The sequence below is a fragment of the Nannobrachium achirus genome (genome assembly GCF_963921795.1).
Source record: "Nannobrachium achirus genome assembly, chromosome: 16".
Taxonomy (NCBI): Eukaryota; Metazoa; Chordata; class Actinopteri; order Myctophiformes; family Myctophidae; genus Nannobrachium; species Nannobrachium achirus.
The window spans coordinates 60,526,792-60,598,359 of NC_137823.1; the positions used below are offsets into that span (position 1 = coordinate 60,526,792).

Consider the following 71,568-nt stretch of genomic DNA (forward strand, 5'->3'; position numbering starts at 1 on the left):
GCTTGTAGATCTGCTATTTTTCAATAGCTAAAGTATTTTAAGGCCCCTCCACCTTGGGCCCTAGTAACTCCCCCCCCCCGTAACGCCCCTGTGTGTGCCAGAGGGCCAGTGTCCCAGGCCAGCACACAGGACTGCCCTGGGAATGCAGCTCTTATCCCCACGTACCCCCTGAGCACGGAGACAAAGCGCCTCTGTTCCCCTGCCATCCGATCCCTGCATTAGGCTGAGACGGAATGCCACCTACACCACCGTACCTCCATCCCCCTCCATCCCCTCGCCACCTACACCACCGTACCTCCATCCCCCTCGCCACTCTACCACAGGGCTTACTCAGCCAAGGTGTGCTCCCATAAGTCTCCTTTTTCTCGCTTGGTGAGTCTCCGGCTCTCCAAAGGCACGGGAAGTCGAGATTCGTAACATAGGGTTGTGACATCATGTTCCCTTAACTTTGGGAACTTAGATTGGGATGTTGGTGAGAGTTGGAAAGTTTCTGTCACAGACAAATCTAGGAAGGAACACTGACATAATACGTAATTCATGCTTAGTCATACAACAGTGTATAAATCAGACTTTTAAACCACTTGAATCCTAGTCTCGCGACTCTGCGATTTGGAAATGCTCCCGTCATGCAGTCTGGAATAACGTAAGAAGAACGATGAGTAACCGGTTAAAGCGGAAGTGAAGCCTCCTCCTCACTTCCGTTTCCTTCTCACATCGTGCACATTTATCATTAGGCCTACAGTATATTATAAATACAGTCAAAATCATCTAAACATATTTAGCTTGCTGCTTATCAGAAATGACATTTTAAAATATATCTTCTAGATAAGAAATGCCAGCTTCCATTAGTCGCCGTTCAGGAGCTGTAGTTCCAGACTCTATATAGCATTGGGAGATTGTGGAATAGTTGTCTGGCTACGTGAGACTACTTGAATCCTAACATAGTTCACTGAAAATAGCCGATCTACAAGCTCACAGCGCATGGCAACGCGTAAGCTTGTCAATCTGCTATTTTCGGAGGAGAAGAGGAGAATGTGTATCGTGTAAGTAGATCTTATCTTCCCTGTCTAAAAAGCCAGTGGTGTCTCCCTTCACTTTGTCCCCACAGACCCCTGTGCAGCGCCCCCTGTGTCGGGGCCTGTAAAGGGACGTTTCCGCGCTGGTACTACGATCAAGACGCCGGAGAATGCAAACACTTCCTGTTTGGGGGTTGCCAGGGTAACCACAACAACTTCCTGCAAGAAGCAGACTGTGTCAGTGAATGTGTTGAAAAGAGTAAGTAAATTCTTCTCCTCCTCCTCCTCCCAACGTAATGTTTTTCCATGGGAGAGTGTTTTCTGCTGGTGTTTCAGTCAGAGTGTATGGAGGGATTTTCAGGGCAGCATTGAAGGAACCCAGCGAGCTTCATGTCTTAAGGGAAATAGTCAAGGAATTCCTCACTTGAGTGGCAGTATTGTAGAAGGAGAATTTACCCATATTTGTGTATTAACAGGAGTGACTTTTCTGTTTAGGTCCTGCTTTAAACCCAGCAACCGTGGCCCCCAGCACCACCAAACAGACAGATACAGGTAAATAACAGACTGACACAAGCAATACAACTGCTGTTTAAGCATAAACAGAAGCTACATAGCTTCAATGAAATGCTAGACTATAGTCAAGGTTTTTGTTTGTCTTATCTTTACAGTGGCTGCCCCTAAAGGAGCCATCTCACGGAGCCAATCAGAGGGCGACCTCCCAATCTCCGAGCCATATCCAGTAAAGGGGGGGCACCCCGTGCCCGAGTCAGGTGAATGTCAATGTGACAAATGTGATGTGCTCATACTTCATAATAATTAATAATTTACTGTGGCTTATTTATATTACAGTACCATAGATTGTAAAACAAATGGACAGTGGAAAGCCATTGGTTTCTATGCTGCGCAAATGAAGCTTTTTTTGGCCGTTGTATGGGTGTATGGGTGTATGGGTGTATGGGTGCCGCCATCATTGTTTTAATGGTACCCAAGAAATTAGCTGCCAACGGTCACGTGCAACCGCAGGGATACATGGGACATTGTCTTGATATGAGCTTGCCGAGAATAAAGCACACGAAGAAGAATCATCACAAGCCTATGATCACAAGCCCCTCCTACAGCATACCCTGCTATAACATCAAATATAATATTTTCACAAAACGCAAATCATTGTGATTGAAACGAGGCTTTAAACTAGCGACAGGAACCATAAAGTATTTATGACAATGTAAGAAAATCAAATGTAAAAGTTTGGGGGGAAATTAATGGAATCCTATTGCTTGCTTCTGGTGCCAGAACTGCGCAACTAGCAGCCAATCATAGGAACTCTCAGTTCCGTGTTTGCTTCATTTTAAATCGGGACAACTACACCCCTGTACAGTACTCAACATGTTTGGCACCAAGAATTAGAATACGTCTCTTATGACTATTTCATTGGAAGTTACGTAATCATTGCTGCGTCACTTTTTTTCCATGCAGGCGCCATCCTCCCATTGGCCTTTGGCCTGATCATCACGTCTCTGCTGCTGCTCATGATTGGCTGCCGTATGAGGCTCGTTCGTCACAAGATTAAGAAGGCCCGCCCCCTCACCACGGAGGAATCCGATTACCTCATCAACGGGATGTACCTGTAGCCAATCAGGCTGCGGCGTTTCAAGACAACCAAGGAAGATAAGGAAGGAAGGGATATCACGTGACAACGGGGATGCGCCATGTCCGGCCATGAAGCTCACCATGGGTGCCAGAACTTGCACCGAAAGTGCGATGAAATATGTGACAAGTGAACGGAGCCGGCTAGATCAGCTGAGATCACCTCGTGAACAAACCTGGAAGAAACACTATTTATGAACGACAGAGACCTTTGTCATATAATCTGTTCAGGAATATAAAAGAAAATATATCAAAGGTATTTTTACAATCACTCGCTTTTCGATGTGCACAGTGCATAATGAAATAATAATAATAATAACAGTAAATAATAATCGTTTCTGTCTCCGAAGTATCGCGAGATTTGGTTCCCAGACAGGAAACGGTGGATAGTCTCGCGATACTACTGGCACCCATGGTGAGCTTCATGGCTGGACGAGGCGCATCCCCGTTGTCACGGTATGTCCCTACCTCCTATTTACCTTGAAGACACCCTGGGAAGTGGGATGTTTCTGAGCTTCAGACGGGGACAAGACGGAGGAGGGACGGTTCCATCACCAGAGGCTGAAGCAGGGCATTAACCCATTCAGAACGGGTACACATTATTGTGTATCATTATTTTATGCTTTAACTATTGAAAAATAGCAGATATACAAGCTCACAGCGCGGCACCGAGTGCTGCGCTGTGAGCTTGTAGGTCTGCTATTTTTGAAAAATCGTGAAAATTAGAATTTTTACCCCATTCTATAAGTGTCTTTTGAATCCTTCTAAGGTTTTTTGAAAAACCTATGTTTCTATGTCAGCAATCTGGCTTAGCCATCGTCAAAGAAAAGGTCCTTTTCACTCAACTGGAGCTCAGTTAGTCTGTTCTTGAGAGGCTACTATGTCAGTGGTTCTCAAACCTTTTCATGTGAAGGACCCCCCAAAATGATATTTATTTGGCCACGGACCCCCATCTCAAAATATCTAGTTCCAGGTACCACCCAGAAGCAAAATTTGAGTTACAAACGTTCGCTTTGAAATTACATATATTCAAAGATTTGCACACATTTTCACGACTTTTTCAAAAATAGCAGATCTACAAGCTCGCAGCGCGGCACTCGGAGCTTGTATATCTGCTATTTTTCACTGGTTAAAAAGCATTCAATAATTCTAGGCCTGAATGGGTTGAGAAGTTGAACCGTACATTCGTTGGAACCCCAGGTTCAGTCTCTCTGACAGCAGTGTCCTCTCCCCAGGTCACGAACACCACCAATTCTCTGTTGTCATGAACACACAGATAAAAGACCCTTACAGACTGTCAAAGAAGATGTTGGCAGAGGCTGCCTCCAAACTCACTGATACACATTCAGATATTTATAGAAATCCCCTTTTGTTACCGTTACAAAAAACATAACCGATAATGTATTTATGATGAAAAGGTATCCACAACTAGGGTCATGTCATAATCGCCATAATCGTTTACAGGTTGAAAAGTGTTCATATGTTCAAAAACTTTCAAAAATAGTGGAAATAGCAGATCTACAAGATCGTACAAGCTTGTAGATCGGCTATTTCCACTATCAGTGTTCTTTTTCCAAGTATAAAGTTATAGTCAAATATGTCAGTCATTTCTTTGTATATTTAGGTTATGTGTCATATCTGCCATGTGCAACTTCAAAGACTACAAGCCAAACAGGAATGTAATTGTCAACGACAGAAACACAATTAAATCGTTAATCGCAATTATTCGAGTGACAATGAATCGTCACGTAAAATGTCACAATCGTGACAGCCCCCCCCCCCCCCCCCCCAACTGAACCACTGCAGGTCTTTTTTCCATTTTCTTTTCCCCCGATTTAGTCGTTATTCCAATGACTGATTTCTCCATGTATTTTTAACCCCTTGTCACTGTTGACTGCTAACCTCGCCTACCAGGCTTTCTGAGAGAAAGCCTGGTGTTCGTTCACAACAGGCCGTTTGGTTTCCGCCTAGAGCGCGGAAACCACTAGAAGAAGCGGCGTCGCTTTGATTTGGTTCCCTCCGTTTGTTTCCCCAATCCCTATTAAAATGCTCGAGTGGCCTAGTGTAGTCTTTCCAGTCGCTACGAGTTGGACTAAAAGATGCATAATACCAAACAAATTTTTCAAAAGCAAAACTACTCCGCATCAAGGAGTTTATTAGGTAGGCCCTAAAAGTATGTCCTTGAGCGCAGGGGAATATTTTGGGTTAAAACTGAATCCGTTTTGATCTTTCCGGCAAATTGTAGTCCTTTGGGGACTACAACATGACGTGTTGTGGTTTCCACTCCAGACCGGTTACAACCCCGAAAAGTGAAGTGATCCCAGACTAGATGACTGCTAGTGCAGTGACAGATACGGACCTCCCTCCCCACCTTGCTTCTCAGTTCTCACCCATACGTTTGTAGGAGTGCCTGGCCAACCTGTGTGTACGATGGAGCTGTGGTTCTCAACCTTCTCAGGCTGCGACCTCGAAAATAATCGTATTTTAACTGGGGACCCCCCCCCCCCCCCCCCACCCCCCAACCTGACGAGCACTAAGAGCTGAGGAATTACATGTTGTAGGCCTATAACACGGTTCTATTGTGCGTTGTGAGCATGTAGATCGGCTATTTTCTCGATTTCTGCCTCTAATATTTGACAATTTGGCCAATGTTTAATTTGACAATTTGGCCAATGTTTGTCATTTTAGAGGTATTAAAAAGTCCTTAAATTGTCACTTTAGAAATGTGCATATACCCTCTATACCAGGGGTCAGCAACCTTTTTGAAGTGCCATGTTTTTTTTGTTTTTTTCTAGATAGTCAGTGTGCCATGTCAACATTCATTTTAATGACTCGCCATCAAACATAACATATTTGTATTGTCGGGACCTTGTTAAAACTAGATCCACCCATCTCCCCGACTCCCTCCCCAGTCAAAGTTCAGAGTTTTAATGAATGTAGAATTATGTGCAGGATGTAATTTGCTGCAAATTAGGTGACTTAATTTAATTGACCAGTAAAAAAAGATTTGATTTAAAAAAAAATATGCCACTTCTGCCAGTGTGCCATTGAACACCCTCCCATGTGCCAAGGTTGCCTACCCCTGCTCTATACACTTAAACTTTATGTTGGTTTGTTTACTGTTGAGAGAGAAGATATTAATGCACATTAAGTTAATCGTATGGGGACCCCCCAAAATAATTTGGGGGTCCCGACCCACAGGTTGAGAACCACTGGAATGGAGGATTTGAGCCGTCCTGACCGTGAGTGTAGTCAGCAGCAGGACTGATGGGGTGTAAAAGGTTTCTGAGAGTTTAGAGTTGAGGACTTGAGTTGCTGGTTTCCCCCTGGCTTAGGGTTCTAGAGGAGAGGGATACATTTTCCTGTCGTGGTGAGTAACCTGGTGAACTGGAACTTTATCCCATTTTATCTCAACTGCCGCAGTTTTAAACCATGATTGATTGGGTTACACAATCGTTAACTAGTTGCGGTCAACAAAGAATGCAGCCCTGCCTCTCATTGCCTCAAATACCAATGTGTTACCCGCATCCCTCGTATGTTGGTTATTTTGATATCAAGAATTAACCGTACAATCTTGTTTTCACTTGTGGATGTTTTAATTTAAATCTAGTGCTGCTGCAGTGTATCTGCCACTGGGTGGCACTGTTGTGCTATATTTTGCTGCAATGTACTGTAGGTCCACTTGTCTTGTCAACCAAATCAACTAACTGAAATCAAGACAGCTTGGTAATGTATCGGACTGCAGTCTCAGGATTGCTACACAAATGAACCAATGACGTAATGTATTCAATCCTTTTAAAGCAGTTGTTTGTCCCAGAATTGTAGCAAGCCATAACCAGATCAAATCTCTGGTGTACAATAAACAATTCCTTACTCCAGCCTAATTCTTCACTGCTTACAGTGCTACTTTATTAAGCAAGCCTTTGTGAAGTAATGAAATGCCTACATGTAGAAGTGTATTCCTCAACCGGCAATGTATTTTATGTGAAAGATATTAAAGTTTATTATTGGTCAATATCATGCAGTTGGTGATATGCTGCGTTAAATTATTGCCACTGGTTGGCAGAAACCTTAATTTCATAATTATACTTATAGATGCCAATCTACAAGCTCACACAGCATCATGATGAGCTTGTAGATCAGCAATTTTCTTTCTTTTGCTTATATGCCCAAATAGGGACACCAGGTTTGAAGTCTTTGTCTATGTGTTCTATAAATATTTAACCAATGAAAAGTATTAACAAGAGCTTGTCTTATCTACATTAGAATACCTTTTTTTGGCACTGGTACCAACATTTTTAAGGCACACCAGCATATCATTTAGCTGCACCCGTGCCACCCACACACAGACCTCCTAAATGTAATGTGCAACCGTGTGACCAATAAACATTTCCGGGTGCCCTCGGAGCCTTGTGCCTGAAATGCAACTATTCCTGTATGACAGCAATGTTGTGCACCTACATTTCATGTTAAACTTGCCTTTGAAATGTACAATTATATAATTTCTAATAACACAAAGGCAGGGTAAAACATAAGCATCTTTTATTTTATTCATATGCCATTCCAGAAAGTGTTAAAGCCAACAGATAATCCATGGACTTGCTGACCGTAAAATGTACTACTTTTAGATTCCATGTTAGGATTTATTTTTCAAGAAAACATCAGACATTCATTCGCTTTATATGGTTGATGTTTATTTTTTGGCAAAGCAGGGACTCATTTACGTCTGTCGCCAGATAAGCCAGCAGATGTTAAAGCGCAGTAAACATCCTCAGTGTTAATTGATCCATTTGTATACCAATGTAACCAAATGGACCCTTGCAGGTCTATTAGGTTATATCTGTATACTTGCGTAGTTAAATGTATTAATTGATGATTTTACCAGGGTTCCCACACATTTTTACCAATTAATTTCCAAAACTTTTCCAAAACTTTTCCAGAATATTTAACACAACGCCTCGCGTTGCGAGGCGTTGTGAGCATGTAGATCGGCTATCTTTTCAATTTCTGCCTCTAATATTTGACAATTTGGCCCATGTTTAATTTGTCATTTCAGAGGTGTTAACAAAATCAATAACCAAAGACAATGCATAGCTATTTTTTCCAGGACCTTCCAGGACCCTTGATACATTTCAAAACTTTTCCAGTACTGGAGGGGAACCCTGCTTTACTGTATGGGGATACGAGAGGGGCAGCAAAGCAATTCATTGCCAGGCAGAAACAACAGCCCTATGTACTGCATGTGAACTCAGTGCTCCACTCTGCTTGGGGAGTGTGCCGAGCTGCACGCTCAGAATGCATTGCTTAGTATAAGTGTGAAATGGCCTAGAACAGATGCTGTAGTATCCAACAAGAGCGTCACACCAAAATGAAAACCACAAAGGGGGCCTTTTCCACCGGCAAAGAACCGGTTCGGGTTCCTTCTTTCTCCCGCCTATGGGATGGCAACTTTCTTGAAACCTTGGTTCGTTCTTGTGAACCGGGCCACAAACCAACTTTTACGGTTCGGAAAACCAACTCCGTTCTCGGTGGAAAAGCTCACCAACTGGTTCATCCCATAGGCGGGAGAAGAAAGAACCAGAACCGATTCCTTTGCCGGTGGAAAAAAGACCCCCCCAAAAAAGAAAAGAAAATCCAGCAATCAAAAGGAATACACAGCCAAATATACAGGCCTGTAAAATCAAAACCCAACAGCGCCGAGCGGTGCTGTTGGGTCCACTTTTCCTTGCTCAAAACTCAAGCAGTCTCTTTTTAATCCCCGCCGCCCCGTGGGGCTGCGTCATCAGCGAGATGCTCTAATCCCAGGTTAGAGCTTTAAAGAAAGACAAGACAGGTGGTTTATGCTTTTGAGAGAATTCTGAAGGTATGCCGGAAGAACCCCCAGTCCGTTCTCCTCCGCGTGGAATAATGTCGTCCTCCTCAGAGTTCGTCCCTGCGAACAGACGGAAGTCGAGTGTCAGAATATGCAGAACAACAACAGCCTGTCGATCCTGTTAGACCTGTCATAAGCATGCAGACAATCAAGAGTTATGAAACACTCCCATGCTTCTCTTGTCTTATCACAGCAAAACTTAACAATACGAGTTAGTTCAAGAATCAATACAAATCATATTGTAAAATGTAAATCAACAGTATTAACCACTTATGCCCCCTTCGATAGCCTATTTTATAGAATTTTACAATGTTTTTGAATATTTTGAAATATAATCGACATGTCTAAAACAGGATGCCAGAGTTAAAATGGTTAATAACCATGGGCAAAACCTTCTGTCAGTGTCAACCTCCTAGGAGTGTCACAACAGAAAAGAACAGCATGCACTTGTTGTTCAGACCAAAACAGCCAAATGTAAACCACTACATAACTCAATGCCATCACACTGCAACTGAATTTAGTCCATACTTTTAACGTGTTACAAATCTGACAGTACACATATTCACTTCTAACTTGCTTTAGTCCAGTGGTTCTCAACCTGTGGGCTTGGGGGGTCCCCAGATGATTAACTTAATGTGCAACATTATTTTCTCACTCAACAGTGAACAAACCAACATAAGGTTTAAGTGTATAGAGGGTATCTGCACATTTCTAAAGTGACAATTTAATTACTTTTTTAATACCTCTAAAATGACAAATTAAACTTTGGTCAAAGTGTCAAATATTAGAGGGAGAAATTGTGAAAATAGCTGATCTACATGCTCACAACGCCTCGCAACGCGAGATGTAGATCTGCTATTTTCACAATAGAACCGTGTTATACAAAATGTAATGCCTCAACTCTTAGTAGGGTGGGGGGGGGGGGGGGGGGGGTCCCCAGTTAAAATATGATTATTTTGGGGGTTGCGGCCTGAAAAGGTTGAGAACCACTGCTTTAGTCAAGCAGTTAAAACTAGAGGGAATGGAAATAAAACGTGCAGCCAGTTGGCATGGTATGGGAGAAGCAAAAAAAATGTCAACAAGCAGGCAAAACGCAGGCCCTTGTGTGATCCATTCGTCTTGCTCCAGCGCCACACCATTTCACCTTTGACCCGCCGCGAGAAGGAAAGGGGAGAGGAGGGGGAGAAGGAAGTCACTTCCACCTGGACCACTGCTTGTCTTTGTCTGTTAAAGGCACATAAATCACCCCCATCAGGGGCTTCATCTTGGTGCTGCCGTCCTCCAGCTTGTCGTACTGCTCCAGCATCTGGTTGCCCCCCGCCGGGCCCACGGGCAGGATGAGCCGGCCGCCGGGCTTCAGCTGGTCCAGGAGCTGCCAGAAAGGATAATATTATTAATAATAAAATAATAATAATAAAACTTTGTTTGTATACCACCTTTCATGACATGAAATGCAGCTCAAAGAAGCGCTTTACAGAGCAGAAAATGAAGCACAGGTGCTTAACAGAAAAAAATACACATGATTACAATAAAGCAGAGAAAGATAACTTAAAAGCAAGAGTAAAGAAATAGGAAAGCTTTAAAGCTATCCACAGAGGCTGCCTGTCTTTGGTGTAGTGGAGAATTTACCAGAATTTTAACACCAAACAAGGGCACACCTATTCCCAGAACCACAACCTGATTAGAGCAATGTTCCAACTGGAGGGAAAGGAATGCAACAGTGTCTCTCAAACTGTTACATGTCAAGGTCTTCCCTTAACTCTGACAGTGTACAAACGGGTCCATTTGGTTCCATTTGTACACTGTTAGAGTTATAGACTTGTATGGGTCAATTTAGACCCCAATAAAGGAACCCACAAAGTCCACTTTGAGAAACACTGCCCTAGAAGTCATGACTGCATAATAATATCTCCTGTCTGTGATCGGGTTAGAATCTGTAGGATAACCATATCTCTAACAATACCGGCTGGATTGCCATGGAATTGGCTGTAAACCTTCATGCTCCTCAGAGGGTGCACCCTAGTTGATTTCGGTGACCTCATGGCCATTCGTTTAGCACCGTGCTAAGAACGAATTGTCATCTTGTTTTCGGTTTTAAAGCACGGACTTGATTTCACTTTAAAGATTTGTTGTTGTTCAAAATATGCAATTCTGCACTAATAATAATTTGACTAATTTAACCCCCCCCCCCACTACCTAGATCACAGAACTCCATGGCATTGTCTGTTGGATCAAACCACATTGGTCCAGTTGAGTGTAACGAGCAGTACGGCATCTAGGGGACCAACACGGTATATTAACTGCAGATTTACTGTAGTAGAGACTCACCGCTTGGGGCACAGTGGGTGCCGCCGCGCCGACGTGGATGGCATCAAAAGGTGCCTCTTCTGGGTGTCCCAATCGCCCGTCTCCAACTGGAACACAGAACACACGACAGCTGTCACGCACGCAGGCGCCGTTCTGTGTTTATGCCACGGAAACACCAACCCCTAAAGACGATGCTCAGCTTATATTAGCAAGGCCGGGCAAGGGCATTGCTACTGCAAATTTGTTGTGTGCCATCCCAGCTCCTCTGGCCTCCAAATTGATGCCACCCAGCAAAAGGGCAGACCAAAAACAAGGGCAGACCAAAAACAGACTCCTCAATTATTCAATGTCCACCCCTCTCGAGCTGAGTTCAGCTCCTACAGGGGGAAGAGCTTCAAGGTCTAGCAAACATTAAAGGTATATTCAGTGATTGTATTTCATTCAAATAAAAATATAATTGGTACATTTTCCATTCATTCTCCTCACAAGAATGTGTGCTGACCATATAAGGACTTCCACCATGGCCCGTGTTACGAGCATAGCTAGATTTGGTTTTCAGAGGTGGCCAGCCAGTCCTCGACCAATCAGGGTAGAGTATGGCCATAGTTATGTTATGATGTTTAGTTATGATGGTCAAAACAAAAGTTTTGAGAACCACAGTCGCTCTGAATTAAGAACGTCTGCTAAATGCCTAGATTGTAAACTACTGAACTCATAAAATGCCACAGTCTCGTAATAAATCAGTATCATACATATCCTGAAGCTGGAGACGTAGGCCTACCGATATTCAGTGATTGCGTCTAATTATCAAAACGAGAACATTATAATGGTGTAAAAAATCTATTAAAAAAAACATTTCCACGATGTAAGGCCAGTAAGGGACAAGATGACCCCCAGCCACTTTAATTATCACTGAATACACCTTTAAAGTGTACTTTGTTTGGCAGGTACGCTTGGTGTTGTTCTGCAGCTCTAATAGCCTGCATTCACGACACCAAGCACGTTGTGTTTCATGGCTTTGACCTTACCTATTAGCTTGATTCGTCCCGATGCTATCAAGTCTGGGTCGTCTTTCCTAACGTTTGTTTCAGAGTCGTCTACCAGCTCTTTGATGTGATCTATTCCTATCACCTTCCCTCTGGGACCTACCTGGAAAGTACAAGAGAAGAGATGGCACTCAGTACTTTTTGCTCAGTACAAACATCTTTTGATTTTAACCCATCTAGGCCTAGAATTATTGAATGCTTTAGCAATTGAAAAATAGCAGATCTACAAGCTTCGAGCTACGAGCTTGTAGATCTGCTATTTTTGAAAAAAGTCGTGAAAATGTGTGCAAATCTTTGAATATATGTATTTTTAAAGCGAACGTTTGAAACTCAAATGTTGCTTCTGGGTGGTCCCTGGAACTAAATATTTTGAGATGCAGGTCTGTGTGGCCAAATAAATATCATTTTGGGGGTCCTTCACACGAAATGGTTTGAGAACCACTGACATAGTAGTCTCTCAAGAACAGACTAACTGAGCTCCTGTTAAGTGAAAAGGACCTTTTCTTTGACGATGGCTGGCCAGATTGCTGAAATATAGAAACATAGGTTTTTCAAAAAACCTTAGAAGGATTCAAAAGACACTTATAGAATCGAGTCAAAATTCAGATTTTCATGATTTTTCAAAAATAGCAGATATACAAGCTCGCAGCGCGGCACTCGGTGCCGCGCTGAGAGCTTGTATATCTGCTATTTTTTAATAGTTAAAGCATAAAATAATGATGGGTAAATGGGTTAAGGTGATTGGTCGAGCAAAATTGCATCATCGTGTGAATCAATTTACTTGGAATTTATTGCCTCTGAAGGAAAGCTGTGTTTGTTTACCCGTCATGTGTGGCTCACCATTCGTGCAAAGCACACGGAGAGGATTCCACTGCCAGAGCCCACGTCCAGAGCCTTGGCTCCCTCGTACAGCTGGTCATGGAGAAGCTCCAGGGCGTAAGCATGCTAGTAGGGGGGCAGACCAACAAGACTACTGCATCACCACCAGGGGGCAGAGCAACAAGACTACTGCATGACCACCAGGGGGCAGACCAACAAGACTACTGCATCACCACCCCGTTGCTCACCTTTCAAACAGGGACTAGCAACCACTAATTTATCGTGATATCGTCTTCCGTCATGCACTGGGATCAGTTCACCTTTTATTTGCCGAGCTGCATATCTGGTACCATTTAAACCCTCTATTGGTAAAAGGTACAATATAATATACCTATTTGATAGTCTTTTTCTCACTCTCTATCAAATGTCTTAGTCAAAAAATATCCGATCTACAAGCTCACAACGCGTTGGGTTGCAACGCGTTGTGAGCTTGTAGATCTGCTATTTTTTGGCAAATAATGTTCCGCCCCAGGATAATGAATTTTGATTATCACGATAATATCGTAAATCGCGATTTCTTTTGTCACAATAATTGTGATATGACATTTTCATATCATCCCATCCCTAGCAACCACTACCATACATGCTTGTGACCCATCCGCAACACTTGTTTATCTCAGCAGTATGAAGCTAACAGTTCATTTACAAGCTGTTAACACTGTACAATCTTTGTAAGAACTAAATACAGTGTATGGTGGGTGACATAGCAAACATATGAAATAGATGTTGTTTAAAACACTGCACATGGTTTGATTTAGAATCTAGGAGCAGGAGAGATGTTTCCATCAGGCCTCTCCTCGTGGGTACAGTATATGGAAAATGATCTAATAGCTTGGATAACTTGGATTAATAAGGTGTAGGAATCCATGTTGCTCTGGAGTCATACCATGTGTGGAGCGCTGATGGTTGCTTGATAGCCTGTTGGTTAAAAGAGAGGAACAGATTAGGTTGGTCGTTGCTCTTTTGAGCAATGACATTACATTTTTCACAGCAAAGAGTGTGTGTGTGTGTGTGTGTGTGTGTGTGTGTGTGTGTGTGCATGTCATAATATGTTGAGATGATCCCATACCTATTGACTGCGGGGAGTCCATATATGGATTACACCTGGAGAAGTGTCCTCGGTCGGTGGCCAGCATGACTTCATACACCTTGTCTGACTTAATGATTCCATTTTCTGAGGGGGCGAAAGAAGAGTATTTTAGTTACAGTTGGTTTGTCAAGAAGTATAGAGTATTTGTAGATAGGCCATTTCCGTTATATATATATTTTTTTACAGTAATCAAAGTATATAACATTATCGTGGGCTCGCCTGAAAGGCGAGAACACTATGTTATCTTCATTATTTATTTATCTAGTTCCGCCACGACAGTACAAAGGCAGGGCCCTTAGACTTCTTCTTTCGTGTATCATCGTCCTTGATGATTGGTTGACGACATTTTATTTCACAAGATTTCTTGTTACTTAGAAAGGGGAGGGGAGGCCATGCGGAAAAACATCTGGGAGTGGTGTTAGCTGGAGTATTGGTTGAGCTTCACATGACAGTTAGCACGCTGTAGAATATAGTCACGAGCGAGCCCACACTGTTTCGTAGGAACAGTATTTCTAGTTATAATTATTATTAAGCAGGTTATGTGTCATATGTGCCCTGAAAAAACGTTAGTTTACCAAGTCTAAAAGCCAAGCAGAGATGTCAAGTAAAATGTCAGGGACTCAGGGTGACAGCCTTAGACACATGGCAAGAATACAAGACACAAAGACATCTCTCTCTCTCAGACACACGCACACGCACACGCACACACACACACACACACACACACACACACACACACAAGTGTCTCTTCAGACAAATCCTCCACAAGATGCTCCACAGGCAGTTGGTGCCAACAGCAGAAAGTGCCAACGACAGCCGGTGCTGCTCTCGTTACAGCGTCCCCTCACCCCCAGGTCATGTGCTCTTAATGGTCAGCAACAGGATCAATTGCAGATGGACACCTCTTATGAGCAATTTCTAGAAGAGGTCACGCATTTAGCAGTGAAATCTCCTTTCTGGAGTTCCACAATTATTCAAAATGCATAAAACATATCAATTGAATGAATATATGCATCATCTCAATTTCCTCAACCCAATTTGCAGGCTTTTTTGTGTAGGCCCACCCCATCGAGTACAAATCACCCTGTTCATGGCTACAATTCAATAAATCTGCAGGATTTTGTTCTGTCTACACACCCAACATTCCTTTTATTTGTTTAAGATATGTTTTGGGGCTTTTATGCCTTTATTGATAGGACAGTAGACTGACAGGAGATGGGGAGAGAGATGGGGAGTGATACGCAGCAACGGTAGTCGGGATCGGGCTCGAACCAGCGACACGCTGTCAGGCTACACTGAGCCTATGTGGTATGTGGTATGTATGCCCCTGGACCGGTAGGCCAGCGGGTGCCCCACCCAACACTCCCTTTGAACAGAACCCTTGAAATCAATACCTTCAAATAATGTGTGGGTGTATGTGGGGGGTATTCTCCCTTCAATCAGTTTGAGAGAAAAAGCACAGTACACTGAATAGCTTGCAAGCAGAATGATGTTTGGAAAGAAATTCCACTTGAAAAAATATGTGTTTGAGACCTCAACAACAGACATGTCCTGACAGAACAAGGACTGAAAGTGATGCGCCACAGAGGGCTGCTGGTCAGAAGAATTAGCATGCGTCCAGAGTGTGACCTGCTTAAATGCAGCTTATCCTAACTTATGCTCTGCCCTGTTAAAGAGTGGAAATGGGTCAAGCAGGAAGCTCAAGCAAGCACTGACTGTCCTCCTTTACAAGTAATTGTGCATTGCAGATCACCACCACAAGCATATACCATGTGATATGATGCGAGTACCGGTATTCACAATAGCACAAAATCAGCAAAAAAATAACAAAAAGACAGCAGATGTAGAACGTAACCCAAAAGCTCTGTTATGCACTGACAATCAAATGCTCCGTCATGCACAAGGTTGAGGCTTTTAATAAAAAGATGTACATCTTAGAATGCAACGTCAGATGTTGTAGCCTTATGCTTTCTACTCAGGCTGAGAGCTGCAGTGAAGCGCATGCAGCAGTCTGGCTACTTTTACATTCTCTCTTGCAAGTGAGTACAGAGCACAGCCCACAACCCAAACGGATGTTGGCACCATGGCTCAGAGCTACCTTAGTCTGTTGAAATGCTGCTATGCTGGACTGGACAGAATATAAATAGATTGTTGCCTGCACGGTAGTTGCTGTTTAATGTGTCACAAACGTGTCACTCAAAAAGATAACACCCTTAGTTACACAGTAGCAGTGATTCTGCACAAATGTAACATTCTATGGAGAAATATTTTAGATATTAGTTCTGGTCAATGCTTTTCCCATCAATGTTTTTTTTATTTTTTATATATATATTATGATACAATAGTTATACTACTGTATGCATGTTGGCTTTGTAATTTAGATTAGACATACTGTTTGTATGACCTCAAATGGTAATTATGTTATTTAGATAGCATGTTGTTTAAGACAGAGGCTAGATTTGATATTTATATGGTATTCTACTGTAGTTACTGAAAACACTGAATTCAATGTATCTTCTTTGCAGTCTACAAGACCATTTATGTAATTTAGGGATCTAGTTATTTATTCTGAACTTTGCTCTGGAGATGCTAAATTGTAACAACAATGTAACTACTACATTGAAAATTGTAAAAGGCTTCAGGTCAGGCTTTATGCTCCACCAAGAGTCCAGGTGCTTTAAGGTTTGCTGTTGAGTTAATGCATTTGCTTGTAACCAGAAAACAAGCCCATTTTCATCTACCATGTCCAGTCAGTGTTGTTTAGTTTCTATAGCACCTGACAGTGAAAATCAGGTCAGCCACCGTTGCAAGCTCCAGACCAGAACACACACAAATATATGCTCTCACTTCATACAACACTGTGACTTACTGCGGAGGTTGCTGACGAGCTCCGCGTGGCTGGCTCCCCCAGAATTCCACGCCCGTGCTATAAACACTTTGCGGAGCACTCTTAATAGCTGTGTTTCTGCACAAATTTCACATGTTATGGAGAAATTGTTTCAGCTATTAGTTCTGACTATTGCCAACAGAGAGCTTTTCAGAGGCAGGCCAATGCTGGTAACACATTCACACACTGCTTCACCAAGAAGACACAGACAGAACATGCCAGGTGCTATTCGCTTACTGGCGGGTTAATGGATTTGCTTGTAACACGAAAACAAGTCCCATGTGTCGTGTCCACTGGACTGGACACTGTCCAGTCAGTGTTTTAGTATCTGTATTGCACCTGGCGGTGACCATCAAGAGATCAGCCTAGCTAACATGCAACCAGTGCATTTGCTTGTAACCAGAAAACAAGCTCATTTTCATCTATCATGTTCAGTCAGTGTTGTTTAGTCTCTATAGCACCTGACAGAGAAACTCGGGGGGTCAGCCACAGTTGCAAGCTCCAGAACACACACAAATATATGCTCTCACTTCATATCACACTGTGACTTACTGCGGAGGTTTCTGACGAGCTCTGCATTGCTGGCTCCTGAAGATTCCCACGCCATCGCTAAACACACTTTGCAAAGCTTCAAGTTCCAACTGAAGTGACCCTCGCTTCAGCCCCCACTCCACCCATCGCGTCCTGACAGCCAATCAGCGTTGATGTTGTCCGGAGACACAGACATGTTTTTGATGTTTTGTTGTTGGGAGCCTGGGACTCCCTTTTTTCCGGGTGTTTTGCCTTGATTTGAATTTTGAACCCAGCTTCACATGTTATGGAGGAATCGTTTTAGCTATTAGTTCTGGCCATTGCTTGCTTGATATATAGCTCACCAAACAGATAGCTTTTCAGAGGCAGACAAATGCTGTAGCCTTCTACACAATTCACACACTGCTCCACCAAGACACAGACAGAACATGATGCCAGGTGCTGTTCGTTTGTTTACTGGCGAGTTAATGGATTTGCTTGTAACAAGAAAACAAGTCCCATGTGTCGTGTCGGCTGTCCACTGGACTGGACCAGTCAGGTTTTTAGTCTCTGTATTGCACCCGGCGGTGACCATCAAGAGATCAGCCTAGCTAACATGCAATGCTCTCACTTCATACAACACTGTGACTTACTGCGGAGGTTTCTGACCAGCTCTGCGTTGCTGGCTCCCGAAGATGAACATTCCCACGCCATTGCTCAACACACTTTGCGGAGCTTCAAGTTCCAACTGAAGCGACCTTCGCTTCAGCCCCCACTCCACCCATCCTGTCCTGACAGCCAATCAGCGTTGAATGATGTTGTCCGGAGACACAGACATGTTTTTGAATGTTTTGTGTTGTTGGGACTCCCTTTTTTTCCGGGAGTTTCGCCTTGATTTGAACCCAGCTTCACATGTCATGGAGAAATCGTTTTAGCCAATAGATCTGGCCATTGCTTGCTTGATATCCTAGCTCGCCAAACAGACAGCTTTTCAGAGGCAGACCAATGCTGTAGCCTTCTACACATTCACACACTGCTCCACCAAGACACAGACAGAACATCAGAACATGCCAGGTGGTGTTTGCTTACTGGCGAGTTAATGGATTTGCTTGTAACAAGAAAACAAGTCCCATGTGTCGTGTCCGACAGGACTGGACTGGACACTGTCCAGTCAGTGTTTTAGTCTCTGTATTGCACCTGACGGTGACCATCATCAAGACATCAGCCTAGCCAGTAGCCAACATGCAATCAGGGGATCAGCAATGCATAAGCCTCGTCAAACCAGGAAAGGATGAGCAATACAAGCCAATTCCCACGAGCTAGAACTCACATTACCCATGCATTAATATCATCATTATTATTAGTAGGCCTAATAATAACACACAGAGATCACCACCAGTAACTGATGTGTGAGTGGGCAGGGCAGCTATAATAGCAGCGTCGCTAACGATGGGGTTGCAAATGACGCACACAACCATTAGACAAGCTGCTGGTGTGTGATGTTATGGACTTTATGTGTCACTTTCATTTTCATTTCATTGTCTCGGCTGTTCGCCAGTTCGCTGCGACGTCTCTTTGCACGAATACATCCTTATTCTGGGTGTGGTGTGGAAGGCAAAGCAACGGCTCGGTCAACAACACATTATCATACCAGGCTGACACACACATACTGTATGCTGCTGCTAGCAACCTGCTAGCCTAGCATCGGTGGTGGTGCGAAAAGTACTCACCTACTTGAGTAAAAGTATCATTCAATACTGCAATGCAGATATATACTCCGTTTACAAATACACTGTTACAAGAAGTACAAATCCGGAATTCAAGATGTACTACTTGAGTAAAAGTACAAAAAGTATTGGCATCAAAAGTAAAAGTACTTATTATGCAGGAATGTCACATTTCAAGTTTCCAAATATCTAAAAACCTTTTGAAAATAGACGATCTACAAGCGGTTAATGTATGTTTTGTAATAAAAAATCAAAATACAGTAACTAAACTACTGTATGTTTTTATCTTCCCCCCCCCCCTTTTTTACAGACTATATCTACTGCATAGTACTGTGTTCTATCCGTCTGTCATTCAATGTTATATGAGATACTTTAATGGTTTCCTGTGGAAATAAGCTTAGTCTTTTCTAGGATCTCCTTTTAGTAGACCTTGTACCAGTGAACTGTACCTTCATTAAACTGTACCTTTTCCTATGCAAACTTCTAATAAAGTCTTCAATCAATCAATGTAGTGGAGAGTTGGAAATACTCAAGTAATGTACAAAACATTTCTCAAAAACGTACAGTACTTGAGTAAATGTACTTAGTTACTTCACACCACTGCCTATTAGCATTAGCCTGTGCTGCTGCACCATGCACCGCCTTGGAGCTCTGCTGCTGCGCTGCTGCAAAGAACAGATCTCTATATCATCATCTGCCCTCGCACATGGAACACCTGATATCCTCCATAACGGTTGCATTGACTCACTGCGGAGGTTGTTGACGAGCTCTGCGTGGCTGGAGCCTCCAGATTTCCACGCCATGGTGAGACACACTCTGCGGAGCAAGTACACAGCAGCTGTCAGTGCCGCGCCTGCGCCAACCGTCTTCCCCAGGAAGGAGAGCACCTCCACCACGGAGGGTGGAGTGGAGCTGACGGAGGAGGGGGCGTAGCTGAGGAGGAGGAGGCCAGGCATCCAACTGTCAACTGTCCAACTGACAGCCTGCCCTTCAGCACGGCAGCATCACAACAACACACATGCTGGTCCACTTCTTACCTTACCGCATTGATTGTTTCTTCATCAATAGGATCCGATCAATGTCAGTGTATAATCATATCAGCCAGTAACCTTGCTACAGTAGTAAGTGGATAACCAGATTTAGCTGGTGTTTCGGTGAGCTCGGCGATCTATCGATTTCTCTGACGCCAGAGGTCGCTGTTGAGTTGATTGATTGAAGAATGTATTAGAACAAGTGTTTCTCAAACATTGATTGATTGATTGATTGATTGATTGATTGAAGACTTTATTAGAAGTCAAGTTTGCATATGAAAAGGTACAGATTCATGACGGTACAGTTCACTGGAACAAGGTAAACTAAACGGAGATCCTAGAAAATCACTTGGCTTATTTACTTTCACATTTCAAGGTCTCCCCTTAACTCTGACAGTGTACAAATGGAACCAAAAAATCATGTGGTTCCATTTGTACACTGTCAGAGTTACAGACTTGTGTGGGTCAATTTAGACTTTGACCTCATTAGAAGTATATATATAAATATACTACTGACATAGATATTGTTGAGGAAACAATCAATGCAGTATGTAGGTAATAAGAAGTGACCCCCTCCTGGACCAGCATGTGTGTTATGATGATGCTGCTGTGCTGAAGGCTGTTGGCTGAAGTTTGCTCAGAGTGAGACTCATTGATTGATGGATTATCCATCAATCAATGAGTCTCACCCTGAGCCTATTATGGTAACATAATTCAATAGGTCACTGATGTCTGTGTATCACCGCACTTGGAGAGTTGCCACTAGGGGGCGTACTTGGTTGATTTAAGAATACTTTATTAATTTATTATGATTATTAACAGTTTACAGTGGTACGGTTATACAATGATATTATGGATATTATGATATTAAGGATGCACACAAAATTCTATTAGGGCTTTTTTTCCATTGTGTTCCTACGACCTACGAATCCGATTCCCGTTGTGACTTCTCCGGGCCACCGTACTGAGTTTAGGAGCGGCGGGTTAGTTTCATTGGAGGAAATGCTGGTTGAATGCTAAGCTAGCTAACAACACTCATAAACCAAACAAACACTTTATTACTTATTAAAAGTGGGAATCTGTGTGCCGGGTCTCCATGGAGGGAACGTTTGCAAAATACGTGTCTCAAAAGATCAGCAAGACGAGATGGAGTCCGGTGTCAGCGGCTTCCTTGCAACAACCAGACATCTTTGCCACAGGGTCCTGGGACAACGAGGTGAGCATTTTATCTGCACACAGTATTAATTAATTGGAACCAAATGGACCCGTGGTTCCATTTGTACAGTACCCTACCCTCCCCCCTGATCCTTCTATTGTAAATACATTTTATTTGTCATTGTTTTGTGTTCTATCTGTCTGTCTCATTCAATGTTGTATGAGATTTTAAAAAAGGGATCGCAGTCAGTGGAAACAAGCAACGGCTTACCTGAGCTTATCCTTTTAGTTGACCTTGTACTTGAACTGTAACTTTTCCTATGCAAACTTCAATAGTTCTAACTTCAGTCAATCTGATCAATCAAAACCGTCTCAGTTACAAATGGATTGACTACACTGAGGATTTTTGATTGAGATTGATTGATTGATTGATTTTTTTGATTGAAGACTTTATTAGAAGAAGTTTGCATAGGAAAAGGTACAGTTTCATGACGGTACAGTTCACTGGTACAAGGTCTACTAAAAGGAGATCCTAGAAAAGACTAAGCTTATTTCCATAGGAAACCATTGAAGTATCTCATTACACAGTACTATGCAGTAGATATAGTCAGAAAAAAAGGGGGGAAACAATTTAAAAATAAAAACATACAGTAGGTAAATACAAAGAGGGGTCAGGGGAGGGTAGGGCTGGGCTATGTTTGTTTTTACCAGTTGCGAACGGCTGCTGCCTGTAAGTGGTTTTTCAGGGCGATATTAAAGGATGCTAGTGATCCACACTCCTTTAAGGCCTTCGGTAAGGCTTACCTGAGCTTATCCTTTTAGTTGACCTTGTACCAGACTAGTGAACTGTCATGAAACTGTACCTTTTCCCATGCAAACTTCAATCAAAACAGTCTGAGTTACAAATGGATGGACTACACTGAGGATTTACTTTGTCTTCCTAATCGAAGGCTGTTACAATACCCAGACACACACACACAGTCATAGATGTATTTATTTGGTCGATAAGAGAAATCTGTGACACTCTTGTTCCAAGGCTAATTAGAGTAACACTGGTCCAATCTCTTTGATTCTCTTGCAGCACAACAAGATTTCAATTTGGTCCATAGGAGATCATGACATGGAAGATGAATTTGAAGGAGACCCTCAGCTACTATGCGAATACAAGCATGATGGAGATGTTCTTGATCTTCAAGTAAGATGGGGTGACAGGTTGAACTGCACACGAACACCGCTAAATAGCTAGAATCACCTTGTTTCTTGATCTGTGTTTTAGGTCTTGTTACCCCCCGGCTCCACCGGGCGCGTCGAGCGTCGCGTCAACGTCAACGTTGGGAACGCTCCCGTTTTAATCAATGAAGGGTGGCTCCACTGCCGACGTCGACGTCCGCGTGATATGATTAAATGTAATTGCATTGCATATTAAATGTATATATACCGTACATGCCTTTCTGCTGTTGGATATCCATTCACGTCATTCACAAGGGTGACAAGATGTCCCAAAATTCCTCAGTGGTCTTCCCACTTGATATAGGCTAATCACAAGTTCACAACAGGCAACAACTTTCTCAATTCTTCCTCCTAAAAACAGGCCAGCAGTGAGTGACTGAGTCTGATTTTAGGCTATACATTATCGTGGCTGCGCTGCCCTGGACTGGTGTACCGAAAATAGCCAATCTACAAGCTCAGACACAGTCACAACATCATGATGACAGATTCATGCACTCGACATGTTGTGAGCTTGTATATCTGCTATTTTTTTCCGGCACTTTACACAGCATAAATTATTATAATTAGGCATATATAACACTACAGTTGATAATGCGAATATCCTATGATCTTTGATTGAAATATCAACACATTCACGTTCAGTGGAGCCAGTCGGACGGCAACGTGTCTGCGTCAATGACGCCGTCAAGACGCAGAGCAACGCGACGCAGCCAGTGGAGCCCTGGGGTTATGCATAAGCAGCCCTCTGCTGTCCCTACATCATCATGGCAGTAGTGACACCTGCCAAACAAGAGTCTATTTGACATATGACAGTGCTGGAAATGATTTGCAGATTGAGAAACAGAGACTTTAGACAACTTTAAATCTGGAATCAAGAGGGATCTATTTGGCACATACTCATACAGGTACTAGTAGTGAACTGTTGGTGCCGCAGAAACACAACAATACAATATAACTAGGGCTGGGATGCGATTAAAATTTTTAATCTAATTCATTACAGGCTCTGTGATTAATTAATCGCAATTAATCGCATTTTAATTGCACATAGATATTTGACCTGAGAAGCATTTTTTTTCAAGTAAAACACATTTTGTTGTACGAGTGAATCAACGAGTGAGTTTTTTAAATCTAAATTTTGCATCCACTGGGCCAAGCAAAGCGCTCTGATCGGCTACTTCTCCCTTTGCGTTTGTTGTCTCTTCTTGGTTGGTGCATCGCTATGATCGGTATGCCTGAAACTGAAGGTTCTGTGGTGCAAAACCTAAGTGCGATTAAAATGCGTACATTTTTTTAATCGCGTTAATTTTCTGTAATTAATTAATCGCAATTAATCAGTTAAAGTCCCAGCCTTAAATATAACAAGTAGTAATTATAAAAGAGTAATACAGTTTTACAGCATACACTGACAGACACACAAAGGGACAACATGACTCCATGCAGTGCAAAGTGACATTAAAAGGCTCCATAGTACATCCATGTACACTTCTAGAACATGGGTCTACAACAGGGGGTCCCCAGAGTTACTACAGGGGGTCCTCCAAATGTGTGACTTTTTTTCTTCTTTTTTATATTAACCACTTGAACCCTAGCGTCCATATTTGGACAACTTTAGCCAAAAATAGCCGATCAACAAGCTCACAACGCCTCGCGCGAGCTTGTAGATCGTCTATTTTTGGCAAAGAGCTTTGATATAGAGGGGAAAAAGAGCCAACTATACAGTGTGAAAGGTCAAGTGTATTAAGTACAAGTGGTTAAATATCTGAAAACACAAATTGACATGAATCCAAAATACACTGATGATTGCGCTGTCAAATAATAAAACTATATGGGATCTATTAAAAGGTTGTGGTGGTCCCTGCTTCATCTCTCTCTCAACTAAGGACTCCTCGGCCTGAAAACGTTGAAGATCCCTGTTCTAGAACCATCATGTTCTGTCAAAGTTAGATTTGGCAAAATATGGACTGGGCTTTTATCAGTACTAGACCTTACCCGTTCGAAGATATGTGCTTCAAAATATGTCAAACGCACCCGGTGAAAGTGTGTGAGAGAGAGAGAGAGAGAGAGAGAGAGAGAGAGACATTCATAACTGTGAGAGAAAGGGGTGTGTGTGTGTGTGTGGCAGAGATGCCCACGAGTCTCGTGATCACGAGTCGAGTCGAGTGCTGAGTCTTTAAGTGGCGAGTCGAAGTCGAGTGTCGAGTCTTTGGGGGTCCTGGGGGACGAGTCGAGTCGAGTCTCAAGTCTTTAAGTGGCGAGTCCGAGTCGAGTTACGAGTCTTTATATACATATATATCTTTTTTTATAATTTTTTATAATGATCTAGCCTCCAGCTGAAAAAGTTAGATGGCGCATCATGATCACCCGGTACTCACAGATACAGCTACAGCAGCAGCCATGGCAGGCTAATTAGGAAAGACACATGAATGTATGTACTCACAGTCACGCTACGGAGGCAGTTAAAAGTTCCACGATTAATAATAATGGATCCATTTCCCCCAGAAAACATCTCTGAAGTAGACCTCCTGCCTCTCCTTCCTCGGTGAAAGTTCCTTGGAAGCAACGCAGTTATGTCCAATAGTAGCAGGGTCCCCGGCCGTCCCGATCATCATCCGACGACTTTCTTTGTGAATAAAATAATCCCAAAACCAGCCACACTTGCTTCAGTTGCTTGACTTTTTTAAATCCAGTACGAAAGGACCCCAATGTCAATGTAAACAAGCCATTGTGCTTTCTTGTGTTTAAATCCTTTTTGTAGACCTTTGTAGCTATCTGTACTGACATTTTCCTAAGAGCGTTTGAGCTATACAAGTACGAATTGCGAGGCAATCACAATTTCTCTATTTGAAGCCGCCGCCAGCTGAGCTGGAGCTGGACCGACAGGCAGCAACATAACACTTTACGGCAGTTACTGCCGTAAAACGTATCGCTACTGGTTACCATAGTGACGTGCACTCTTAGTGGGAATTGGACTGGGAATACATTTTACATCACTGTTGTAAACGTTTGTTGCCGGCGTATATTAATTAAATTATGTACTGGCAAGTGCATACATGATTGTATTCACGATCACTCCTTTACTGTATTAATATAAACAGACAGTATGTCAGGATTGATACATTACTTAGTCATTGACACAGCATCATTTTCAATAGCAGTTTTAGTTAAGATATAATTTAATCCACCGTGTCATGGCGCGTCTAGATATAGATCTTCTCTTTTGAAAAGACGCACTATATAAGCACGAGCGCAACAGATACAAAAACAATTTAATAATCCTCTAGCAGTGTAACAGTAGGGCTTACAGGGCATGGTGGCGTAACCTCACGTTAATGCTTTAAACAATAAGTACGAGGGGTTAATGAGCTCAGCTATTAGACTTGTTCTTGTTCCACCAGCTGCCTGCAGCTGGTGGAACAAGACGAGAGGAGGATGCGCTCGGAGAGAAACCCGACATTAGATAAGCAGGTTCTCACAGATAATCCTATCATTTTATCAAATTATTAAACAAATGCCAAGTTAGCTGAAGTAAAATAGCTGATGATGAGCTAAACATGTGTGTTTTATTTCGCCGTTTTAATATTTAAATCTTAAATGAAAGGTCCATGCAGACGGCTGTGTCTGCCACGCTTTGCGAGACAGACTGCGTTTTTCCCAACGGGCCGCTCTGCGCGGTCCAAGTGAACACAGCGAAGCGCTCCTGGCCCCCACCGTTGCGCTTAAGTACGTTGGGAAAAACAACCCGGTCGCCCCTGTGTCCTTGCGCAGCGCTCAGCCGTACAGCGGCGCTCAGCCGCGCACCAGAGAAGAAAGAAAGAAGAAAGGAGAAGGAAAGGACAATATTTGTCGGGCTTGTCATGCATTATAGTGCTTAAAATATTTTAAGACTCGTGAAATTCACGAGTCTTATGATCACGAGTCGAGTGGAGTCTCGAGTCTTTGAGGGGCGAGTCCGAGTCGAGTCTGGAGTCGCCAAAAGTGCTATTCGAGTCAACTCGAGTGACGAGTCTTTAACTCGAGTCCCCATCTCTGGTGTGTGGGGCTACAGATCCCATGGCCTGGAGGAACGGACCGTAACCCTGGCAACAGACAGCAGAGTTCAACAGAAGTGTTTAAGAAAATGCTATAAAACTGCTTTAATTTGGGAGAAATGAAATTCGGGCTCCGTCAGTGTTGGTATAATGCTAATGGCCAATAACATGTGAACTTTGGGATCAGTTGCTGAAGCGAGTGAATAGATAAACGTAGATAAGCGTGAGCGTTAGAGCGTTAGAGCGTTAGAGCGTGAGCGTTAGAGCGTTAGAGCGTGAGTTTGCTCCTTTATTAGTAGGATGTGTTGTGTATTGATTTGCCTGATTTAATGTTCCGTATTTCTTAATAGTTTCTAGACCAACAGAGAATTGTCACAGCATCATCGACTGGGGCAGTGACCATCTTCCGCCATCATCACGACGTCCAGGTACTTAAAATTTGTCACGCGGTGATGTTGTGTGGTGAAAATAATGGACGTTTTTATAATTTTATTATTTAACCCATCGTGCAATTGTTGATATATAAGATTATGTAAATACATTTAATAAACACTTATTTTATTAATTGAAAGATTCGAAAATGTTATCAATATAATAATCGCTAAGAACATAATTCATAGTTCTAGCCCTAAACACTCCACTAAGCAACCTGTTATTCATAGCAAAAGACTCTGGGAATAACTGCAGGGGCAGGGCCACAGTTTATACTCACCATCTAAGTCTGTATGGATGATCATTCTGTATGCAAATCTTAGGCCCTGTTCGAACTTCATCTTGGTGTCTTTTCAGAGCATATCTGTTTCTCACTGTTGGACGAGGGCACATAGTTATCCTTGTGACAACGCCCCATGTACCGGAGTGGTGTGCAGCAGTCCTGAGATCGTTTCAGTTGGGGAAGATGGCAGGATAATTGTCTACAGAGCTGACCAGGAAGCAGTGACTCGCATCATAGGTGAGAGAGACTGACCAGCTTTATGGCTTATCGATGCATGTTTAACTGCTTAAATCTAGCTGCAAATTGCAACACTAGATTTTTTTTTTTAAATCTGATGAATCTATGGTTGCAATACCTCCCATAGGGATTCAATGCATCAAAACAGTTTTTTTGCTATCTGATTGTATTAAACAACATCAAACTCGCCAATATTGCGGTTCTATGGAAAGCTTGAATTATCCTCTTTCTATCTGAAAAGTGTTTGTTTCATAAAAATCCACCATAGACATGTTATGAGTTACTTTCTGTCAATAAATCCGAGCAGACATGTTTTTTTTTCCTAAGTGTTGAAAAGTGGATAATTCAAACTTTCTATAGTTTGATGACCAGGGGTCCCTCAAGGCTCTATCCGTGGCCCTACCTTTTCTTGGCCGTAAATAGCCAATCAAATCTACAATCTCAGTGTCTGGTTGAGACGTGTTGTGAACTTGTCGATCGGATAATTTGGCCAAGTTTGCCAAGATATCCTTTAAGCGCAATTATTTGTTTTAATCATATTCAGAACTATCTTATTTGTCTTATACTGTCTTATACCCTTTAAAGGAGTAGTTCACCACTTTTCAACCTGTCTTCATATAATAGGTCCTCACTAATGTTCATGATAAAATATCACAATTTTTTTCTACTCAGTCCAAGTCTCCTAGGAGAGCTGTGGGAAGTTCAGAATCCATCGTCATTTTCCCAAAAAAAAATGTAATCAATATTTTTGAAAAGAATATTTAGATTTTTATTATCGCGAGAACAATGGCTTCCACTTTAAAATTGCAACTTTTCAGGAATAGAAAGCCTGCAGTTTCTATAAGCTGGATTGGCAATCGATGATGTCACAAGACGATGGGTTTCTGACCTGCCCACAGCCCTCCAATGAGGAAAAAAAAAAAAAAGCTATTTTTGAGTGAGGACCAATTATATGAACGTAGGTTGAAAAGTGGTGGAGTGCCCCTTTAAGCACAATATTTGTTTTAATCATATTCAGAACCGTCTTATTTAATAATCCAATTTAATGTGTGTTTTGTTAGATAATGCTGACAGCAGCACGATCCATGCTGCCACTTACCTGAGAACAACGGAGATCCTAACGGTGAACTCCATCGGCCAGCTCAAGCTGTGGGATTTCAGGCAACAGAGCAACGCACCATCACAGATTCTTTCCCTGTAAAGATCATCTTAATTCTCAACATTCTTTCCCAGTATAGAGCATTCTTTCTTAACCACTTAAACCCTAAATACTTCATTGACCGGTGTCCCCCAAGGGTCTATACTTTCCTTTTTCCATCTACTTCAAATCTGTTTGCCAAAAGTAGTCAATCTGCATGCTCGCAAGTTGTCGCAACACACTGCAGCATGTTGTGAAGCTTGTAGATTGGCTACTTTCAGTGAATGTTTGCCTATTATAACATGCCCAAAATAGCGATGCTTGGACTAGGGTTCATATGGTTAAAGAGAGTGAGGTTTTATTTGGATGTCGTATGGCTACTGGAGATTTAAATAATGTTGTCCCCTCTGCTTTCTAAGAACCGGCGATAGAGTGCCTCTGCATTGCGTGGCAAGACACCCCAACCAACAGCACATTGTAGCCACTGGAGGCCAAGATGGCATGCTGTGTATATGGGACGTAAGAAAGGGCAACGCACCCTTTTCACTTATGGAGGCACACTCTGCTGAGAGTAAGTTCACATATTGGAGGACTTCTTTTTACATACAGGGTTCCCACGGTCATGAAATTCCTGGAAATATTTTGAAATTAGAAAAATATTTTTCCAGTACTGGAAAAGTTTTGGAATTTATCAAGGGTCCTGGAAGGTCCTGGAAAAAATAGCTATGCATTGTCTTTGGTTATTGATTTGGTTAATACCTCTGAAATGACAAATTAAACATGGGCCAAATTGTCAAATATTAGAGGCAGAAATTGTGAAAATAGCCGATCTACATGCACAACGCCTCGCAATGTGAGACGTTGAGAGCATTTAGATCGTCTATTTTCACAATAAAACCGTGTTATACAAAATTCCTCAACTCTTAGTGCTCGTCAGGGTGCCCGGGTCCCCAGTTCAATATGATTATTTCAGGGCTCACGGCCTGAAAAGGTTGAGAACCACTGGCATACACTACCTATCTTTGGGCATTGAGCATAGGAGTAAACGACTCGTTATTGAGCTGAATTATTGTTATATAGTCCTGGAAATCGGGTTAAAAGTTCTGGAAAAGTTTTGGAAATTAATTGGTAAAGATGTGTGGGAACCCTGAAGTTCACATATGAGAGGACTTATTTTTACATATGTTTTTTACAATCATGTATAGCCATTTGCTGGTTACTTGATGAAGTATTTTATGTTTTATTTGTATAGTGTGGGAAATCCACTTCCATCCTAGCAACCCAGACCACCTGTTCTCATGCTCCCAAGATGGATCACTGCTTCACTGGGAGACTGCCTCAAATTCTGACATGCCCTCCTTCCTACAAGGTAAGTCATGTTATGTATGATATAAAATGTAATAGAAAAAAAAGTGTTGACCCACTATTGGACCTTGGCGAACAAAAGATTAATCATACCCACCCATCACTAAAACATTACCCACCTATCCTGAACCAGGGTCCATATCTAACAGGGGCAGGGTTGTAAGGGTTACTTTTAAAAAGGAATCCCCTACATTTACAAATTACTTGCAAAGAAAATGTAGTCAGTAACGTAATCTGATTATCACAATTTAAAAAGTAACTACTAGTTACTTTCAGTTACTTTTGAATTACTTTTTAGCAAAACTCTCTTTAATGAAATAAAATACGTTTTACCCTTGATAACTAGACAAGAATATTGAGCCTATGAAATTAGGAAAAGGACAACAGAATTTTACTTAAGCGAAATGGCAGTACTTTACGCTGATTCGACTTGATTATTTTATTGTTTGGCGTTATAACTTATTTGTAAAATTCATGAGGGCAAAGGGGAGAATGTAATCCAGCATGTAACCCCCATCATTCAGATCCGTTACTGTAATCCAGATTACACATTTTAAAATGTAACCTGAGACTTTACAAGTTACTTGTTTTTGTAATCTAATTACGTAATCCCGTTACATGTAATCCGTTACTTAACAACCCTGAACAGGGGTAACCCCCCAACTCCACACCCCTCCCTTAGCTCTAACCAGGGTTTGTATCCACCCCTTCTGCCCATACACAACTCAAAAACAGACACAAGATGTACAGTAGATCAGGGGTCTTCATCAGGGGGTCCGGGACCCATAGGGGGTCCTCGGAGTTACTACAGGGGGTCCATATTCTGAGAACTGTAGCCAAAAATAACAGATCCACAAGTCACAACGGCTTGTGCTGCGAGGCGTTGTGAGCTTGTAGATCGGCTATTTTCGGCAAAGAGGTTTGGTGTAGATGCGGAAAAGAGCAGACTTAAAGGATCAGGTCACCTCTGGGTCAACCAGATCTTATTTTATTGTTGTGTGGGACACGATCAACACAATCCTGAATTATTTTTTGTGTTCAATCTGTGTTTTTAGATATGTTAGTATTTCAGCATGCTACAACTGGTCATATGATGCATTTTGCATCATATGACCAGTTGTAGCATGCTGAAATCGGCTGAAATACGAAAATATCTAAAAACACAGATTGCACACAAAAATAACTCAGGATTTTGTTGATCGTGTCCCACACAACAATAAAATAAGATCTGGTTGTCCCAGAGGTGACCTGGTCCTTTAAGTACAGAATGAAAGGTCAAGTTTATTAAGTATTGATGGTTCAAGTGGTTAAATATCTGAAAACACAAATTGACATGAATCCAAAATACACTGATGATTGTGCTGTCAAGCGATGAAACTATATGGAATACTATGAACAGGTTGTGGGGGTCCCTGCTTCATCTCTCTCTCAACTAAGGGGTCCTTGGCCTGAAAATGTTGAAGACCCCCACAGTAGATAATTGCAACCAAAGGTTGCAGTATACCATGAGAGATTTCGTAGCTTGTCCTTCCGTAACGGAAGTGATGTCACGTTACATCACCTCCTCAAAGATCAAACCCTGGTAATGTACATGCTAACCAGAAGTGTTGTCATTGTTTTTCCAGGTGGTCGAAACAACAGTGTGATGTCTCGTAGTGCCGTGGCCCCGGTCGGTGGGAACCAGTCCCTCATCAGTGCGTGGCTCAGTGGAGACTCCAGTAAAGGCCGTCTGGAGACCACTCACATGCTTCCCAGCCAAACCCTGTCAGTCAACAGCATGGATGTACTGGGACAATGTCTCGTCTGTGGGACAGACGGGGAAGCCATTTTTGTCAACAGGCAGGTCCCAGTTTAGAAATAAGTTACAACTAAGCATCACTTAAAGCCTGATTATACTTTGTTGCGCACCAGAAATGGTAGATCTACAAGCTCAGACCTGAAGTCTTTGGGCCACTGTATTAGTTTAGGAGGCTAAGATATTGCTCAAAAACCAAAACAGTCGTGGACTTGTGGGACAATAAGGTGAGTATTTGTCCATAATGTTAAAGTTAGGTTATCTGGCCTTCACAGACATTAACCCATTTAGGCCTAGACTTATTTAATGCTTTAACTATTGAAAAATTGCAGACGAGAGGAGGGGGTCAGTCTGTGTAGTTTACTGACATTGAAACACTGAGACTGGAGTGTGCATCTGCGCCAAGTCGCAAGAAGAGATGGGGGTCTGGAGATTATCCTGCAGGGGAGAACAATGAAAATGTGATTCCACATGTCAGTGTAACATCCGCTCAAGGCTACCAAAAACGCAGAAAACCGTAGAACAACACAGACAAGCTATATGCAAGCTTGTAGATCTGCTATTTTCAGTGTGTAACACCCAGGCGCAACTAAATACAAATTAGGCTTTAGAGAGATGAAACAAATGTCGGAGGCACTCTTTTCAGCTGGACCTAACCTAACACACTCTGCAGAATCTGTTGGTGACATTCATTTTCATTACAGAATTTTGTTTGTTGTGGAACTTTCTTACATATTTCACTGTTCTGAAGTGCAGAAGTACAGATCTTTAATTTAGCCACTCCCTCGGGTGGGACTAATGTTGTCATAAGCATGATCATTCCATTCTACTGTACTTGAGAAGAGTAATGATGCATTTAAAACTTTTCCAAATAAAATACTTTTGCAGAAATGTGTAATTCATCTGGTGTGACATCAAGTGTTAAGGAAGATAGATTGTTGAGGAATGTCTTCCAAAACAAGGTTGTTGAACCATGTTTTTAATCAGTCATACACATTTTTAAACAGTCTGAAATGTCAGTGGGATTTTATTAAATACACAAAATGTGTAATCCGTCTATGCCACATTTATATGCCAACATATTCGTCATTTTACCTACTACTGTGTACTGAGCTTTAAGCCGAATTGCCACCATGAATTACCACTATATTTATGTTCTGGAAACGACTGAAAAAGATGACTGATGAAAGCTGCAGTGGCTGTAGGGGTGAGGAGAGGGGAGTGGTGGGGGCAACTTCCAATGTAATGCATTGTAAAGTTATTTAAATAGTCTACATTGTTATTTCTGTCTTTTCTGTTAAGGGCCATGCATTCACTTTAGTGTCACTAAAAAATAATGCAATTTACTCTTTGCAGGACTGGTTAGCAGTTAGCACGGCGCTCTCGAGTCTATCAGCACATTATGACGGAAATATGAACGAGTTTAATGGACCAAAGATCCAGTGGGTTGTGAATGCAGACTGCAGTGCTGATATGTTTGCATTATTTCGTCTGCAGACCTGAAATAAATGTATCAACATGATCTCAAGCAGTGAAATACTTTTATTGTGAAAGTAGAAATGGCACCTGACCGGAAGTGTGTTGTGTTACTATTGTGTGTGTTTTCTTGCTGCTGCTGTAGAAATGGGATTTATGGAAGTATTTGAAGTGAGCTGGATCTCTGGTATCCGTTCCTTTCAAAGAGCCGTTCAAAAGACTGGCTCATTTTAGTTAGTAGTTACTTGATTATGAATACAAATCACTTCAACCCTTTATAAATTACATTTTGGCCATATATACTGTACATTTCCGCCATTTGAATAGCCGATCTACAAGCTCACAATGCGTCGCGTTGTGAGCGTGTAGATCTGCTATATTCAAATGTTTTTCTTTTTCTACATTTCATTTATTGTAAAACTTGTGAAATGGGGCATTTTGCATAATGCTACTCTAATAAGTACATTTTGATACCAACACTTTGGTAGTTTTACTCAAATACATTTTTATTCCGAACTTCTACTTGTGGCAGATGTGAATCCTGATCTATCCAGATAGTAAGTAATCAGAGAGTTATTTCTTCATCAGCATATACTTAGTAGCAGGAAAGACTCATTCCACTGCAATTAATAGAGCTTTAATAGAGAAGGATCTGCTGGCAAGATTTTTTTTTTTTACTTCTTTTACTTTTTTTACCAAACAAGATGTTAAGTAGATTATTTAGATCTAATAATGTTTTTGCTGGCAATTGCTGCCACTGTTTTATTGATGAGAATATAATTTATAGATTAACTATAGACTACTTTATTTGAAGGTGTCTTTTTCTGGTGACTTCTGGAATATATCCTTTTTTTTTCTTTTTTCATTGCAGAATTGATACTTTTACTTGAGTAAAGAATTGTTGTACTTTTTCCACCACTGTTGTTCATTTAGAAAGGAACGGCTCCATTCGGCGAACCGGATCCCGTCGTTCATTTCCAAAAGAGCCGTTCACAAAAGACTCGATTCGTTCGCGAACGTCCCACCTCCAGTAGACATCCTAGGAATTCAACACGGCTAGTGAGTGACTAGCACTACTAGCTAGCAGCTCGAGAACTGGGGCAAAACCAACACGTTTTCATCAAAAAACAAAACACCTGACTGTCACCCGACTACCGTGCGTTAAGAGTCCGTCGCTTTACGAGCGGAACAAGACCAGTGGAATGAAAAGGAGAAGCAGCTTCGACCTCTGGTGAGTTGTTGATGTTTAGCGCTGCTAAGCTAACGAGCTAATTCGCAACCTGTTGTTGAATTAGCTCGTTAGCTAGTAGGCTGAGCCTACCTGCAAATGGTTGCCATTTGATAGCACTGCATTGGTGGAAAAAGTACTACACAAAAATATTAATAGTGCTATGTAGAAAGTAACATTCTGGTCTGTATTTACCTACTGTATATTTTTATTTTTAAATTGTTTTCCCCTTTTTATCTCCTGACTATATCTACTGCATAGTACTGTGTTCTATCCGTCTGTCATTCAATGTTATATGAGATACTTAAATGGTTTCCTGTGGAAATAAGCTTAGTCTTTTCTAGGATCTCCTTTTAGTAGACCTTGTACCAGTGAACTGTACTGTCATGAAACTGTACTTTTTCCTATGCAAACTTCTTCTAATAAAGTCTTCAATCAATCAGTAAAAGTCCTGAATTCTTGAGTAAAAGTACAAAAGTAGTATCAATATCAAAATAATGTACTAAAGTACCAAAAGTAGAAAGTACTCAATATGCAGAATGTCCCGTTTCAAGTTGTCAAATGTATACACATCTTTTGAAAATGGGATTGATTGATTGAAGAATTTATTAGAAGTTTTGCATAAAAAAAAATACAGTTTCATGACGGCACTGGTACAAGGTACTAAAAGGAGATTGATTGATTGAAGAATATATTAGAAGTTTGCAATAGAAAAAGTACAGTTTCATGACAGTACAAATCACTGGTACAAGGTCAAGTTGGTCAACTAAAAGGAGATCCTAGAAAGCAGAGGCTTATTTCCACAGGAAACACACTTTAAGTATCTCATATAACATTGAAAGACAGACGGATAGAACAGTACTTTATCTAGGATAATATCCTAGAAAGCCAAGGCTTATTGAGGCTTATTTCCACAGGAACCACACTTTATGTATCTCATATAACATTGAAAGACAGACGGATAGAACATAGTACTTTATCTAGGATAACATCAATTTCATAAGCAGAACAAGCATGGGATCTACAAGCTCACAATGCCTAGCGATGCGACACATTGTGAGCTTGTAGATCTGCTATTTTCAAATGTGTCCAAATAGGGTTGAAGCGGTTAATATATGTTTTGTAGTAATACTCAATCTACAACGTAACTAGTATATACAAATAAATGTAGTGGAGTAAAAGTACAGTATTTATTTAGATCCGAGATGTAGTGGAGTAGAAGTAAAAGTATTGGAAATTGAAGATACTCAAGTAAAGTACTAATACCTCAATGACAATGATGACAAATAAGAAATAATTTAATGTTGCCATCTTTCGCATACATTGTGCTCTCTTATAGTGTGGCATACCTGACAAACCTAGCAAGTATATGAGAGCTCTTGTTTTGTGACCCCGGTTCCAATGTTATATTATTATTATTTTTTCAACTTGTTTTACCTCAAAGGCATACAACATTTGAGTTACTACAGGCTGTCGTTGTCATACGCAGAGAAGCTTGTCCATGCCTTTATCTCCTCAAGACTGGACTACTGTAACGGGCTCTTTATTGGGATTCCTGGCAAGAGTATGCAGAAGCTGCAGTATATACAGAACAGCGCTGCCAGGGTCCTAATGAGAGTCCGTAAATACGACCACATAACACCCATCCTCTTCACACTGCACTGGCTCCCCGTCTCAGCCAGGATTGACTACAAGATCCTCCTCATCACTCACAACTGCATAAATGGACTTGCCCCCCCCTACCTACAGTCACTAATTACCAAGCCTCCACAAACCTCCACCCGGACCCTCAGATCAGCAAACAAATTCTTCCTGGAAGTCCCTGATACCAAGCTACGCACTATGGGGGACCAGGCCTTCTGCTCGGCAGCACCACGCCTGTGGAACAGCCTCCCCATAGAGCTGAGAGCACCACAGAACCTAGACTCTTTTAAAGCTGGCCTAAAAACCTTTTTATTCAGGAAGGCCTTTTTTCTAGTTTATAGTTTTAAGTTATCTTTGTATTTTAAAATCTGCATATTATCGTCATATAACATTATATTATTGATTTTGATTATTGATTATTGAATCCACCTGCTAATGTTTATTATTGACTTTGATAATTTTTTATTCTTTTAGTATGTGTTCTCCTTGAAATGTATGTAGCACTCTGAGATTCACTGAATGAAAAGTGCAATACAAATAAAATTTATTATTATTATTATTATTATTATTATCATAGTGATTCCATTTTAGCTGTCTTAAAGCCAAATAGGCATTTACATCATCACTTTAGGCCAGGGGTCTTCAACAAGGGGTCCGGGTCCCCTAGCGCGCTGCGAGGCCTTGTGAGCTTGTAGATCGGCTATTTTCGGGCAAAGACGTTTGGTGTAGAGGGGAAAAAGAGCAGAGTAAAAGGTCAAGTTTATTAGGTAATGAGGGCTCAAGTGGTTAAATATCTGCAAACACAAATTGACATGAATCCAAAATACACTGACGATTATGCTGTCAAACAATGAAACTACATGGAATCTATGAAAAGGTTTTGGGGGTCCCTGCTTCATCTCTCTCTCCTTAGCCTGAAAACGTTGAAGACCCCTGCTTTAGGCTATCCATGTCTCGTTTGGCCATGACATTGTAATTCAATTTGACATAAACTTCTCTTATTTCAGTAGCATGCAGATGTGAAGTCAGACATTGGGGACGTCGTTGAGACCCTGGTACCCACACGACTCACGCAGGACATCAGTGCTGTGCTGTGCCACCCTGTTCATCACCTTGGCTGTCCACATACATGTTCTTACATGAAGAGGGGGGAGAAACCCGAAGGATACCGACAGATGAGACCCAAGACGTTCCCCGCCAGCAACTACAGCGGCAACAGCCAGCAGATGCTGCAGGAAATCCGGGAGAGTCTCCGCAACCTGTCTCGGCCCTCCGACCCCCCTAAAGTGGACATGATGGGCGGCGCCGGGAAAGCAGCGCTGCCCGAAGATCTGCGGCAGCAGGGGCGCAGCAGCAACCCCAAGAACCCCTACCACAAGGCACTGCAGGAGATACGCAAGTCCCTGATGCCTTTCGCCAACGAGCCCAGCACTTCAGGCCGGGCGACGGCCGAGGTCAACAGACAGATGCTGCTGGAGCTCCTGTCTGCTGGATTTGAAGAGGTGAGACAGTAGGGCTGTCACAGTTATTACAGTTATTACGCGTTGTGAGCTTGTAGATCGGCTATTTCCACTCTCAATGTTATTTTTAAAGTGTAAAGTTGTCAAATATGTCCTTAATTTCTTTGTATATTTAGGTTTCATGTCATATCTGCCATGTGCAACTTCAAAGCCTACAAGCCAAACAGAAATGTAATTGTCAACGACAAAAACACAATTACCGGTAAATCGTTAATCGCAATTATTTGAGTGACAATTAATCGTCATGTAAAATGTCATAATCGTGACAGCCCTATGAGACAGAAAGCACACATGCACCTTTTCAAAGAGCCACTAGTACTGTTTTGTTTTTCAGTCGAGATGAGTTGGTAGGATTGTCGACAATGTCAAGGAATGTCAATCTGAGCAGTCTAAATTACAGACTGAGACAAGATGGGATTGAGCCAGCGCATTGCGCTCGCAATTGTCTAAGAGAATTATTTGAAATATGAAAAGTATGCAATGTGGAATGACCAGCTTGAATTGTTGACAGCAGTTTTCTCAGTTGGTCTTTTCTTGGTGATACAGTATGTACCTGCTTTAAACTCAAACTACTTCATTTTCACAAATTTACACCAAGTACAGTATATAGGAGTGGGTGAAACAAATTATTTTTGCTAGCTTCCTATGACTGCAGTTACATCGTAAAATAAAAATAATTGTACAGAGGGTTCGAACCCGAACCCAAATGTGCATAAAAGGAATAAAGGTATACATGTAATTATGTATACCCATAGACTGTAAAAAAAAAAAAAAAAAATACATGGGCGGTGCGAAGCCATTGCTTTCTATGCTGCGAAAATGACGTTTTTTTTGTCCCTTGTATGGGTGTCGCCGTCATTGTTTTAATGGTACTCAAGGAATCGTAAGGAATGCTATTGACTGCCATATTGACTGCCAACGGTCACGTGCAACCGCAGGGATACATGGGAGAATGTGGTGTTGAGCCTCCCGAAATAAAGCACACGAAGAAGAACACAGCCGGCTGGCATCAGTTTAGTTGGCCACTCCCCTCGCAACTTTATCATCAATTTAATCACAAGAATGGTAATTACTGTATATAGTCAAATGTCCTTGGCCACACATCGCCTGGCGTATTGTCATGGAGGGGTCAAAAAGGCCTTTGGTGTTTTGACTGACTGATTATGAATATAATATTTATACAGACTTGTTCATTCAAAAAGTGTTGCCTTCACAATAAATATTGTCACATTGTTTTGCTATTACGGCAATTAACGCCTACTGTATTAACCTTTCATGAGCACACTTACATCTAAAATCCTAACGGCTTCGATGGTTGCCTAAATCAGGGGTTCCCAAAAAAATGTTGTCTCAGGGCACCCCATAAATATTTTTTTTAATCCGAGGCACCCCTGCATTATACTTTTCACTCCCAGCACCGTATATTTATAGCATACCTTGTATGTCCAAAACTGTTCATTTTGTATTTATCATGTATAAAATGTACTAAACTAGTGAAAACAACAGATCTACATTGTGTGCTTGTAGATCGGCTGTTTTCACTAGTTTTGTGCGACAGTCTTGTATGATGAAGCAGGGCTTTGCTTTACCAAAAGACGAACACATTTGAAACATCCAAATAAATTCCAAATATTATCAAATTATCTCGCGGCACCCCTGGACTGCCATCGCGGCACCCCAGGGTGCCCCGTCACCCACTTTGAAAACCCCTGGCCTAAAAGGTAAATGTAACGTTGTGTGTTCAGGAAATGGTGATCCGTGCTCTGAAGCAGACCAACAGTCGCAGCATGGAGGCAGCCATAGAGTTCATCAGTAAGATGAGCTACCAGGACCCGCTGAGGGAGCAGATGGTGGCTGCTGCGGCCCGCCCCGTCAACGCAGGCATGAAAGCCCCTGGTAGGTACAGTATACAGTACAGTCCCCCTGGTAGGTAGACAGTACAGTCCCCCTGGAGCCCCTGGTAGGTACAGTGTACAGTCCCCCTGGAGCCCCAGGCTGGTAGGTACAGTGTACAGTCCCCCTGGAGCCCCTGGTAGGTACAGTGTACAGTACAGTCCCCCTGGTAGGTACAGTATACAGTACAGTCCCCTGGTAGGTATACAGTACAGTCCCCTGGTAGGTACAGTGTACAGTACAGTCCCCTGGTAGGTATACAGTACAGTCCCCTGGTAGGTACAGTGTACAGTACAGTCCCCTGGTAGGTATACAGTACAGTCCCCTGGTAGGTATACAGTACAGTCCCCTGGTAGGTACAGTGTACAGTACAGTCCCCTGGTAGGTATACAGTACAGTCCCCTGGTAGGTATACAGTACTGTCCCCTGGTAGGTATACAGTACAGTCCCCTGGTAGGTACAGTGTACAGTACAGTCCCCTGGTAGGTATACAGTACAGTCCCCTGGTAGGTATACAGTACAGTCCCCTGGTAGGTAGACAGTACAGTCCCCCTGGTAGGTAGACAGTACAGTCCCCCTGGTAGGTAGACAGTACAGTCCCCCTGGTAGGTAGACAGTACAGTCCCCTGGTAGGTAGACAGTACAGTCCCCCTGGTAGGTAGACAGTACAGTCCCCTGGTAGGTAGACAGTACAGTCCCCCTGGTAGGTAGACAGTACAGTCCCCTGGTAGGTAGACAGTACAGTCCCCCTGGTAGGTAGACAGTACAGTCCCCTGGTAGGTAGACAGTACAGTCCCCCTGGTAGGTAGACAGTACAGTCCCCTGGTAGGTAGACAGTACAGTCCCCCTGGTAGGTATACAGTACAGTCCCCTGGTAGGTAGACAGTACAGTCCCCCTGGTAGGTATACAGTACAGTCCCCTGGTAGGTATACAGTACAGTCCCCTGGTAGGTATACAGTACAGTCCCCTGGTAGGTAGACAGTACAGTCCCCCTGGTAGGTAGACAGTACAGTCCCCTGGTAGGTAGACAGTACAGTCCCCCTGGTAGGTAGACAGTACAGTCCCCTGGTAGGTATACAGTACAGTCCCCCTGGTAGGTAGACAGTACAGTCCCCTGGTAGGTAGACAGTACAGTCCCCCTGGTAGGTAGACAGTACAGTCCCCTGGTAGGTATACAGTACAGTCCCCTGGTAGGTATACAGTACAGTCCCCCTGGTAGGTAGACAGTACAGTCCCCTGGTAGGTATACAGTACAGTCCCCCTGGTAGGTAGACAGTACAGTCCCCTGGTAGGTAGACAGTACAGTCCCCTGGTAGGTAGACAGTACAGTCCCCTGGTAGGTACAGTATACAGTACAGTCCCCCTGGTAGGTAGACAGTACAGTCCCCTGGTAGGTATACAGTACAGTCCCCCTGGTAGGTATACAGTACAGTCCCCTGGTAGGTAGACAGTACAGTCCCCCTGGTAGGTAGACAGTACAGTCCCCTGGTAGGTATACAGTACAGTCCCCCTGGTAGGTACAGTATACAGTACAGTCCCCCTGGTAGGTAGACAGTACAGTCCCCTGGTAGGTATACAGTACAGTCCCCCTGGTAGGTAGACAGTCCCCCTGGAGCCCCTGGTAGGTAGGTAGATAGATAGATAGATAGTTAGATAGATAGATACCTTTATTATCCCAAGGGGGAAATTCAGTTCTCCAGTAGAAGCACAGCAGTATACAGTTATTTACAAAGTTACAGAGACGTAAGAAAAGATAGATAAGAGGGGGAAAAAAACAAAACAAAGACAAGAGCAGTACAGTAGCAATAAAGAGAAGGTGCATCAATAGCGAATAATATATAAGTATATATACATAAAGTGTCTTGCAAAAGAGACCATAGCAGTCAATATAAGTATATATACATAAAGTGTCTTGCAAAAGAGACCATAGCAGTCAATGCTAGTTAGTGCAAACAAGTATCTCACTGTCATTGTTAAATAAAGCAAAAATACTCAGAAACTACCAACACAACCTAATAGTGCAATGTCAAAAATCAGTGCGAAAAAAGAAGAAACTAGGAAGCGTGTCACCGCAAGACGCACATGAGCACTCTTCCTGGACGGTCCTTAGAGGTCAAAGTCAATACAGCAATAGTTCCTTAGAGGTCAAAGTCAATACAGCAGTGGTTCTGTCAGTCTAACCACAGGCTCCTCTGCTTGTCCACAGATGCCTGCAATTGTTGCAGGATTTAGGAAAATTGTTGATGGAATTTACAATTCACAAATTAGGCATTTAGCAGACTCTTTTAATCCAAAGCGACTTACAATAAGCAGGTAATACATCAATGTAATAAGCAAGATAATATGTCAGTACATCAACAACAATATAACAATGCATAGGAATATCAATCTAGAAAAACAGTGACATAGGTAAAGCACGCACCTAATCAGTAAAAAACATTTCTAAAACCTAATCCATTGCAAGCATTTGTTTTGCACGAAAAACATTCATTGGGCCAAAATCAGATGCAAAAAAACTATGGTTTAGTGATGAGTCATCACTTTTCACCAGGTGTATGGGGTCCATTTTTGGCCCAAGGAATGTTTTTTGTGCAAAACAAATGCTTGCAATGAATTGTTTATTTCGATGAACAGTTAGACGTTACAAATCAAATATCTTTTCGTTTCTTTTAATCTGTATCGAAAAGGTACAGGTTAAAAGAAACGTAAAAGAAACGTAAACGTAAAAGTGTTGAAGGCAACACTTTTTGAATGAACAAGTCTGTATAAATATTACATGCAATGGATTCAGAATAATTAAAAACACCTATTCCCACTTGGATTCAGAATAATTAAAAACACCTATTCCCACTTGAAGCATATTTTTGGGAGTGATTTTTTTCCCTTATAGTACAGTTATAGTAAGTGAATGAGACCCAGAATTACCCTAGCTGTCAAACATTTTGCTAGGGATGTTGAATTTCAATCTTTGTTAGATATGTTACTAGACACCTTTACGAACACATTGGTGAAGAAATTGTTTGGTAAGGAATTTATTCCCAGATTTGACAGGTATTCTGCTAATTTTCCCTGACTACAAGGACGAGTGGATTTTTGTCCTGTGGTTTTTAGGAATAACAGTAAATGGCGACGAAGGGAACAAGACAATGTATATAAGTCAAATATGGGGGTGGGGGGTTAAGTTTGATAAAAATGACTTTCAGTAAGGTAAACTGGTTTGCTGCGCTGTTCCCTGCAGGAGGAGGCGCCTCTCACATCCAGCAGCCCGTGCTGCGGAGGCAGAGCTGGAAGGGTTCTAAGGAGTCCCTGAGCCAGCAGAGACACGGCCCCCTCATGGTGGAGGGCATGATGTATCGCTCTGACAGCGGCCCCCTCATGGTGGAGGGCATGATGTACCGCTCTGACAGCCCCGGGCCGCAGGGAGACATGGCAGCACGGCCCCCTCCAGCCTTCCCCCAGGGTCACCCCGGAAACAACCAGAGAGTCAACCCTCCCCTGCCGCCTCAGGTACGCGCAGGGATGGGACCATACTCTGCGATATTATTGTTTATCGTAAAAAAAAGAAAAACACTCACGATAATTGTATTGTGGAGATTTAATTTATCATGATATCGTCCTCCGTCATGCACTGTGATCAACCTTTTATTCACCTTTTATTTGCCGAGCTGCATATCCTGTACCACATAATCCCTCCATAATTGGTAAAAGGTTCTTATAATATACGTACTTGATGCAGTCTTTTTCTCACTCTATCAATTGTCTTTGCCAAAAAATAGCCGATCTACAAGCTTGTTGCGAGCTTGTAGATCTGCTATCTTTTGGCAAATGTTCCGCCCCAGGATAATGGATTTAGATTATCGCGATAATATCGTAAACCACAATTTATTTTGTCACAATAATCGTGATATGACATTTTCATATCGTCTCGTCTCCTATCAGGTACGCAGCGTGACTCCGCCACCGAACCGAGGCACCACCCCCTCCCCACCCACCTGGGACAGCAACCCATCCACCAAGCGCTACTCCGGCAACATGGACTACCTGGTGCCCCGCATCTCTCCGGTGCCCCAGGGGGCGTGGCCCGAGGTGTACCCGGCCCCGGCTCCGCAGAACCAGCGCGGGATCAGCCCGGTGCCGGTGGGCCGCCAGCCCATCATCATGCAGAGCTCTGCTGGGAACAAGTTCACCTTCTCCTCCAGCTGGTCTCAGAACGGCTCCCCTCAGGCGGAGTACATCACAGGTAGGGCTGAACAAGTTCACCTTCTCCTCCAGCTGGTCTCAGAACGGCTCCCCTCAGGCGGAGTACATCACAGGTAGGGCTGAACAAGTTCACCTTCTCCTCCAGCTGGTCTCAGAACGGCTCCCCTCAGGCGGAGTACATCACAGGTAGGGCTGAACAAGTTCACCTTCTCCTCCAGCTGGTCTCAGAACGGCTCCCCTCAGGCGGAGTACATCACAGGTAGGGCTGAACAAGTTCACCTTCTCCTCCAGCTGGTCTCAGAACGGCTCTCCTCAGTCAGAGTACATCACAGGTAGGGCTGACAATCTTTGGATTCCATTCAGAATCCATTCTTGGGGTCACGATTCACGATTCTTTTTTTTTTCTCGATTCTTTCAAATCCCAAACGATTCAAATTCAGAAACGCTTATTTTCCGATTTAAAAACAATTCTCGATTCAAAACGATTCTCTATTGAAAACACTTCTCTATTCAATTCATATATCAGGATCTACTCCTGTCTGCAGGCATGAAAGCAGAGTACATTTGTGTAGCTTTTATAATTGTAAAGGTTTTATCAACTTATTGCAATAATGTAAACACACAAAGGTGAATCCAAGACAACATGTTTGATTTATTCATGCTTGCACACATTCTTTTAACTTGTACAAACACAACACAATATCTAATAAATTATCGTAATAAAAAAATCTTAATAAAAAAAAATCATAAAATAAAAATCATAATATCTAATAAATAACAATTAATAAAATATCGATTTCTGGAAAATGAGAATCGATTCTGAATCTTACCATGTTAGAAACACGATTTGAATTCAAATCGATTTTTTTTTTCCTGCACCCCCAATAGCAGGGAGCAACCGACAGCCGCCCCCACCGTACCCTGTCAATCAGAGCAGTCGGCAGAGTCCCACCGACCAGCAGATCCAGGGCGGCGGAGGTCCCGCCTCCTCTCCCTCGTACGTCAACGGCGGCAACCTCCCTCAGTCCATGATGGTGCCCAACCGAAACAGTCACAACCTCGACATGTACAACCTTGGTTCTCCCCAGTCCTGGTCCCAACAAGCCCCCCCGGGCCAGCAGCAGTCCTCTCCCGGCACCAACCAGGACCTGTCCCCCTCGTGGCAGCAGCACAACAACATGCCTGTCCGCTCCAACTCCTTCAACAGCCACCAGCTCAGTAACAGGCAGGCCCAACACGCAGCCAGCTCGCAGCCCTCGGCCACCACCGTCACGGCCATCACTCAGGCGCCCATTCTGCAGCCCGTGAAAAGCACGCGCGTCCAGAAACCAGAGCTGCACACGGCCGTCGCCCCCACGCACCCGCCGTGGATGCAGCCTCCACCCCCGCAGCCCGCAAATAACTACCCAGAGCCCCCGTCCCCCCCTGTGGCAGCGGAGGTGCCCAGCTACCAGGGTCCCCCTCCCCCGTATCCCAAGCACCTGCTGCAGCAGCCCCCCGCCGCCGCGCCCTGTCCACCAGCCTACGACCCGGGCGCCAACAAGCACGGCGCCGGGCGTGAGGAACAGGCCGACCCGGAGGAGGAGGCCAGTAGTGCTGCCAGTGGGTCCTCCTCAAATGACAGGTAGGGCTGACACCATTATGACATTTTACAAGACGATTAATTGTCTCTCAAATAACTGCGATTAACGATTTAATTGTGTTTTTTGTCGTTGACAATTGGCCTCCCGAAAAAGCTTTTGTCCAATGCTAGCTTATCAACTGGCAAGCAGGAAGTTATTCTAAGCTAGCATTGGACAACAGCTTTTTGGGAGGTGCATAGCTACTGGCTAATTGCATTTCTGTTTGGCTTTTAGGCTTTGAAGTTGCACATGGTAGATATGACACATAACCTAAATATAAAAAGAAATTACTGACATATTTGACAACTTTGTACTTAAAAAAGAACATTGATAGTGGAAATAGCATGTTGTGAGCTTGTAGATCTGCTACTATTTTTTACTTTAAAAACAATATATCGTCGTTGTCTCCAAGTTTCAAATTTGTACGTTCTTTCGCAAAGTTAAGCACTGCTTCATCATACAAGGCCGTTGCACAAAAGTAGTGAAAACAGCAGATCTACAAGCACACAACGCCTCGCGCCGCGAGGCGTTGTGTGCTTGTATCATCATTTTAAAAATGTATGTCCAAATTTTGGACATACAAAGTTTTCACCCGACAGCGATGATATGAAACTTTTTCAACATGGAAACGATTATGAAAAATAATCGCGGTTATGTCAAATAACCGCGATTAGACGATTATGTAATAATTGTGACAGCCCTAACGACAGGCCAACAGACAGCCCAGAGAGTGCGGCGGTCGCCACGGAGAAGGAGAAGAAGCAGATCACCACGTCGCCCGTTCCCGTGAGGCGCAACAAGAAGGACGAGGAGCGGCGAGGGGACTCGTCGCGGCTGCCGCTCTACTCCCCGCAGGCCTTCAAGTTCTTCATGGAGCAGCACGTGGAGAACATCCTGAAAAACCACCAGATGCGCATCTGCCGGAGGAAACAGCTGGAGAGCGAGATGCAGCGGGTGAGAGATCGCTAGTCACATCATGTCGTTATATTTGTGTTTACCAGGGATGGGACGATGTGAACATTTCATCACGATTATTGTGACAAAAGAAATCGCAATTTACGATATTATCGCGACAATCAAAATTCATTATCCGGGGGCGGAACATGATTTGCCAAAAAAATAGCAGATCTACAAGCTCTCAACGCGCGTTGTGAGCTTGTAGATCGGCTATTTTTTGGCTAAGACATTTGATAGAGAGTGAGAAAAAGACTATATCGAGTAGGTATATTATTTTTTACCAATAAAGGGTTTAAGTGGTACCGGATATGCAGCTCGGCAAATAAAAGGTGAATAAGCCCTTTTGCAAATCCCGCCCAATTCTGCCCTGTTACTATGATGGGACATTAACCCTGGGCAGATTGTTTTTATAGTGGCAGTGAATGGGATTTTTTTTCCCTTCATAGCCTCATTACAGCTATATAAAGTACCAAAGGAAAAACATCTAGGTGATATTAATAAAAAGGGAAGACAAAGGTACAGTAGTTACATTGCAAAACAGGGGGTTTACGCGAAAATATATGTTTTAATTTGTTTAATCCCAGTGGGACAGAATCCTCTTTGCAGATTCTTTTATAGTGGTAGTGGATGGGATTTTCTTTCCCTTCATAGCCTCATTACAGCTATATAAAGTACCACAAAAAACACATCTACGTGATATTAATAAAAAGGGAAGAAAAAGGTACAGTAATTACATAGCAAAACAGTAGTTTTCCCCCCGAAAATAAATGTTTTAATTAGTTTAATCCTCTGGATCAGAAAGAGAATAGACCGCGCATTGCATCCTGGGTAGGAAGAGGACAGAACTATAATCCTAACCTCACATAATAGGCTGGCTTTTCGTAATTCTGCCCATTTAAAATATATGTACCCAATCGTGACTCTTAGACCATTGATATGGTCCATGTGAACTAGTTTGTTGAAGCGTATTCATTATGATGAGCGAGATCACGGCCGAGATCGCGGCCGTACCGGGCGATCGCCGTGTCGCGCACTGCGGACAGTTTTGAAAGCCACATTTAACATTCTCCACTGCACAAACTCCACCCCCGATAGCAAAAAGTGAATGTTTTTTTCTGGTTGGCCAGTCAGGGAGTCTCAGGGACCAATCAGAAGGCTGACAAACGGTCTATTGATCCCAGTGGAGAACGATATTGCAATCTAAATCTCCACGATACGATTATCGTGAGTGTTTTTTATCACGATAATATGGCTTGTCGTCCCAACCCTAGTGTTTACATTTACCTGTGAAAGGAGGGATACTTTTCTTTTTCTTTTTTTTTTCATGTCAGCTGACAAAAACATTTCCTACTTTTATCTCTATTTTCTCTAGTATTGTGTAGCCAGAGGATCGGAGATCTCTGCTTACTGATTCGTCTGACATCTACTGTAAATTTTATCTAGAGGTAGAATTTGATACTGGAAACAATTTGGAAATGTAAAGAAAATAACTGCATTCATTGCAGAACCACTGTTCCAAAGGACTTTAGGGCAGTCCTTCATATCGCGGCAGTGATATGATTTGTAGCTGTAGGTTTTTCCCAGGCCTATCAGTAGGTGACAATCTCTGATCCTCTAGCTACACAACACTGCTGTTTCTCTAAAACAAACATTGTTGGCAATTTTATTCATTGAAACCTGGAGGCACATTGAGTTGTGCAATGTCTGATAAAGAACTACACAACCAAAATTGAAATGTAATTTTATTCCTTCAACTATTTTGTATTGGTCTTAAAGAAATTGTGTCCTTTGAGCTTTCATTCTGTCTGCACTTCCTCCTGTTTTATTCCAGTGGTTCTCAACCTTTTCAGGCTGTGACCCCCAAAATAATCATATTTTAACTGGGGACCCCCCACCCTGACGAGCACTAAGAGTTGAGGCATTACATTTTGTATAATACAATTCTATTTTGAAAATAGCAGATCTACATGCTCAACGCCTTGCGTTGTGGCTATTTTTTACAAGTTCTGCATCTAATATTTGACAATTTGGCCAATGTTTAATTTGCTATTTTAGAGGTATTAAAAAGTCCTTAAATTGCCACTTTAGAAATGTGCAGATACCCTCTATATACACTTAAAACTTATGTTGGTATGTTGACTGTTGGGTGAGAAAACAATTATGCACATTAAGTTAATCATCTGGGGACCCCCCAAAATAATTTGAGGATCCCCTGGGGGGTCCCGATCCACAGGTTGAGAACCACTGTTTTATTCTTTAGTAAAGACATTGTTGTCTCTTTAATCTTTGATAGTACTTTACTTTTCACACTCTTCCATTTTTTCCTCTTAGCTGTTCCTTCTTTTGCTTTTTCTTCTTGCGGTCACTAACAGCTGACGTAGAAGGTAAAGGTATCTCTGCTTCTCTGTCCTCACAGAGAAGCACAAACATGAACATGCACTGTCTGTCTGTATACATCATTGAACCATGGTATCTCTGCTTCTCTGTCCTCTTGAATACACAAACATGAACATGCACTGTATCTATAAATCATTGAACCATGGTAGATGCTGCTCTTTTGAAGCTGATTGGTATAACGTAACCACATTAAGGTAGGGTAAGTGATATTTCTTTGTTAAATAGGTATTCAATAGCTCTCTATTCTGATTTATGATGCTCATTGATATATAGTGTTTCTTCAGTAATGGGAGGAGTCTCCCTGTCTCTCCAGCTCTTCAGTAAACAGAAATGGCATTTTCAGCAGCATAAACAAGTGATGACACAAAGAAATGATCAGAGAAAATTGGAACTGGAGCAGTATCAAATCTAAGCTGATAAATGGGTTACTGAACACACTCTCTATAGAAATGATTGCGATCAGAATATAGTGCTTTAACCTTAAAAAGATTAAAAAAAAAAAAAATCACTTGCCCCAACTTTTGAATCCTATGAAAACAGCATGTTGACCACAGAGGAAATGCATGTCACCTCATGTTCATCCACCACATATTGTGCCATTTCCTGTGTGTCAGAAAGAATAACAAAAGCGGTTTGGTGACGTGTGAACAATTTAAGAAAAAGTTATGGTAGGTTATCCTCACTGCATGTTGCACTATTGTCCACAATGTGTGTCACTGTCAACAGATACCCTTGATGTTTTTGTTATGTTTTAATCTAACCATGATTTGTCATACTTTTATCTATTGAGCCTGAAATAATCTGTAATCAACTCAAGAGAGAAAAGTATTTTGGGTTAACTCTAGAATGTGTCACTGTCGGACAGAAACCTTGTATGTCCAAAGCTGTTACTTTTCAGAAAATGGAAATAATAAAGTAAATGAAATAATAAAGTAAATAAATAACCTGTGTTTCAATAGATCCAATGTAACTATTATTTAGTTGGGTAAATATTCATAAAACCCACAGATGGCCCTAAAACTATTTTAACCTGATGTCCCTATTTTGGGCATTTTATTATAAGCTACAATTTTCAAAATCTTCACAAAAGGTTCACGACGTCTTGTGATGTTGTGAGCTTGTAGATTTGCCGTTTTCACACAACACTGTCATACGATAAAGTATAAAATAGGGCATTAATTGTTTTGATTAAATTATGAAAAAAAAGATGATGGAGCGGAGCTCCAAGGTTTCTGTCGGGCAGCAACAATTTGTTCTTCCTACGGAAACATCTGAATGTCTCTTCCTTCCTGTAAATGTCCCTTCTGAATGTCTCTCTTCCTTCCTGTAAATGTCCCTTCTGAATGTCTCTTCCTTCCTGTAAATGTCCCTTCTGAATGTCTCCCTTCCTTCCTGTAAATGTCCCTTCTGAATGTCTCCCTTCCTTCCTGTAAATGTCCCTTCTGAATGTCTCTCTTCCTTCCTGTAAATGTCCCTTCTGAATGTCTCTCTACCTTCCTGTAAATGTCCCTTCTGAATGTCTCCCTTCCTTCCTGTAAATGTCCCTTCTGAATGTCTCTCTTCCTTCTTGTAAATGTCCCTTCTGAATGTCTCTTCCTTCCTGTAAATGTCCCTTCTGAATGTCTCTCTTCCTTCCTGTAAATGTCCCTTCTGAATGTCTCTCTACCTTCCTGTAAATGTCCCTTCTGAATGTCTCTTCCTTCCTGTAAATGTCCCTTCTGAATGTCTCTCTTCCTTCCTGTAAATGTCCCTTCTGAATGTCTCTCTTCCTTCCTGTAAATGTCCCTTCTGAATGTCTCTTCCTTCCTGTAAATGTCCCTTCTGAATGTCTCTCTTCCTTCCTGTAAATGTCCCTTCTGAATGTCTCTCTTCCTTCCTGTAAATGTCCCTTCTGAATGTCTCTTCCTTCCTGTAAATGTCCCTTCTGAATGTCTCTCTTCCTTCCTGTAAATGTCCCTTCTGAATGTCTCCCTTCCTTCCTGTAAATGTCCCTTCTGAATGTCTCTCTTCCTTCCTGTAAATGTCCCTTCTGAATGTCTCTCTTCCTTCCTGTAAATGTCCCTTCTGAATGTCTCTCTTCCTTCCTGTAAATGTCCCTTCTGAATGTCTCCCTTCCTTCCTGTAAATGTCCCTTCTGAATGTCTCTTCCTTCCTGTAAATGTCCCTTCTGAATGTCTCTCTTCCTTCCTGTAAATGTCCCTTCTGAATGTCTCTCTTCCTTCCTGTAAATGTCCCTTCTGAATGTCTCTCTTCCTTCCTGTAAATGTCCCTTCTGAATGTCTCTTCCTTCCTGTAAATGTCCCTTCTGAATGTCTCTCTTCCTTCCTGTAAATGTCCCTTCTGAATGTCTCTTCCTTCCTGTAAATGTCCCTTCTGAATGTCTCTCTTCCTTCCTGTAAATGTCCCTTCTGAATGTCTCTTCCTTCCTGTAAATGTCCCTTCTGAATGTCTCTCTTCCTTCCTGTAAATGTCCCTTCTGAATGTCTCTCTTCCTTCCTGTAAATGTCCCTTCTGAATGTCTCTCTTCCTTCCTGTAAATGTCCCTTCTGAATGTCTCTCTTCCTTCCTGTAAATGTCCCTTCTGAATGTCTCTCTTCCTTCCTGTAAATGTCCCGCCAGGTGGGCTTGTCGGGGGACGCCCAGGAGCAGATGCGCATGATGCTGAGCCAGAAGGAGTCCAACTACATCCGGCTGAAGCGAGCCAAGATGGACAAGTCCATGTTCAAGCGCATCAAGACGCTGGGCATCGGCGCCTTCGGCGAGGTGTGCCTGGCCCGGAAGGAGGACACGGGCGCGCTGTACGCCATGAAGACACTGCGCAAGAAGGACGTGCTGCTGAGGAACCAGGTGGCCCACGTCAAGGCGGAGCGCGACATCCTGGCGGAGGCGGACAACGAGTGGGTGGTGCGGCTCTACTACTCCTTCCAGGACAAGGACAACCTGTACTTCGTCATGGACTACATCCCCGGCGGGGACATGATGAGCCTGCTGATACGGCTGGGCATCTTCAAGGAGGAGCTGGCCCAGTTCTACATCGCCGAGCTCTCCTGTGCCGTGGAGAGTGTCCACAAGATGGGCTTCATCCATCGGGACATCAAGCCCGACAACATCCTCATAGACCGAGACGGACACATCAAGCTCACCGACTTTGGCCTCTGCACGGGCTTCCGCTGGACGCACGACTCCAAGTACTACCAGAGCGGTTAGTACTGACTTCTGTTCACAGTGCTTTAGCAACTCTTGACTGTTATATGGTTTTGTGTTTTATTTAAATGTTTTACTGTGTTCACCCAATGCTCCATATCGTTGTTGTCGGGTGGAAACCTTGTACAGTATGTCCAAAACCGTTCGTTTTGTATTCGTAATTTTTTTAAATTCTAAGTAGTGAAAATAGCAGATCTACAAGCACACAACGCCTCGCGGTGCGAGTCTTGTGTGACAGTCTTGTATGATGAAGCAGGGCTTTACTTGACGAAAAAACATACAAATTTGAAACTTGGAGATACGAGGTTTCTGCCCGACAGTGACAATATAATACTGCAATTGTAACTACAAGGGCTTCCAAAGAGGTATTATGTGGTTGAACTAATTATTAGGTCTCAGTGGGAAGCATAATGCAATGAATAATTAATTCAAATGCTAGCCGAAGGGAATGGATAGAAAACGTATAGTACTACATTTCACACGCTTGTTCTCGTCGCAATTAGCTGGCCCACTTGCCAGCTAATTGCGAAGAAAACAAGCGTGTGAAATGATCAGTGGTGCCTGTAAGTCTACACCACTTAAGCCGAAGAACTACCGGTATGTCTGTACTTCACTGTCTGCACTCTGCACACAACTCTGAATCCATTTAATGCTATTTAATTCTGCAAATTTGTAGTCTACGGATGATCACAGCAGCACAGTATTAGTGCTTAATGTATTAGTGTATTTATAAGTGTACCTGTATTTATGCTGATGCAGGGGTTGGTCTCGGAGGCACTTGCCCATCGGGCAAGTACAGGTCATGCTCTACTTGCCCAAAAAGTAAATCAAACCATCCATTATAAAATGATAGGTAAAATTTGAATTACCGTTCAATTTAACACTTATTTTGTTTTACTTCCTGGGGCTGTGCAATAACAAATGTCATACCTAATTCCTAATTCCTACATAGCTATGATTGAATATGACTATGGGTTCACACCTATTTTATATTTTTAAATGTACTGTAGCAACAGTGAAAACAGCACATTATATCCGGTGTGTTTATAGACTGTTGCATCCCCGCTCAAACAAGCACGTGCCTCGTAGGGCAACCTGAAAGTAAACTCCACCTGCCCTTAAGTTTTATTTACCTGCCAGGGGCAGGTGGGCAAGCCTTAGTGTCAATTCCTGCTGATATATATATCTATCTTGCACCAAGACATAAATGTGATAACAATAAATGTACCCCCATTCATTTCGGATGGTGACCCGTTTCGAAACGGGTCACCATCCGGAATCAATGGGGGTAAATTTACTCAAATCAAATTTTTGTCTTAGGAATGTGACAAAAACCAAAAAATATTATTGAACTCTACTCTCCATGGCATTAGTAATCAATAGAAAAAAAGTCATTTTGGGGGTGAACTACTCCTTTAAACAAATGAGCACGCAGATGCGGTACATGAAAATGAAAGCGAGCGGCGAGCGTGAGTAAAGCTGAATCTCTGTTCTGTTTGATGGTCCCCTGCAGGAGACCACGTCCGACAGGACAGCATGGACTTCAGCAAGGAGTGGGAAGAAGACCCCACCAACTGTCGCTGTGCAGACAGACTGAAGCCTCTGGAGAGGAGGAAGGCCCGGCAGCACCAGCGCTGCTTGGCCCACTCCTTGGTGGGGACACCCAACTACATCGCCCCAGAGGTGCTGCTAAGGACAGGTAGGGACACCCAACTACATCGCCCCAGAGGTGCTGCTAAGGACAGGTAGGGACACCCAACTACATCGCCCCAGAGGTGCTGCTAAGGACAGGTAGGGACACCCAACTACATCGCCCCAGAGGTGCTGCTAAGGACAGGTAGGGACACCCAACTACATCGCCCCAGAGGTGCTGCTAAGGACAGGTAGGGACACCCAACTACATCGCCCCAGAGGTGCTGCTAAGGACAGGTAGGGACACCCAACTACATCGCCCCAGAGGTGCTGCTAAGGACAGGTGGGGACCCCCAACTACATCGCCCCAGAGGTGCTGCTAAGGACAGGTAGGGACACCCAACTACATCGCCCCAGAGGTGCTGCTAAGGACAGGTAGGGACACCCAACTACATCGCCCCAGAGGTGCTGCTAAGGACAGGTAGGGACACCCAACTACATCGCCCCAGAGGTGCTGCTAAGGACAGGTAGGGACACCCAACTACATCGCCCCAGAGGTGCTGCTAAGGACAGGTAGGGACACCCAACTACATCGCCCCAGAGGTGCTGCTAAGGACAGGTAGGGACACCCAACTACATCGCCCCAGAGGTGCTGCTAAGGACAGGTAGGGACACCCAACTACATCGCCCCAGAGGTGCTGCTAAGGACAGGTAGGGACACCCAACTACATCGCCCCAGAGGTGCTGCTAAGGACAGGTAGGGACACCCAACTACATCGCCCCAGAGGTGCTGCTAAGGACAGGTAGGGACACCCAACTACATCGCCCCAGAGGTGCTGCTAAGGACAGGTAGGGACACCCAACTACATCGCCCCAGAGGTGCTGCTAAGGACAGGTAGGGACACCCAACTACATCGCCCCAGAGGTGCTGCTAAGGACAGGTAGGGACACCCAACTACATCGCCCCAGAGGTGCTGCTGAGGACAGGTAGGGACACCCAACTACATCGCCCCAGAGGTGCTGCTAAGGACAGGTAGGGACACCCAACTACATCGCCCCAGAGGTGCTGCTAAGGACAGGTAGGGACACCCAACTACATCGCCCCAGAGGTGCTGCTAAGGACAGGTAGGGACACCCAACTACATCGCCCCAGAGGTGCTGCTGAGGACAGGTAGGGACACCCAACTACATCGCCCCAGAGGTGCTGCTAAGGACAGGTAGGGACACCCAACTACATCGCCCCAGAGGTGCTGCTGAGGACAGGTAGGGACACCCAACTACATCGCCCCAGAGGTGCTGCTGAGGACAGGTAGGGACACCCAACTACATCGCCCCAGAGGTGCTGCTAAGGACAGGTAGGGACACCCAACTACATCGCCCCAGAGGTGCTGCTAAGGACAGGTAGGGACACCCAACTACATCGCCCCAGAGGTGCTGCTAAGGACAGGTAGGGACACCCAACTACATCGCCCCAGAGGTGCTGCTAAGGACAGGTAGGGACACCCAACTACATCGCCCCAGAGGTGCTGCTAAGGACAGGTACCATTGTTTAAAAATGTCTTCTCGTCCTTCAGTTAAAACAGGGGTTCTCAACCTTTTCAGGCCGCGACCCCAAAATAATCACATTTTAATTGGGGACCACTCACCCTGATGAGCACTAAGAGTTGAGGCATTATATTTTCTATAACACGGTTCTATTGTGCAAATAGCAGATCTAGATCGTCTATTTTCACAATTTCTTCCTCTAATATTTGACAATTTGTCCAGTGTTTAATATATATTTTTTAATATAATAAAATAAAGGCTTTTTCCTCCCTTTTAAACTTTGAGTGCATCTTTTCATGACTTGATCCCGTTGATCCAAGAGCACCATTATACTAAATGTTACTATTCTTAAGCCCTTTGCACACAGGCGCGTTTAACCCCACGGATAAAACGGACAATATCATTTTTTGAAAAGAAAACAATGATTCTCTATGACCTCATGCACACCGGCTCCGAATTAGCCGTGCGACGAGTGGCTGCCACCGTGCGTTTTTTCTCGATCGAACCCAGTTCGATTTGTGCGTCTTGTCGCATGCGGTAAAAAACTCATCGCTCCTTTTATGACTCCTTTTTGGATCCGCAGCGCCGATTCCGCACAGCATTGCACAGAATGCACACCAAATCCAATGCGTTTTATTCATGCAGCAAACGCAACTGTCCTGTGTGCAAAGGGCTTAACTCTACGTTGAGCACCTGGTTTTCTCTCTCTCCTTGGCCAGTGTTTAATTTGTCATTTTAGAGGTATTAAAAAGTTCTTAAATTGTCACCGTAGAAATGTGCAGATACCCTCTATACACTTAAACCTTATGTTGGTTTGTTTACTGTTGTGTGAGAGAACAATGTTGCACATTAAGATAATGGGGACCCCCCCCCCCCCCCCTTTTTCACAAATGGCAGATCTTGTAAATACTAGAATATGCAAGTCAAGATGTAAGAGTAAATTGCTTATTCTTATTGTTGAGATGTATGCATATACGGTTTAAGTGGTTAATATTGAGCCAAACATTTAAATCCCAAATGCTGTGGTTTGATATAAATGTTAATCACGTTCCCTCTCTTCTCTAAAATGTTTTTTTTTTTTTTTTAAACACCATTCTTTCTTTTCTCTAGGATACACCCAGCTCTGTGACTGGTGGAGTGTTGGTGTCATCTTGTATGAGATGGTCGTCGGGCAGCCTCCGTTCTTAGCAACCACGCCCCTCGAAACCCAGCTGAAGGTGTGTTAAATACCCAGTACTTTAACCTGATGTAGCTTTCTACCTTATCATGTTTTTGTTTTTATATAAAACTTGATTTATATGGGGTAGATTGCCGAGCATGCATGTTCTTTTACAGCATTGCCCTGTTACAACAACCGTACATAACAGTTGTCGACCACTGGTAGCATTAGTGCTATTAAACCTACATTGATTTCACGCACGATATACTCCATGACATGACACTGTCTGAAATTTGAACATACTCCTGTTTTATCTTCTCTTCACTGGCTCCCAGTAAAGCATAGAATTTATTTTAAAGTTGCTTCTTATTGTTTTTAAATCTCTTAATGGTTTGGCTCCCTCCTATGTTTCTGACTTGCTTGAACCATACGTACCAACCAGAACCCTTAGATCATCTGGCAAAGGTCTCCTCACTGAATACTGGATCCATTCTAAATCAGGTTATGGTGCTTTTAGTAACTGTGGTCCCACTCTGTGGAATTCTATACCAGCTGATCTAAGGTCTGTTACAATAGTGTCTTATTTTAAAAGCAAACTAAAGACCTACTGTACCTATTCTCCCAAGCTTTTTATCTAGGTTTTGAATGTATTGATTAAACTGTTATTCAATCATATGTAATTGTGTTCACTTTGTGTCATTATGTCTGTTTTTATTTTGGATCGAATTTTTTGTCTTTATTGGCATTTTCTTGTAAGCACATTGAGTCTGCGCTTGTCTAACCTGCTGTATGAATAAATGTGACTTGACTTGACTGTCTACTGTCTCTCCCCACCAGGTGATAAACTGGCAGAGCACGCTTCACATCCCCCCGCAGGCCAAGCTGAGCCCGGAGGCGTCGGACCTCATCGTCAAGCTGTGCCGCGGCCCCGAGGACCGCCTGGGCAAGGACGGCGCGGACGACATCAAGGCCCAGCCGTTCTTCAGGGCCATCGACTTCTCCAACGACCTGCGGCAGCAGCCGGCGCCGTACATCCCCACCATCGCCCACTGCACGGACACGTCCAACTTCGACCCCGTGGACCCGGACAAGCTGTGGAGCAGCGACGGCGAGGGGGGCGACCACAACGACACGCTGGCCGGCTGGTTCCGCAACGGCGAGCACCCGGAGCACGCCTTCTACGAGTTCACCTTCCGGCGGTTCTTCGACGACAACGGCCATCCCTACAACAGCCCCAAGCCCATCGAGTACGAGGGCTACGGAGCCGACGAGACTGACGACGCCGGCGCCGAGGGCCCCGGCGGACAGGAGGATGGCGAGGGAGAGCAGGAGGAGGAGGAGTACGAGGAGGAGGAGGTGGAGGAGGAGGAGGGAAGCGGCGGTAGTCCTGCAGGGGGACAAGGCCGGGACCTGGTGTATGTCTAGCTCACCCGTCTCTCTCTGTGGAGCTGCTGGTACGTGAAGACCTGGTGTATGTCTAGCTCACCCATCTCTCTCTGTCCAGCTGCTGGTACGTGAAGATGGGGCCAACCAAGGGGAGGATAACTGCCTGGTCTCTGTTAAAACCCATTTAGAACGGGTACACAGTAATTGTGTATTATTATTTTATGCTTTATTTATTGAAAAATAGCAGATCGTGCGCTGCGAGCTTGTAGATCTGCTATTTTTGAAAGATCGTGAAATTTTGACCCGATTCTATAAGTGTCTTTTGAATCCTAAGGTTTTTTGAAAAAACCTATGTTTCTATGTCAGCAATCTGGCCAGCCATTGTCAAAGAAAAAGGTCCTTTTCTCTTAACTGGAGCTCAGTCTGTTCTTGAGAGACTACTATGTCAGTGGTTCTCAAACTTTTTCATGTGAAGGACCCCCAAAATGATATTTATTTGGCCACGGACGCCCATCTCAAAATATCTAGTTCCAGGGACCATCCAGAAGCAAAATTTAAGTTACAAACGTTCGCTTTGAAAATACATATGGTCAAAGATTTGCACACATTCTCACGACTTTTTCAAAAATAGCAGATCTACAAGCTCGCAGCGCGGCACTCGGTGCCGCACTGTGAGCTTGTATATCTGCTATTTTTCACTGGTTAAAGCATTCAATAATTCTAGGCCTAAATGGGTCAAGAGGGGCATGCACGTGTGAGTGAGTGAGTGTATGTGTGTGTGTGTGCGCAGGGGCCATCGTTTGCATAGGTACGGCATTTGAAACGTAGCAATGTACCTGTGGAAAAACGGGACGCTACAGTACGGTACATGGAAGGCATTCATCGTGACACATGAACAGGCCCGCTCCGAAACACTACAAGAACTGCTCTCTCTCTCCACTACAGGTGGTATTAGTGGGACGTACACTACAGGGTATGATGCATTATTTTGTGCAGTCAGAAGAGGCGATGGGAAATGGAAAAAAAGATTATCAGGGTGCTCTCTCTTTGGCGATGTCTCCTGCAAGCCCCCTTCCCCCTTCCCCCTTCTCCCAAGCCTTAATTTATTTAAGTGGTGATACTTTAGTTTTAGACGCTGTCTTGGCATGGGGACTGGACTGTGATTTTACCTGGCTGGAGATCGTCTCTCTAATTTATATTTTAAGAAGTCTATTGCAATGGGGATTATTTTAGTGCCGTGACTCGTAGAATTTTGCAGGGACAAATAACTCTTCTTCATTGCTGTGCCTTTTGATCCTTTGCTGTCTTTTCACCAAATATTAAAGGGTTAATCGTCTAAATGGCATTAAAAAAAGAAACAGTTTAAGTTGATTTGAGGTAGTTTTGTTTTTCTTAATTTATACATAAAAATGTATTTATAAATGATGTTGTACACATTCCATGTAAATATTTTTGCTCTTACCTTTTCGGCTAGTTGATTTTTCTCTTTATTAGGGCAGGCCCTCTTCTGTGTCGACTGCCTCTGTCGTCTTGTTCTATCCACTCGGGTATGGGGAGGGGGAGGGGGAGGGGAATTATCATGTGCTTATAGCCACGCTACTTAGAATGCCCTATTGCAGGGGTCTTCAACAGGGGGTCCCGAGAGTTACTACAGGGGGTCCCCCAAATCGTTGTGTGATAGATAATTGTTTTTCCCCCCTTTTTTACATTAACCACTTGAACCCTAGCGTCCATATTCAGAGAACTTTAGCCAAAAATAGCCGATCTACAAGCTCACAACGCCTCGCAGCTATTTTTTTGGCAAAGAGCTTTGGAGGAGGAAAACGGCAGACTAATTACAGTGAAAGGTTAAGTTTTTAAGTATTGACGGTTCAAGTGGTTAAATATCTGAAAACCCACATTAACATGAAGCCAACATACGCTGATGATTGTGCTGTCAAATGATGAAACTATATGGAATCAATGAAAAGGTTGTGGGGGGTCCCTGCTTCATCTCTCTCTCAACTAAGGGGTCCGTGGCCTGAAAACGTTGAAGTCCCCTGCCCTATTGTGCATATACCTATGTACATACTACATAGGTAAGTACAGCTGGAATCACAAGACAACTGTTGTTTCACATTGACATCCTTCAACTTTGTTCTAATGGGGTTGCTGAACCAAAGCAACCAAATGGGTGGGTCTCAAGCCGGACCCACATTCTAAAAATCTGTTATTTCATTGCCTACTAATTACTCTATTCAAGCACATGGTATTTCCTTTTGTTCCCTCTGTTGGCCACCACTCAACTCATGCATAGGTTTGCCTTACACTACCAGATTTCTTTGGAACATAAATATGACCTTAAAACCTTAGGTACTACAGAGTTGTTTGGGGGCATAAGTTTGCATTTATATCTTTTACACACAAAGAAGCACTTGACCATGTTGTGTATGAGCTTAGCGATATACTGTACATAGCAGGCTAACCAGCTCTGAAGTTCTGCACGCCTCTGTATTGAAAAAACCAGGATTACCGCAGACGGCACACTTCCCATGTCATGATGTATATTGGATCCCCTTGTACTTTGTGTTTAGGAAAGAACTCTGAATGTAGTTGCAAAAAATATGACCACTGGCATCTCTGCACTGTAATAATCATGTAAAGGTGAGAATTGTGTTATTTTCTGTACACTTGTGCTTTGGGAGGTTGGGTACAGGGAAGAGGGTGATGAATAAAGAATATAAAGAAAGGTGTTTGTGTATATGAACCGTGTTGTTGTAATTTATGGTAAAAGAAAACTGGAAGACCCCGTTGTTGACTCACTGCAATTGGGAGAACTGCGTTCATTAACCCAGTGTTTCGCGACCACTGTGCCTGGGGACCTTTGGTGTGCCCCTGAGAAGGGTCAAGTGTGCCCCTTGAAACTGCTTGAAAGACAGTATTGTATTTATCATTTTAGAAATGATTTAAGCTAGTGAAAACAGCCGATCTACAAGCACACAACGCATCCCACCGCGAGGCGTTGTGTACGACAGCCTTGTATGATGAAGCAGGGCTTTACTTTGTGAAGAAACGTACACATATGAAACTTGGAAATAGAAGGTTTCTTCCTGACAGTGACGATATTTACACCCCTGTATTATGTTGTTGGTGCCCATGGATTCTTGGGACATGAAAAGTGTGCCCATGCAGAAAAAAGTTGATAAACACTGCATTAACCAATAGATAGGAATAGATAGTTGCATTGAGCAGACTTTCACTCTAATTTGATTTTATTTGTCACAATCCCTGCCCGATTGCCCGATCCCTCAGGTCCAGTGAAGCCAACCTCCTGGAGGTCCGCAAGGCCAAGTACCGCACCTGGGGGGACAGGGCCTTCTCTGTCTCTGCCCCCACCCTCTGGAACGCTCTCCCCAACCACCTTAGAAGCGCTCCCTCCCTCCCCTCCTTCAAAACCTCACTCAAAACCCACCTCTTCAGGATAGCCTACCCCAGCTGAGGTCTGGAATCTATGCCCAGAGTCCCCGACTGACTTTTATCTTTTTGATTGTTGAATTTACTGAATTTACTGTTTTTATTCTAATAAAGTTTGTTTTCCTTTGTTGTTCAGCGCTTTGGGTATTTAGAAAAGCGCTATATAAATCCAAGCTATTATTATTATTATTATTACAAGAAACTGGTTACAATGTGCAAAACAATAGCTGTGTTGATAAATGATAACTCGCTGTTATTACATTATATCAACTAAATAATGTGATGTTTGAGTTGAACACAGCTGAAGTGTCATCACCTGCAAAAGGCCACCAGGATTAAAATGTTTTGATTGAAAATTTGAATCAAATCTTACATTGATTTGGGGAATTGTGACCCCACCCTTAATATCCTATTATTCACACATTCATTTTGAACAACTTGAACAGTTGTAGAGTCTGCCTAACCTCGCCTACCAGGCTTTCGTCTGCCTATCTAATCCTGTGGTTGGAGTTACCATGAGATGCTTAGACTTATGTAATACGTCCCTAGCAATACCAACAGTAACCACTAGATGGCAACGTTGGCAAATTGTGTAACGTTATGACGTTTAAAAGTGTCACTGCGAGAACATCTGCACATTCTGCATAGGGTGACCAGACGTCCCGTTTTACCCGGGACAGTCCCGTTTTCAAGCTACGTGTCCCGGTGTCCCGACAAATATCTCTAAAACACTAATATGTCCCGGTTTTCAACATTCACTACAAAATTGTCCCTGTTTTCGCCAGAATTAAAATAATAGTAGCTGTTTTCAGTGGTTGCATAGACATTTATCATGTTCTTTTCATGAAAACATGTTCACCTAACCAATCAGAAAAGGAACAAATTCATTGCGTGTCTGAATTCAACACTAAGCCTGTTTGTCAATCACTTTCTGCCTGTTTGCAACCATGTGGTGCGTGTGTGCGCGTGCACGAACGTTAGAGAATGGGCACGCGCGTGCCGGTAACGTGCGCATTGCTTTTAGGGTCCCAGTTTTAGGCAACAGTGTTTTGCGTCCCGGTTTGAGTGGCTGAAAATATGGTCACCCTAATTCTGCAGGAACACAAAAGGTAAAAATACATCAAGCCAGGACCAAGTGTGGAGAAGAGGGGTCACCGGTGCAGCGCACAACTTGGTTGGTGAGTTGGTGAGACGAAGGAGAACTCCAGGCAGGAATAACCCCACAGTACTGGAGAACTCTAGGCACCTGTGTCACCTCAAGACCTCAGGAGGGACCCACCCAATACCTCCCCAGAGGAGCCTCTTGTTGGGGAAAAACAAATAGAGCAGGAGAGGGAAGTTTAGCCTTGGCCAGGAGGAGGAGATGGGCAGTGATTTGGCCACCACTGCCGACCCGGCCATCAGGAGGGTGTAGCGGAGGGTTCACGGGTCGAAACACCTTACGATCGATGGTTACCGCCTGAAGACATCAAATGTTCCTGGCCAAGGCTACATTCACCAAACGTGAATGGAGGAGAAGCATCGTTAGATGTAATTATAATCATGAATGTAAACAACTTGTTCTGTTTATTTATGTGTGATAATTCAAGTAGGGCAATTCTCACTCGAAACAGAAACAGGCGTTTTGAGCTTGTAGATCGGCTATTTTTGGCAAAGAGGTTTGGTGTAGAGGGGGGAAAAAGCTGACTAAGTACAGTGAAGTATTGACGGTTCAAGTGGTTAAATATCTGAAAACACAAATTGACATGAATCCAAAATACACTGATGATTGTGCTGTCAAACGATGAAACCAAATTAACCAATGAAAAGGTTGTGGGGGTTTCCTGCTTCATCTCTCTCTCAATCTGAGTTCCCAGAGGTCTTGGCACGCACAACTAATGGGCTTTAATAATAATCATTAAATGGAATTGAACTTCTAACCTTCTGTCTCTCAGGAACATTTTCAGTCCAATGAGCAACTGGGGTTTTCAATATGTCAACTGGATAATAAGACAAAAGGTCAAACATCTAGACAAGCAACAGCAACAACAACAAACCATAGACACATGTGTTGTTAAAGGGCTTCTTTCTTTTTTCTTTTGTAACGTTGTTTGTTGTTTGTCTAATAAGAAAAAAGACCTTGGCGGTTCAAGTGGCGAGTGGCTCAGTGAGTTAGGATGCGGAGCTAGTGGTCCAGAGACTGGGGGTTCGATTCCCACTGAGTACTTTATATTAAAGACTGATTTCGAGCAGAATAATTTCTACCGCAGCACAGAAAGCAATGTGAGACGAACTGGTAATGCAGCCTGTGACTACTATAGTTAGATTATATGCTATCCTTCTAGCTCCAACAATGTAAAATACTCCTATGAAGTAGACTAAAAGTATCAATAGGCCTACTACAATATAGAACAACTCTGTTACAAGTAAAAATCCAGAATTCTGTCAATGGGAATCGAGACGTTTTTTGGCAGAAAAAGTGAGTCCCAAACATTTCTGTGTCAGCGCTGATTGGCTGTCAGGACGTAATGGGTGGAGCCGGGGGAAGCGAATGTCGCTCACCTTGCCAAGTTGAAAAAAATACCCAAAAATCCAGGTGTGACCGCCGCTCGGAGGGTCGGAGGCGAGAAGCGACATTCGCTAGGAGGAATTTGACTTATTTCAAGCCAACCAATAAAATCATCATCATCATCATCATCATCACAATTAGTCTATAGATTATATAATATTCATGTTGTTGTATACTTGTATTTTATTTGTTTGTTTGATTGATTGATTGAAGACTTGAAGACTATTTATTAGAAGTTTGCATAGGAAAAGGTACAGTTTCATGTCGGCGTTGTATTTATTTCAATGGTCCGCCGGTTTCAAGGCAGCAATTAAGAGACCCATAATGTGTCTGTGTGACCGACCCACAGATGGGGTCGCGCCAAACGGAGCCAACTATTGGGATACAGTTTGGTCTAACTCTGTAATTAAAGCAACACAGTAGATTTATTTGAGGTAATTGTACTCTAAGTAAGTGTGTTAACATGTTCTAGGAGGAGTTGACCCTCAAACCCCCATTGGGGGGTCGTAAACCCGATGTTTAAAAATGTAGACACTGAGCAAAAAGTGAAGAAAATGAGCGCAGCTGCCGACCCGAGTGGCACGTCGGCGGCGCCGATGATTGCCGATGAATGCCGAACAGGCGACGCCAAGAACAGCAGCTGCGTTGCAATCTGCCGGAACCGGGATGTTGTTTCGACGTTTCAAATGCGTCAGGAACCGGGACGGTGTTCCGCCGTTTCTGCGGTGCAAGAAGACGAAACACCGTCCCGGTTCCTGACGCATTTGAAACGTCGAAACAACATCCCGGTTCCGGCAGATTGCAACGCAGCTGCTGTTCTGTTCTTGGCGTCGCCTGTTCGGCATTCATCGGCAATCATCGGCGTCGCCGCCGCGCCACTCGGGGCGGCAGCTGCGCTAATTTTCTTAATTTTTTGCTCAGTTTCTAAATTTTTAAACATCGGGTTTACGACCCCCCAACGGGGGTTTGAGGGTCAACTCCTCCTAGAACATGTTAACACACTTACTTAGAGTACAATTACCTCAAATAAATCTACTTTGTTGCTTTAATTACAGAGTTAGACCAAACTGTATCCCAATAGTTGGCTCCGTTTGGCGCGACCCCACCTGTGGGTCGGTCACACAGACACATTTAATATGGGTCTCTTAATGTTATGTTTCCTACAGTTTGTTTTTAATGATTATTATTATTATTATTATATTGTAATATGATATTATATATGATATGATCTATACAGTAAAGTTCAGTGGACTGAGTGAGGCTGTCTCAACCCCATCCTCCACCCAGCAGGGAAGCAACGCTGGTCCGCTGGGATGTACGCTCTGATGTTGGGTCGTTACAATAATATTCTTTCACAACATGGTTTAGTTGGTGGTTCCTGCAACACTCCTTACGGGACGCTGGCGAGGAGCCGACGCTGAAAAGAAGCGCTCCTTCCCCCACCGTCTCCTGAAGACTGGTTGAGTGGTTGCACATACAACCAGATGTGGTGACCATTGCACCACCACCAGACACATTCTTAAAGTTAATTTGAGTCCTATTTATTTGTACGTTATTCTTCAATTATTTAAATTAAATTAAACTGCTGATTTGAAAATGGAATCTATGTGCTGTGAGTGTGATAATTAGACTACTACACCATTCAGTCACACATCTCTTAGTAATGTTTAAGTGTTCTTAAGTATGTTAGTTTAGCACCATATGTCGGATGAGTGACAGTCTGCGTACCCAGGGGTGTGGCACCAAATCCTGGGCCCTGGGCGGTACAAGGATTCACTTCAATTATTTTGTGCTTCCACTATTGAAAAATCACACCCAATGTGAAGTGAGCGGTGGTCGTGCCTGCACAACGTCTTCAGACTAGGATTTGAGTCTAGTATGTACAGGCACACACACGTTTTACTATGGCAAAACGCTGAGGAAAAAGGCTACAGACACACGCACAGCCACTGTATGGAGCGGTTTACCACCGCTCAAAAATCGCACCAGTGCGGAGTGCGCGGTGCAAACGCAACACACGTGTATGGATCTCCATACATGGAGCTATTTTTTTGGGCTGACACACATAGTGACGTAGGAACGGTTTGCACAGCTCAAAAAAACAAATAGAGATTTATATTAATTGGAACCAGAAACTATCCGCCACTGCTATCTGTGTCCAAATATGGACATAAAGTATGTCCATGATTAATATGTCTACATCTGTGGTGGATTCTGGGCTTATGGGAATACCATAGGCCCTGGAGATTTAATGAACATGAATCATAGACCACATGAGACTGACACGGTATTCTAGATAAGATAGATAGATTGTGATGTCAAGTGAAGCATGACCATTATATTGTCCAAGATATCCAGCCTTACAACCCTGATAACATAAGCCAAAACGTTTACAAAACGCATGTTCACTTTTCCTATAGCAACCACACTCATTACCATAAGACAGTAACTCTGTAGTGCCCTCATGTTGTTTTAATAAGCCACTAGTGGAGGGCCAGCCTCTGCTTATGTCTTAAGCATACAATATTTTGTGTCATTATGTGAAAAAGCCTTATTTATAGTACCTTGATTGGTCAGAAAATACAGTTTGCTCTTTATTGTTTTGCCAAAACTAGGTTTTTGTGAGATGGCAGTGATACACAGTTGTATTACTCTTTACTTCCTCTTAGCTGTTACCTGAAATGTGTTGAGTTTCTTTATTCTGTAGGAAATAGTTTTAGCTTCACTGGTTTTAATGCATGCTGGCTGTTAATCCTGGATATTTGCACTGTGTGTTTGTTTCCGACACGGTTATCTTGTCATTTTGAAAATTAGCCTGCTAGTTTTCCACCAAATGCCTCGTCCCCTCCCTCTCTTTTATGAAAATCAACTGGTTTATCTTTGCAACAAAAAAACTAAAAAAGATGTCTGTACTGCTAGCGATAAGCCTTCAAATGGCTTGATATTCAATAACTTTTACCTACTTTATGTCGGTCTCAGAGGTTTTAAAAACTGTACTACTCTTTTTACTGTCACAAGAATGTAGATCTTTGTAAAGTGAGATTATTATTATTATCATTATTATTATTATTATATTTGTACTGTATATCAAAAGCTTTCTCACATCCAATCAAACTTCCAGTGCTGACATAGTGTAGAATTAAATTGCTGCGTAGAGAATATATTGTAAATGATTACAGGTATCTTATGTATGGTAATCTATGTGTTCCCTTAGCAAACAGCTGCCTCTGAATGTCTGACCCTGCTTTAACAAACTACTGCCAATGCCCTTTGCTTTTACTTGTTGTTACTCGTGCCATTTGGCACCCCATTGGAGAGAAGGGTTCACTGAACGTATTGGGGTACAAAAAACAAAAACACATCTGCTTCTTACTGTGGACCAGAACTGTACACAGTAAAATCTGGAGTGTTCATTTAACTGTGGGAGTTTGCAAATGGAACCAATCCAAATGGACCTGAAAGGGTTTCGTTTGTACATTCTCAGAGTTACAAATGGTTAAATCAGCACTGATGATTATTTTTGTAATGATTAGTTTTTTCAAGAATGGTCAGGGATACCAAATGGCATCTAGAGAATGTATGGCTGTTTTCTACAGTAGATTAGTTTGTGTTTTATAATGTAACATGTAAAGTTGTAACTTTTGAAACACTAAGTCAACAGTCTGAATATCACTGGGTGTATGTATAGCCTAACAGTACACAGTCACTGGAAATATCTGAAATGTAATTTTTAAAGCACTTGGAACAATTTTTGATGTTTTGCTGAAAAAGTCAATGTAACCCGAGGTTCATTATATAATCATAATCCTATGACGTTATCGCAATCAATTTGTGGATAACCCTAACCCGGCTTGGGCTGCATTCTTGCTGATCTAATTGTGTGGGAAGAGTTTTACGCTGGGGTGGATTGTGTCTGATTGTCATCGGCCATAATTATGATGAGAGAGCTTGTGAGCAGACATGACAGACTTCGCTCTGTGTAGAGGGGGGAAAATAGAAGAGGCCCAAGTTAAGTTAGGGGGGTCAAGTGTGACTGGAGGGGGGTCCCAAACCCCACTCTGACACAAACTGACGTGCTATGCTTGTAGATCTGTATTTCTGAATGTCCAAAAGCAAGCCATACGTTATAAAATGTTGCCATAACAAATGTTCACGGTTTAAAAAAAATAGCACACCTACAAGCTCACGGCGTGGCACCGAGTGCTCCGAGAGCGAGATGCACCGCCCTCGCTCGCATACATTTCCAAACCATGCACCGCCCCCAATTTTTTTAAGTCGACTAAGCTCCTCCCCTTCATTTACATAGGGTCGTCTGCTTTTTTTACGCGCTGGGAAACCTACCTTAACGCCCTCATTAGCATAATGTATGCGAGCATAATGTATGCGCACCACGCCCACACGCATTTCCAAACCACGCCCCGCCCCCAATTTGCATATGTCGACTAAGCTCCTCCCCTTCATTTACATACAGCCGTCTGCATTTTTTACGCGCTGGGAAACGCCACTTAACAGCCTCATTAGCATAATTTATGCAGACCACACCCACACGCATTTCCAAACCATGCACCGCCCCCAATTTTTTAAAGTCGACTAAGCTCCTCCCCTTCATTTACATAGGGTCGTCTGCTTTTTTTACGCGCTGGGAAACCTACCTTAACGCCCTCATTAGCATAATGTATGCGAGCATAATGTATGCGCACCACACCCACACGCATTTCCAAACCACGCCCCGCCCCCAATTTGCATATGTCGACTAAGCTCCTCCCCTTCATTTACATACGGCCGTCTGCATTTTTTACGCGCTGGGAAACGCCACTTAACAGCCTCATTAGCATAATTTATGCAGACCACACCCACACGCATTTCCAAACCATGCACCGCCCCCAATTTTTTAAAGTCGACTAAGCTCCTCCCCTTCATTTACATAGGGTCGTCTGCTTTTTTTACGCGCTGGGAAACCTACCTTAACGCCCTCATTAGCATAATGTATGCGAGCATAATGTATGCGCACCACACCCACACGCATTTCCAAACCACGCCCCGCCCCCAATTTGCGTATGTCGACTAAGCTCCTCCCCTTCATTTACATACGGTCGTCTGCTTTTTTTACGTGCTGGGAAACCTACCTTAACGCCCTCATTAGCATAATGTATGCGAGCATAATGTATGCGCACCACACCCACACACATTTCCAAACCACGCCCCGCCCCCAATTTGCATATGTCGACTAAGCTCCTCCCCTTCATTTACATACGGCCACCTGCATTTTTTACGCGCTGGGAAACGCCACTTAACAGCCTCATTAGCATAATTTATGCGGACCACACCCACACGCATTTCCAAACCATGCACCGCCCCCAATTTTTTAAAGTCGACTAAGCTCCTCCCCTTCATTTACATACGGTCGTCTGCTTTTTTTACGCGCTGGGAAACCTACCTTAACGCCCTCATTAGCATAATGTATGCGAGCATAATGTATGCGAGCATAATGTATGCGCACCACGCCCACACACATTTCCAAACCACGCCCCGCCCCCAATTTGCATATGTCGACTAAGCTCCTCCCCTTCATTTACATACGGCCGCCTGCATTTTTTACGCGCTGGGAAACGCCACTTAACAGCCTCATTAGCATAATTTATGCGGACCACACCCACACGCATTTCCAAACCATGCACCGCCCCCAATTTTTTAAAGTCGACTAAGCTCCTCCCCTTCATTTACATACGGTCGTCTGCTTTTTTTACGCGCTGGGAAACCTACCTTAACGCCCTCATTAGCATAATGTATGCGAGCATAATGTATGCGCACCACGCCCACACACATTTCCAAACCAGGCCCCGCCCCCAATTTTCATATGTCGACTAAGCTCCTCCCCTTCATTTACATACGGCCACCTGCATTTTTTACGCGCTGGGAAACGCCACTTAACAGCCTCATTAGCATAATTTATGCGGACCACACCCACACACATTTCCAAACCATGCACCGCCCCCAATTTTTTAAAGTCGACTAAGCTCCTCCCCTTCATTTACATACGGTCGTCTGCTTTTTTTGCGCGCTGGGAAACCTACCTTAACGCCCTCATTAGCATAATGTATGCGAGCATAATGTATGCGCACCACGCCCACACACATTTCCAAACCACGCCCCGCCCCCAATTTGCATATGTCGACTAAGCTCCTCCCCTTCATTTACATACGGCCGCCTGCATTTTTTACGCGCTGGGAAACGCCACTTAACAGCCTCATTAGCATAATTTATGCGGACCACACCCACACGCATTTCCAAACCATGCACCGCCCCCAATTTTTTAAAGTCGACTAAGCTCCTCCCCTTCATTTACATACGGTCGTCTGCTTTTTTTACGCGCTGGGAAACCTACCTTAACGCCCTCATTAGCATAATGTATGCGAGCATAATGTATGCGAGCATAATGTATGCGCACCACGCCCACACACATTTCCAAACCACGCCCCGCCCCCAATTTGCATATGTCGACTAAGCTCCTCCCCTTCATTTACATACGGCCGCCTGCATTTTTTACGCGCTGGGAAACGCCACTTAACAGCCTCATTAGCATAATTTATGCGGACCACACCCACACGCATTTCCAAACCATGCACCGCCCCCAATTTTTTAAAGTCGACTAAGCTCCTCCCCTTCATTTACATACGGTCGTCTGCTTTTTTTACGCGCTGGGAAACCTACCTTAACGCCCTCATTAGCATAATGTATGCGAGCATAATGTATGCGCACCACGCCCACACACATTTCCAAACCACGCCCCGCCCCCAATTTGCATATGTCGACTAAGCTCCTCCCCTTCATTTACATACGGCCGCCTGCATTTTTACGCGCTGGGAAACGCCACTTAACAGCCTCATTAGCATAATGTATGCGCACCACGCCCACACACATTTCCAAACCACGCCCCGCCCCCAATTTGCATATGTTGACTAAGCTCCTCCCCTTCATTTACATACGGCCGTCTGCATTTTTTACGCGCTGTTTTTATTTTTTTATAATTGAACTAAGCTCCTCCCAGTTCATTTTGCGAGGTTCTTAACGAGGAGGCAGCTAATTAATTAATTAATTAATTAATTAATTATTTAATTAATTTGCTCATTAGCATAATTAACGCAGACCACGCCCCTCATTAACATATTTATTTATTTATTTATTTATTTATTTATTTATTAAATGAAGGAAGGAAGGAAGGAAGGAAGGAAGGAAGGAAGGAAGGAAGGTAGGTAGGTAGGTAGGTAGGTAGGTAGGTAGGTAGGTAGGTAGGTATGAAGGAAGGAAGGAAGGATTTGCCTAAATTTACGGGGTTCTTAACGAGGAGGCAGTTAATTAATTAATTAATTGAGGCGCACACGCACGCACCACGCCCACACGCATTTCCAAACCATGCCCCGCCCCCCCATTTGCATAAGTCGGCTTAATTTACATAATTAATGCGTGCGACGCCCACAGAAACCACGCCCACTCGTTAATAGCAGATCTACAAGCTCACAACGCGTCTTGATGCGACGCGTTGTGAGCTTGTAGTTGAAACCACGCCCACTCGTTAATTTCGACTCCACCCCCTTGTATTTGCGTGTAATTACCACGTCAGCGCGGTGACGAGAACGCTTGTCATGCGGCCTCATTTACAGGAAGGAAGGAAGGAAGGAAGGAAGGAAGGAAGGAAGAAAGAATTTGCCTAAATGTGTGGGGTTCTTAACGAGGAGGCAGTAATTACGCACGCACGCACGCACGCACGCACGCACGCACGCACGCATATTTATTTATTTAAATACTCTGTTGCTAGTATCCACAACTTTCCAACATCCCATAATGCATTGCGCAGAAGTTGGATGGAGCTTCCGTGAGCTTGTATGTGGTATTTAATACCAGTAACACGAGAAGCCAGACAGCGAGTTTGGAGACGGTAGCACGCTGCAAACCGGAGTTATGGCTCTTTAAAGCCCAGCCGATAGGCAGACGCCTGGGGGGGGCGGAGTCCAGGGGCGGAAATAAATA

General features: G+C 43.2%; 4 protein-coding genes across 9 annotated transcripts in view; 3 read left to right on the plus strand and 1 right to left on the minus strand.

Annotated features, from left to right (window-relative positions):
* lrp11 (low density lipoprotein receptor-related protein 11) overlaps nt 1–2,647 on the plus strand; it is a gene marked incomplete at both ends in the record, with an annotated part of 12,764 nt that extends 10,117 nt beyond the window's left edge. Inside the window, 4 exons of the mRNA XM_080745079.1 lie at nt 1,109–1,275; nt 1,512–1,568; nt 1,685–1,786; nt 2,493–2,647. Of these exons, the coding sequence (XP_080601205.1) occupies nt 1,109–1,275; nt 1,512–1,568; nt 1,685–1,786; nt 2,493–2,647 (481 nt within the window). The remainder of the gene's footprint in view (nt 1–1,108; nt 1,276–1,511; nt 1,569–1,684; nt 1,787–2,492) is intronic.
* Nucleotides 2,648–7,214: 4,567 nt separating this feature from the next.
* On the minus strand, nt 7,215–19,883 carry pcmt (protein-L-isoaspartate (D-aspartate) O-methyltransferase). 3 transcript variants are annotated; one of them, XM_080744273.1, is made up of 8 exons: nt 19,730–19,883; nt 13,837–13,941; nt 13,654–13,685; nt 12,729–12,833; nt 11,871–11,991; nt 10,864–10,949; nt 9,738–9,907; nt 7,215–8,595 (listed from the first exon to the last, which is right to left on the minus strand). In XM_080744273.1, the coding sequence occupies exons 1-8, from the start codon at nt 19,782–19,784 to the stop codon at nt 8,583–8,585; spliced, it is 687 nt and encodes a 228-aa protein (XP_080600399.1). In that variant the 5' UTR covers nt 19,785–19,883; the 3' UTR covers nt 7,215–8,582. The 3 variants fall into 3 exon arrangements, with proteins under 3 accessions (XP_080600399.1, XP_080600398.1, XP_080600400.1); XM_080744272.1 differs by having other exon boundaries at nt 9,782–9,907; nt 19,730–19,880; XM_080744274.1 differs by having other exon boundaries at nt 8,506–8,595; nt 9,680–9,907.
* A 1,128-nt stretch (nt 19,884–21,011) lies between these two features.
* On the plus strand, nt 21,012–32,433 carry nup43 (nucleoporin 43). The gene is made up of 8 exons (XM_080745193.1): nt 21,012–21,228; nt 22,249–22,362; nt 26,776–26,853; nt 27,215–27,377; nt 28,439–28,574; nt 28,935–29,086; nt 29,768–29,884; nt 31,506–32,433. The coding sequence occupies exons 1-8, from the start codon at nt 21,109–21,111 to the stop codon at nt 31,733–31,735; spliced, it is 1,110 nt and encodes a 369-aa protein (XP_080601319.1). The 5' UTR covers nt 21,012–21,108; the 3' UTR covers nt 31,736–32,433.
* Nucleotides 32,434–34,258: 1,825 nt separating this feature from the next.
* Nucleotides 34,259–58,147, plus strand: lats1 (large tumor suppressor kinase 1). 4 transcript variants are annotated; one of them, XM_080744527.1, is made up of 12 exons: nt 34,259–34,382; nt 37,031–37,525; nt 39,289–39,439; nt 42,676–42,944; nt 43,377–43,677; nt 44,526–45,261; nt 45,958–46,213; nt 51,233–51,815; nt 53,331–53,470; nt 53,793–53,838; nt 56,105–56,211; nt 56,991–58,147. In XM_080744527.1, the coding sequence occupies exons 2-12, from the start codon at nt 37,163–37,165 to the stop codon at nt 57,576–57,578; spliced, it is 3,540 nt and encodes a 1,179-aa protein (XP_080600653.1). In that variant the 5' UTR covers nt 34,259–34,382; nt 37,031–37,162; the 3' UTR covers nt 57,579–58,147. The 4 variants fall into 4 exon arrangements, with proteins under 4 accessions (XP_080600653.1, XP_080600652.1, XP_080600651.1 ...); XM_080744526.1 differs by lacking the exon at nt 53,793–53,838 and having other exon boundaries at nt 34,259–34,395; nt 37,041–37,525; nt 53,331–53,516; XM_080744525.1 differs by lacking the exon at nt 53,793–53,838 and having other exon boundaries at nt 53,331–53,516.
* The last annotated feature ends 13,421 nt before the right edge of the window (nt 58,148–71,568 follow it).

Excerpts from the sequence above, each read along its gene's own strand:
- pcmt (XM_080744272.1), bottom strand. The coding sequence starts at position 19,784 with ATGGCGTGGAAATCTGGAGGCTCCAGCCACGCAGAGCTCGTCAACAAC. Across the intron at positions 11,992-12,728 it reads CCGTGTGCTTTGCACGAATG|GTAGGTCCCAGAGGGAAGGT; the intron begins GTGAGCCACACA and ends TGTACTTTCCAG. Across the intron at positions 10,950-11,870 it reads GGGACGAATCAAGCTAATAG|TTGGAGACGGGCGATTGGGA; the intron begins GTAAGGTCAAAG and ends TCTGTGTTCCAG.
- nup43 (XM_080745193.1), top strand. The coding sequence starts at position 21,109 with ATGGAGGGAACGTTTGCAAAATACGTGTCTCAAAAGATCAGCAAGACG. Across the intron at positions 22,363-26,775 it reads GAGATGTTCTTGATCTTCAA|TTTCTAGACCAACAGAGAAT; the intron begins GTAAGATGGGGT and ends ATTTCTTAATAG. Across the intron at positions 26,854-27,214 it reads GCCATCATCACGACGTCCAG|AGCATATCTGTTTCTCACTG; the intron begins GTACTTAAAATT and ends GTGTCTTTTCAG.
- lats1 (XM_080744526.1), top strand. The coding sequence starts at position 37,163 with ATGAAGAGGGGGGAGAAACCCGAAGGATACCGACAGATGAGACCCAAG. Across the intron at positions 51,816-53,330 it reads CTCCAAGTACTACCAGAGCG|GAGACCACGTCCGACAGGAC; the intron begins GTTAGTACTGAC and ends GGTCCCCTGCAG. Across the intron at positions 53,517-56,104 it reads AGAGGTGCTGCTAAGGACAG|GATACACCCAGCTCTGTGAC; the intron begins GTAGGGACACCC and ends TCTTTTCTCTAG.